The sequence below is a fragment of the Oncorhynchus nerka genome, linkage group LG9b (genome assembly GCF_034236695.1).
Source record: "Oncorhynchus nerka isolate Pitt River linkage group LG9b, Oner_Uvic_2.0, whole genome shotgun sequence".
NCBI classification, from domain to species: domain Eukaryota; kingdom Metazoa; phylum Chordata; class Actinopteri; order Salmoniformes; family Salmonidae; genus Oncorhynchus; species Oncorhynchus nerka.
In genome coordinates this window covers 39,435,850-39,507,620 of record NC_088424.1, presented here as the reverse complement: position 1 = coordinate 39,507,620, position 71,771 = coordinate 39,435,850, and the positions used below count along the sequence as shown (strand labels likewise).

Genomic DNA, 71,771 nt, shown 5'->3' with positions numbered 1-71,771 from the left:
CCACCCAGACTGAACCACCAGTATCCACCACGCCTCCCAAACCCACCCAGACTGAACCACCAGTATCTACCACGCCTCCCAAACCCACCCAGACTGAACCACCAGTATCCACCACGCCTCCCAAACCCACCCAGACTGAACCACCAGTATCCACCACGCCTCCCAAACCCACCCAGACTGAACCACCAGTATCCACCACGCCTCCCAAACCCACCCAGACTGAACCACCAGTATCCACCACGCCTCCCAAACCCACCCAGACTGAATCACCAGTATCCACCACGCCTCCCAAACCCACCCAGACTGAACCACCAGTATCCACCACGCCTCCCAAACCCACCCAGACTGAACCACCAGTATCCACCACGCCTACCAAACCCACCCAGACTGAACCACCAGTATCCACCACGCCTCCCAAACCCACCCAGACTGAACCACCAGTATCCACCACGCCTCCCAAACCCACCCAGACTGAACCACCAGTATCTACCACGCCTCCCAAACCCACCCAGACTGAACCACCAGTATCCACCACGCCTCCCAAACCCACCCAGACTGAACCACCAGTATCCACCACGCCTCCCAAACCCACCCAGACTGAACCACCAGTATCCACCACGCCTCCCAAACCCACCCAGACTGAACCACCAGTATCTACCACGCCTACCAAACCCACCCAGACTGAACCACCAGTATCTACCACGCCTCCCAAACCCACCCAGACTGAACCACCAGTATCCACCACGCCTACCAAACCCACCCAGACTGAACCACCAGTATCCACCACGCCTACCAAACCCACCCAGACTGAACCACCAGTATCCACCACGCCTCCCAAACCCACCCAGACTGAACCACCAGTATCCACCACGCCTCCCAAACCCACCCAGACTGAACCACCAGTATCCACCACGCCTACCAAACCCACCCAGACTGAACCACCAGTATCCACCACGCCTCCCAAACCCACCCAGACTGAACCACCAGTATCCACCACGCCTCCCAAACCCACCCAGACTGAACCACCAGTATCCACCACGCCTCCCAAACCCACCCAGACTGAACCACCAGTATCTACCACGCCTACCAAACCCACCCAGACTGAACCACCAGTATCTACCACGCCTCCCAAACCCACCCAGACTGAACCACCAGTATCCACCACGCCTACCAAACCCACCCAGACTGAACCACCAGTATCCACCACGCCTACCAAACCCACCCAGACTGAACCACCAGTATCTACCACGCCTCCCAAACCCACCCAGACTGAACCACCAGTATCCACCACTCCTCCCAAACCCACCCAGACTGAACCACCAGTATCCACCACGCCTACCAAACTGGTTAATTCTCAAATATCAAAACGGCATACAAAGAACAGCATACAAACAACAAATGGATAGCATACGATCATAGATTCCTTTTAGACTGCACAAGCTTACAGACTGAACCACCACCATGGGAGTCTCCATGCCAAGTGTAGAGCCATGAAGCTACATGAATGCCCCGAGTATTGGCCAAAAATGTGTGGAAGTGCATAATTGAGACAAAACGTTTGTTTTACGGGACAGTATCTTTAGAAAACATTCGACGGGACAGTATCTTTAGAAAAGGTTTTACGGGACAGTATCTTTAGAAAAGGTTTTACGGGACAGTATCTTTAGAAAAGGTTTTACGGGACGGATGATAAAAAATGGCAGCGCTCTTTATTTTCTGCCTCTTGTTGATGAAACAAGTTGATTGCATAATGAGTCATTTTGAGGTGCCAGTTAACATGTATTGTAATGCTAATGACCTGTTTAGAGCTGTGACAAAGTCATTAAAATATAAAGGGGGAACATGACATCAGTATAATTCCTGAGTTGAATAAAAACCTATGTTTAAACCCTTTCTCTTGCTTAGAGTTTTCACAAATTTGCCGAAATCGTGTGACATAAAACACTACCTTTCCCTTTACCTCTTTAATTAAGTGTATGTTATTTGCTGTTAAATATCGTATTTTAGCCTAATCATTTTACAATTGAATTAGACGTTGAACTTTTCACCCTGTAGCCTATGAATCCTATCATCCTCATCACTCATTGACCTAGCTCACACTAAGCTTACATGTGTTTTTTGTCAGTGAGTCACAAAATGTGTGTGTGTGTGTGTGTGCTGGGGGACTCCGACTGCTAGAGGAGTAAGGGTGACATCAACAAGCGAGATATATAGCAATGTGCAGTGAAGGGAGCAGAAAGTCATGTTCACAGAGACACAGCTTGTAATGCGTCTGTGTAGCTGGTGAGATGACTCAGGCGCAGGACAGCAGATATGAGTAATGATAGCAATTTTACTCAATAATATAACAATACACGTCGTATAAATACAAGGCCACAAATACGGACCGCAATACAATTAACAGTTACTCACAAACAAACATGGGGGAACAGAGGGTTAAATAATGAACAAGTAATTGGGGAATTGAAACCAGGTGTGTATGACTTGAAAATAAAGGAGAGCTGCACCCTCAACTAGCTCAGATGCAAAAATGTAATATCCAACGTTCGACAGACAAGCTGTCTTCATCAGGGTATAATCACAAACACTGCAGGATGACTCTTTATATAGTGTTAAAAGACACACAGGTGTCTGTAATCATGGCCAAGAGTGGCCTGATATCATTGGTTAATTCTCAAATATCAAAACGGCATACAAAGACAGCATACAAACAACAAATGGATAGCATACGATCATAGATTCCTTTTAGACTGCACAAGCTTACAAACAATTACAAAGTCACAATAATCACAAGAATGGCTTCACATCAAAGTCTACGTTGAGACCGAAGGGAACAAGGGTCTTTAAGTTAAAGATCCAGGCAGCCTCTCGTTTTAACAATAAAGGATCAAGGTCACCCCCTCTCCTAGGGAGGGTGACGTGTTCGATGCCAATATAACACAGAGACTAAATCGAGTGGCCTGCCTCCAAAAAGTGGGCCTCAACTGGGTAAGTCAAGTTTTTACACCTAATGGTGCTACGATGCTCTGAGATACGTAGAGTGGGGCAAAAAAAGTATTTAGTCAGCCACCAATTGTGCAAGTTCTCCCACTTAAAAAGAAGAGAGAGGCCTGTAATTTTCATCATAGGTACACTTCAACTATGACAGACAAAATGAGAAAAAAAATCCAGAAAATCACATTGTAGGATTTTTAATGAATTTATTTGCAAATTATGGTGGAAAATAAGTATTTGGTCACCTACAAACAAGCAAGATTTCTGGCTCTCACAGACCTGTAACTTCTTTAAGAGGCTCCTCTGTCCTCCACTCGTTACCTGTATTAATGGCACCTGTTTGAACTTGTTATCAGTATAAAAGACACCTGTACACAACCTCAAACAGTCACACTCCAAACTCCACTATGGCCAAGACCAAAGAGCTGTCAAAGGACACCAGAAACAAAATTGTAGACCTGCACCAGGCTGGGAAGACTGATTCTGCAAAAGGTAAGCAGCTTGGTTTGAAGAAATCAACTGTGGGAGCAATTATTAGGAAATGGAAGACATACAAGACCACTGATAATCTCCCTCGATCTGGGGCTCCACGCAAGATCTCACCCTGTGGGGTCAAAATTATCACAAGAACGGTGAGCAAAAATCCCAGAACCACATGGGGGGACCTAGTGAATGACGTGCAGAAAGCTGGGACCAAAGTAACAAAGCCTACCATCAGCAAGGGCATTGAAGATGAAACGTGGCTGGGTCTTTCAGCATGACAATGATCCCAAACACACCGCCCGGGAAAAGGAAGGAGTGGCTTCGTAAGAAGCATTTCAAGGTCCTGGAGTGGCCTAGCCAGTCTCCAGGTCTCAACCACATAGAAAAAATGTTATAATTTGATTTGTATTTTAATGAGGGAAATAAGTATTTGACCCCTCTGCAAAACATGACTTAGTACTTGGTGGCAAAACCCTTGTTGGCATTCACAGAGGTCAGACGTTTCTTGCGGTTGGCCACCAGGTTTGCACACATCTCAGGAGGGATTTTGTCCCACTCCTCTTTGCAGATCTTCTCCAAGTCATTCAGGTTTCGAGGCTGACGTTTGGAAAGTCAAACCTTCAGCTCCCTCCACAGATTTTCTATGGGATTAAGGTCTGGAGACTTGCTAGGCCACTCCAGGACCTTAATGTGCTTCTTCTTGAGCCACTCCTTTGTTGCCTTGGCCGTGTGTTTTTGGGTCATTTTCATGCTGGAATACGCATCCACGACCCACTTTCAATTTCCTGGCTGAGGGAAGGAGGTTCTCACCCAAGATTTGACGGTACATGGCCCCGTCCATCGTCCCTTTGATGTGGTGAAGTTATCCTGTCACCTTAGCAGAAAAACACCCCCAAAGCATAATGTTTCCACCTCCGTGTTTGTGGGGGGAATGATGTTCTTGGGGTCATAGGCAGCATTCCTCCTCCTCCTCCTAACACAGCGAGTTGAGTTGATGCCAAAGAGCTCCATTTTGGTCTCATCTGACCACAACACTTCCACCCAGTTGTCCTCTGAATCATTCAGATGTCCATTGACAAACTTCAGACGGACATGTATATGTGCTTTCTTGAGCAGGGGGACCTTGCGGGCGCTGCAGGATTTCAGTCCTTCACGGCGTAGTGTGTTACCAATTGTATTCTTGGTGACTGTGGTCCCAGCTGCCTTGAGATTATTGACAAAATCCTCCCGTGTAGTTCTGGGCTGATTCTTCACCGTTCTCATGATCATTGCAACTCCACGAGGTGAGATCTTGCATGGAGCCCCAGGCCGAGTTTGGAATCTGATTGATTGATTGCTTCTGTGGACAGGTGTCTTTTATACAGGTAACAAGCTGAGATTAGGAGCAGTACCTTTAAGAGTGTGCCCCTAATCTCAGCTCGTTACCTGTATAAAAGACACCTGGGAGCCAGAAATCTTTCTGATTGAGAGGGGGTCAAATACTTATTTCCCTCATTAAAATGCAAATCAATTTATAACATTTTTGACATACGTTTTTCTGGATTGTTTTGTTATTCTGTCTCTCACTGTTCAAATAAACCTTCCATTAAAATTATAGACTGATCATTTCTTTGTCAGTGGGCAAACGTACAAAATCAGCAGGGGATCAAATACTTTTTTCCCCTCACTGTAGGGATGTCTGGTGATGGAAAGACAACATCCTGAAACAGAAAGAATATATGACCCTATCATCTTCTTACAGATGAATCTTGGCTGGTTTCATCCCATTTCGCAGGTCATTGATAATAATAGAGAACAGAACAGGAGCTAAAATGGAACCCTGGGTTACAGGGTAGTAATCTCAAGGAAGCTAGACTTGTGATTCTCAGCATAGACACATTGTGTTATGCCTACAAGATGGTTCCTGAACCAATTGACTAACCAGTCAGACTGGCTAGCCACAGCTCATGGTCAACTGAATCAAAGACAGACAGCTCCGTCACTGAGACCAATGTCACCGAGTTCGTAAACAACTGAATCAAAAACCTTTTTTAAATCAACAAACAATGCAGCACAATGTTGTTTTTTTCCAGTGCATTTATGATGTATTCTGCCACTGCCATAGCTACAGTTATGGTACTATGCCTTCAGGTTTGGGGTTAACTCCACTCATTCAATTCCCTCTTTCCCACTAATGTCATTTCCATTTCATTCAATTCAAGTTCCAGGTCAGAATTTGAATTCCGAGATAATTCAATTCCTCTCAGTTCCAATGTTAGAATTCTTGGAATTGACCTTTTCCCAGTTTTAAAATGATCCCAAACACTTCCACAAATGACGATTAACATTTTAATTCCCCTCAGGCTTTTAGGCTGATACTGCCACTGTTCAGACAGCCTAGCTATCTGAGTGAATTCAATCATTTCATTGGAATTTCAAATTAAATTGGAATTGACCATGCTCAGGATGTTCTTTTCAAGTAGGAATTTCTTTAGCTGTGAGTTCACTAGGGACTCAGACTTTTAGTTATTCTCATCTTAAGGCCTCTACCCTTTAGAAGCCAGAGGACATAAGCTGATAGCCACATTTTTGGTATAGAATTGGTCAAGGGACCTAAGTTGAAAATGTGAGGCCCAGCAATAATACCAGCTGCTGTCTTTAAGAGGTCTCTGCATAAGAAACAGGCTCAGAGTTCACACCAGGGCCTATATTAGAGTGCACTGTAACAGCTTACACCAGAGGAATGTGCTCCACCATCATAAGACTGAACCAGCAGATATGAAGTGTTTGTTAAAGACCCCCACAATATCAGCTTTATCCTTCACTTCATTCCAATCCACCACTATAGGGACAGTGTGGCCAGAGAACCTGACACTCATTTGATTTGTTTCCAGAACTTGGTAGGGTTGTTAGGGTGACTGCTTTCAGATAGAACTCTGACTTAGACTTCCTGATCAACCCTGTACACCAGTCAGCAGGTGCATTTGTACCTCTAGCATTAGCCCAAGAAACATTTCTCTGTCCAATTCATTCTACCCAGCAGGATTAAGGTAAGACCCAGATGCAGACCGTGTCGAAGTAACAATGTTTATTACAGCAGAGGCAAAGGTACAGGACAGTAGACAGGCTCAGGGCCAGGCAGAGTAGTCAGGCGGGCTGGTTCAGGGTCAGAGGCAGAGTAGTCAGGAGGGCTGGTTCAGGGCCAGGCAGAGTAGTCAGGCGGGCTGGCTCAGGGTCAGACAGAGTAGTCAGGCGGGCTGGTTCAGGGTCAGGCGGGCTGGCTCAGGGTCAGGCAGAGTAGTCAGGCGGGCTGGTTCAGAGGCAGAGTAGTCAGGCGGGCTGGTGCAGAGGCAGAGTAGTCAGGTGGGCTGGTTCAGGGTCAGAGTTGTCAGGCGGGCTGGTTCAGAGGCAGAGTAGTCAGGCGGGCTGGTTCAGAGGCAGAGTAGTCAGGCGGGCTGGTTCAGGGTCCGGACTGGCAAGGGTCAAAAACCAGGAGGGTGAAAAAAAAGAGAGGCTGGGAAAAGCCAGGAACTGATAGGACAAATGTTGGTAAGCTTGACAAACAAGAGGAACTGGTAACAGACAGACAGAAAACACAGGTATAAGTACACAGAGGATAAGTGGGGAAGATGGGCGACACCTGGAGGGGGTGGAACAGATCAGGGCGGGACACTGCCAAGTTACCTGAAAACCAGGGATTGTCCGTTCCACTGAATCAGCATTTATTCACATGCTTGGGCTATCACAAATATACACAAATGTCACGTAAAGATAGTCCCAGGCAGAGTCAACATTGGGAATATTATGGAACAGATCAAGAACGCTGTGTGACTCTGAACAAGACCAAATATCCCAGAGCACCTAACAAGTCAACGCTATTGGACATAATTCTGACGAATGCAATAATCTGTAAGGATGTCAGAGGTCATTGTTTTCTTTTTTTTTTACCTTTATTTAACCAGGCAAGTCCGTTAAGAACAAATTCTTATTTTCAATGACGGCCTAGGAACAGTGGGTTAACTGCCTGTTCAGGGGCAGAACAACAGATTTGTACCTTGTCAGCTCGGGGGTTTGAACTCGCAACCTTCCGGTTACTAGTCACACGCCCTAACCACTAGGCTACCCTGCCGCCTCAATCGCTTGTGTAAGAAGTACAAAACTGTCCAAAGCTTAACCCAGTTACATTTTTTAAAGACATTTTAGGCACTTTGGTGCCTAAAATCATCTCCGGGTTGGAGCGAGCCGGTCGCATCCGCGCTTCGGTCTGCAGGTTGTATAACTTTTTCATTACATTTCATTACATTTCATTATAGTACAACGGTCTGATTTGTCTAATCTTAGCAATTTCTTCTTAGCTAGCTACATAGTCGTCGTTGTATCAAAGATAATTGCGTAATTATCGTATTTCGTCGTCTCCTATCTGCCCAACACGTTCACCGTCTACCGTAGCACTGTAGTAACTATCACACTCAACTGAACGACTTGATTAGTGTAGTATTAGCTAGCTACATAGTTGTCTTTGCTGTCTTCGTATCCAAGATAATTGTGTAGTTAGAGTGTGTAGTCTTAGAGTGATTATCTTAATTTACCGAGGTTAGCTAGCCAGCTATTTTGTCGTCCTTAACGTAGGAGACACTCCTAGCTAGCCAATAGCCAGCCAACGTCTACTGAATAGAACTTTCGCATTCGGTCGCATTCCGCTTCGCTCCACAGGTAGTATCATATTTTCATTTCATTTCATTACAGTCCCAACGGTGTGATTTGTTTGATCGTAGCTAGCTACATAGCTAGCTACATAGCCGTCTTTGTTTCAAAGATAATTGTGTAGTCTAGAGCGATTTTCTAGGTTAGCTAGCCAGCTATTGTCGTTCTCCTAACGCAACGTAACGTAACCAACACTGCTAGCTAGCCAGCTAGCCCCGAAAAGCAGCATTGTAGAAACTTCACACTCAACGGAACGACTTGATTAGGGTAGTGTCAACAACGCAGCTAGCCTACCTCAGCAGTACTGTATCATTTTAATCATTTTAGTCAATTAGATTCTTGCTACGTAAGCTTAACTTTCTGAACATTCGAGACGTGTAGTCCACATGTCATTCCAATCTCCTCTGCATTAGCGTAGCCTCTTCTCTAGCCTGTCAACTATGTGTCTGTCTATCCCTGTTCTCTCCTCTCTGCACAGACCATACAAACGCTCCACACCGCATGGCCGCGGCCACCTAATCTGGTGGTCCCAGCGCGCACGACCCACGTGGAGTTCCAGGTCTCCGGTAGCCTCTGGAACTGCCGATCTGCGGCCAACAAGGCAGAGTTCATCTCAGCCTATGCCTCCCTCCAGTCCCTCGACTTCTTGGCACTGACGGAAACATGGATCACCACAGACAACACCGCTACTCCTACTGCTCTCTCTTCGTCCGCCCACGTGCTCTCGCACACCCGAGAGCTTCTGGTCAGCGGGGTGGTGGCACCGGGATCCTCATCTCTCCCAAGTGGTCATTCTCTCTTTCTCCCCTTACCCATCTGTCTATCGCCTCCTTTGAATTCCATGCTGTCACAGTTACCAGCCCTTTCAAGCTTAACATCCTTATCATTTATCGCCCTCCAGGTTCCCTCTGAGAGTTCATCAATGAGCTTGATGCCTTGATAAGCTCCTTTCCTGAGGACGGCTCACCTCTCACAGTTCTGGGCGACTTTAACCTCCCCACGTCTACCTTTGACTCATTCCTCTCTGCCTCCTTCTTTCCACTCCTCTCCTCTTTTGACCTCACCCTCTCACCTTCCCCCCTACTCACAAGGCAGGCAATACGCTCGACCTCATCTTTACTAGATGCTGTTCCTCCACTAACCTCATTGCAACTCCCCTCCAAGTCTCCGACCACTACCTTGTATCCTTTTCCCTCTCGCTCTCATCCAACACTTCCCACACTGCCCCTACTCGGATGGTATCGCGCCGTCCCAACCTTCGCTCTCTCTCCCCCGCTACTCTCTCCTCTTCCATCCTATCATCTCTTCCCTCTGCTCAAACCTTCTACAACCTATCTCCTGATTCTGCCTCCTCAACCCTCCTCTCCTCCCTTTCTGCATCCTTTGACTCTCTATGTCCCCTATCCTCCAGGCCGGCTCGGTCCTCCCCTCCCGCTCCGTGGCTCGACGACTCATTGCGAGCTCACAGAACAGGGCTCCGGGCAGCCGAGCGGAAATGGAGGAAAACTCGCCTCCCTGCGGACCTGGCATCCTTTCACTCCCTCCTCTCTACATTTTACTCCTCTGTCTCTGCTGCTAAAGCCACTTTCTACCACTCTAAATTCAAGCATCTGCCTCTAACCCTAGGAAGCTCTTTGCCACCTTCTCCTCCCTCTTGAATCCTCCTCCCCCTCCCCCTCCTCCTCTCTGCAGATGACTTCGTCAACCATTTTGAAAAGAAGGTCGTCGACATCCGATCCTCGTTTGCTAAGTCAAACGACACCGCTGGTTCTGCTCACACTGCCCTACCCTGTGCTCTGACCTCTTTCTCCCCTCTCTCTCCAGATGCCATCTCGCGTCTTGTGACGGCCGGCCGCCCAACAACCTGCCCGCTTGACCCTATCCCCTCCTCTCTTCTCCAGACCATCTCCGGTGACCTTCTCCCTTACCTCACCTCGCTCATCAACTCATCCCTGACCGCTGGCTACGTCCCTCCCGTCTTCAAGAGAGCGAGAGTTGCACCGCTTCTGAAAAAACCTACACTCGATCCCTCCGATGTCAACAACTACAGACCAGTATCCCTTCTTTCTTTTCTCTCCAAAACTCTTGAACGTGCCGTCCTTGGCCAGCTCTCCCGCTATCTCTCTCAGAATGACCTTCTTGATCCAAATCAGTCAGGTTTCAAGACTAGTCATTCAACTGAGACTGCTCTTCTCTGTATCACGGAGGCGCTCCGCACTGCTAAAGCTAACTCTCTCTCCTCTGCTCTCATCCTTCTAGACCTATCGGCTGCCTTCGATACTGTGAACCATCAGATCCTCCTCTCCACCCTCTCCGAGTTGGGCATCTCCGGCGCGGCCCACGCTTGGATTGCGTCCTACCTGACAGGTCGCTCCTACCAGGTGGCGTGGCGAGAATCCGTCTCCTCACCACGTGCTCTCACCACTGGTGTCCCCCAGGGCTCTGTTCTAGGCCCTCTCCTATTCTCGCTATACACCAAGTCACTTGGCTCTGTCATAACCTCACATGGTCTCTCCTATCATTGCTATGCAGACGACACACAATTAATCTTCTCCTTTCCCCTTCTGACGACCAGGTGGCGAATCGCATCTCTGCATGTCTGGCAGACATATCAGTGTGGATGACGGATCATCACCTCAAGCTGAACCTCGGCAAGACGGAGCTGCTCTTCCTCCCGGGGAAGGACTGCCCGTTCCATGATCTCGCCATCACGGTTGACAACTCCACTGTGTCCTCGTCCCAGAGCGCTAAGAACCTTGGCGTGATCCTGGACAACACCCTGTCGTTCTCAAATAACATCAAGGCGGTGGCCCGTTCCTGTAGGTTCATGCTCTACAACATCCGCAGAGTACGACCCTGCCTCACACAGGAAGCGGCGCAGGTCCTAATCCAGGCACTTGTCATCTCCCGTCTGGATTACTGCAACTCGCTGTTGGCTGGGCTCCCTGCCTGTGCCATTAAACCCCTACAACTCATCCAGAACGCCGCAGCCCGTCTGGTGTTCAACCTTCCCAAGTTCTCTCACGTCACCCCGCTCCTCCGCTCTCTCCACTGGCTTCCAGTTGAAGCTCGCATCCGCTACAAGACCATGGTGCTTGCCTACGGAGCTGTGAGGGGAACGGCACCTCAGTACCTCCAGGCTCTGATCAGGCCCTACACCCAAACAAGGGCACTGCGTTCATCCACCTCTGGCCTGCTCGCCTCCCTACCACTGAGGAAGTACAGTTCCCGCTCAGCCCAGTCAAAACTGTTCGCTGCTCTGGCCCCCCAATGGTGGAACAAACTCCCTCACGACGCCAGGACAGCGGAGTCAATCACCACCTTCCGGAGACACCTGAAACCCCACCTCTTTAAGGAATACCTAGGATAGGATAAAGTAATCCTTCTCACCCCCCCCTTAAAAGACCTAGATGCACTATTGTAAAGTGCCTGTTCCACTGGATGTCATAAGGTGAAAGCACCAATTTGTAAGTCGCTCTGGATAAGAGCGTCTGCTAAATGACTTAAATGTAAATGGTGAGCAAGTGCATGATCTGTTAAGTACAAATGAATAATTTATATGTTGAATTCACATCTCCATCTCATCCAAAAATCTAAAAGATAAAGAATATGACTCAGTCAAATCAAATCTTAAATGCACTGTTAAATAAAGTTTGATGTGATTTAGTCCTATTCTTAACTTAGATTTTTCCGTTGAGATGGAGACATGAATCCAACATATAAATGATTCATTTGTAGACAAACTGGAATTAAAGCCAGACTAAGTCAGTGCCACAGATGGAGCTATCCAAGCATAAGATACATATCCTTCAAATGTTGATATGTTGTTGCTTTGACAACCCAAACACAATTTAAAATCACTAAATATCATTACATTTTAAATCAACCAAAGATTGGAAACCTAGGCCTATTATATTGTCTATTGGTAGTTGAATTCTGGATTGAATTGAAGTAATACACTATATATATAAAAAGTATGTGGACACCCCTTCAAATGAGTGGATTCGGCTAAATGAAATGTTTTTCCATGTCGGAGCAGCAGCACACAAGCCTAAGATCACCCTGCAGAATGCCAGGCGTCAGCTGGTGTGATGCTCACCGCCATTGTACTCTAGATCAGTGGAAACGCGTTCTCTGGAGTGATGAATCACGCTTCACCATCTGACAGTCTGATAGACGAATCTGGGTTTGGAGGATGCCCGGAGAACACTACCTGCCCAAATGCATAGTGATGCATTGGTCATGTAGTCTACCTCTTGATAATTCAAATGCTATATAGTCTGAAATAGCATCATTGATGAGTGATACAGTGACATTTCATTTGCTCTGTTAAACCCTTTGGAATAACTTCCATAGCAACAGTGAATATATTTAGTTCTTAAGTGGAGTTCTCTGAACGATCATTATAATGGTCGCACATTGATAGTAGTCAGTGACAAATATCAAAGCTAAGCAGGGCTGGTTAAAACTCCGGGTGGTAGACCAAAGAGTAGATGTACATAGATCAATTCTCCTGTAGGAGGTGCTGCCCAGCCTATAGTTTGTTGTCTTCTGATGGTGGATATAACGTTGAAGATCTGACATTGTTTTAAAGGTCCACATTCTACATATTTCATACAAACTTCATCTATGTTGAACTGTGGTTACAATGATGACAATCCTGTGGTTGAAATTTCACCCTCAAAACACTTTATGTTGATCACTTTTTTCAAATCCAATGTATTTTCCACATAGATTCCACATCACCATACGTTTAGAAATGACGTTGAAACAACGTTGATTCAACCAGTTTGTGCCCAGTGGGATAGGGTTAGGGTAGTGTGAAGGTTAGTATACACCATACAAATGACATTATTAGAAAGCAACGAAGTGACAACCCAGACGCTATTTCAGAGGTAATGTTTAGACAGACTTGTCTGTTAGTAATATCACTGGGATGATTGACAGGCTGCTCTCCAGTAGACTATGGTCTCTGCCTGACAACAAGATGCGGAGAGAGATTTATGTTTTCAGTGGAGTTCAGACAGGGCCCAGGGGGTTTTCACATGATGTCTGCGACAGAGGTTCCATTTGAGACCATGCTGCCTTGGTGACAAGTCTGTCACTGTCCAGGAACAGAACGGTTACATTACTACAACGTTACGTATACCCTACAGAAATATATACATGAGTAAGAGGCAGGGATATGTGGCACCCTGCCACTCTCCTTCACCATCCCACTTCCTCCTCTCTTTTTTAACCTCACTTCCCCCTCTCTACGCTCTCCCTCTCTGCCCTCTCCCTCTCTGCCCTCTCTACGCTCTCCCTCTCTACGCTCTCCCTCTCTGCCCTCTCCCTCTCTGCCCTCTACATTTCTTTCTCCCTATCTCCCTTTTTACCTCTCTTCCTTTTTAGCCTCTAGCATGCAGCTGTTGTTCAGACCGTTTCTTAATAACCAATAACCTCACTCAATTAGCCCCTTCCTTCCTGACGAGGACGCTCGTCCTCTGGCCTGGCTCTCTCTCTCTCTCTCTGTGTGTGTGTGTGTGTGTGTCCGCATGCTGCCAGTAGCGATTCTTCAACTACATCACAGTGCTGAGTCACATGTCTCTCTACCCCCCTACCCTGTCCCTCCTCCCCAGCCTCCCTGCCCGCCCGCAGTGGGTTTAGCCACTTTAGCTAACTCTCTCTCTCATAGACACAAACACACTCGATTTTGGCTCTGGGCCACGCGACTTGTTCTTAGTAGTGATTTTCCTGCTCCAGCGGCGGTGATAGAACAAGCACCATTACCCAGAGCTGTGTGTGTGTGTGTGTGTGTGTGTGAGAGAGACCCAGGTGCTTTATAATAATCTGACTCTAGTCAAAGGAGAGAAACACACCGTCTGTAACGTAGTCTAGTCAGTCTGTAGTCTCTGTAACGTAGTCTAGTCAGTCTGTAGTCTCTGTAACGTAGTCTAGTCAGTCTGTAGTCTCTGTAACGTAGTCTAGTCAGTCTGTAGTCTCTGTAACGTAGTCTAGCCAGCCTGTAGTCTCTGTAACGTAGTCTAGTCAGAGGAGAGAAACACACTGTTGGTAGTCTCTGTAAGGTATTGTGTGAGTATGTGTGTTTGTCTGCCTTCCATCCTCATGAAGATAAATACTGTTTGTTTCACTGCATAAACATTGGATCAATTTGGCTGTGGGAACATTGGCAGTGTTCTGCCTTTGGAACACTGATTACCCAGCTTAAACAGAAATGGCCCCAGCTGTAAGCTGCAGTATAGTACAGCTACGCACTCACTTTCTCTCTCTCTGCAGCTCCACGCAAGTTAAGGCAGTCAGCTGGCCGATATCTCTTTATGCCTTACCTGCTGTGTCAACTCCCTGCTCAGTAGGTAGGATGGAGATGCCCCAAAGCAGTGTTTCCCAAACTCGGTCCTGAGGACCTCAAGGGGACCGCACATTTTTTTTTTAATACTAGCACTACACAGCTGATTCAAATAATCAAAGCTTAATGATGAGTTGATTATTTTAGTGCTATGGCAAAAAACAAAATGTGCATCTCTTGAGGTCTCCAGGACCGAGTTTGGGAAACACCACTCCAGGGTATAGACATTGATCTAGTGGAGGCTGCTGAGGGGAGGACAGCTCATAATGATGTCTGGAACAGAGCAAATGGAATGGCATCAGACACCTGGAAACCAGCCATTACCACAAGCCTGTTCTCCCCAATTAAGGTGCCACCAACCTCCTGTGCACTGATCCAATGTCAGGTTTGACTATATCATGGTTAGGTTAGGATTTGCTGGAGACTTACTGTCCTTGCAAACCGTGGTTACTGTCCTTGCAAACCTTACAAACCATGCTTACTGTCCTTACAAATCATGCTTACTGTCCTTGCAAACCATGGTTACTGTCCTTACAAACCATGCCTACTGTCCTTACAAACCATGCTTACTGCCCTTGCAAACCATGGTTACTGTCCTTGCAAACCATGGTTACTGTCCTTGCGAACCATGGTTACTGTCCTTACGAACCATGGTTACTGTCCTTACGAACCATGGTTACTGTCCTTACGAACCATGCTTACTGTCCTTACGAACCATGCTTACTGTCCTTGCGAACCATGCTTACTGTCCTTGCGAACCATGGTTACTGTCCTTGCGAACCATGGTTACTGTCCTTACGAACCATGGTTACTGTCCTTACGAACCATGGTTACTGTCCTTACGAACCATGGTTACTGTCCTTGCGAACCATGGTTACTGTCCTTACAAACCATGGTTACTGTCCTTGCGAACCATGGTTACTGTCCTTACAAACCATGGTTACTGTCCTTACGAACCATGGTTACTGTCCTTGCAAACCATGCTTACTGTCCTTACAAACCATGGTTACTGTCCTTGCAAACCATGGTTACTGTCCTTGCAAACCATGGTTACTGTCCTTACGAACCATGGTTACTGTCCTTGCAAACCATGGTTACTGTCCTTGCAAACCATGGTTACTGTCCTTACGAACCATGGTTACTGTCCTTACGAACCATGGTTACTGTCCTTGCGAACCATGGTTACTGTCCTTGCGAACCATCGTTACTGTCCTTGCGAACCATCGTTACTGTCCTTACGAACCATGGTTACTGTCCTTACGAACCATGGGTGCCTCTCAATCTCAGTGGTCTAAAGTCAGTCCCTTCAGGATTTCACAGGATTATTTTGTGATATTTGTAACCCCTAGCTAACTGGAGGGTGCTAGGGGTTACACACTCCCAAGATGCTCCCTCATGCCTGGGTGCATCGCAATAGTCCAAAGTAGATTATTTTCCTTGTCTCCTTTCCTTCATCTGTAGCCTATTGATGTGGGAGAAATTGGGCAAGTGAAGATATAGGCCTTAAGGAAACCACTACATTACCTGTCTGACATGTGTTTTCAGATCAGTGCAGATGAAGGAGTGTAAAACAAGGAAACACCTCAGACTAAAGAGAAGAGCAGTCTGTCCCTCTGCCTGGCTGGTAGCAACCTGTATTTTATACCTGGCAGATATACCCCACAAAGACTCTCCTTCCTCCCTCACCAGAAAATGAGTAGGTTTAAAGGTTGTGTTTGAGGATTTCATTCCCACCGGAGACTGAGGCAGAATATAAATGCACATTTAGCCGTGGGGAGTCTGAGGTACAGGTGACATACACACGCACGCAAGCAAGTACGCAGGCACACATGCACACACACGCACACACACACACACACACATACACGCGCACACGCACACACATACCCAATGGAACAGCTGTCATTTATGCCCTAGCTCTCTCTCCTGTTAACAACCTCCTCCCAGGATTCTAGCGGTAAGCTATGTTAATGCACCTTATTGCTGTAGCGCAGGTGAAACAGTCCCTGCCAGATATATTGAATTAGCTCTGCTCCAGTCATTATCACAACATGTGCCAGGCCTGTGTACCGCAGCCACTGACCAGGAGAGGATAGCTGTCCAATCAGAAACGTGCAGGAGTTATATTTGTGTCACTATAAAATATGAAGTTAAATTATTAAATGTGATGAAGTGTGATTAAAGAACAGGAGTGACCCAAATGTGTCCATGTTAGGAGTGTGTGTTTGGAGGTGATTTTAGGAGTGTGTGCTTGGAGGGTGTGTGTGTGCCTGCACGTGTGGTAATTTAACAGTCATTGATAAACAGGCCTTGTTTACTTTAGCAGTTATCTGTTCCGTACTATGCCCATTCCTTGACCTCACCCTCTCATGTTCACCTGCACTTTAACCTCATCTTCAACCCTAACTGTAGGCCACAAAAACATTATTTGAAGATTTCCTTGGATGATGACCTTTCACCTAACTGTGTCATAGGGCCTCCAAATGAACCCTGTCATTCATACCAGGAGCTCAGACCTCATGTGCCCTCCAAGTTTCAAATGTCACACATGGTCTCTTTTCATAGGTCAATTATTACAGGAGATAGTGGCATTATTCACCTATTTATATGTGGATTATTTTAGTGTAATGCTATAGCCGCAAGCAAATGCGATAAACAAAATATTAACTCACTGCACGTAAATTAGGATTGAGTGCTGTAATGAAACAAATACAAGTAGGCCCCCTGGTGGCCAATTACCAAATAATCAGATTATTACTCAAACAGTATCAGACAGGCCAAGAAACTCACAAATAATGCTACAATGTGCATTGATTTCAAACTGGTTTGATACTATCAGTATCGATCAATATTACATGTTCCTCTCACTCTAAAAAATAAAAAAAAGTATTCAGATCACAACGTGTTGGGGTTTTCCAGCAGGGTCTGTCAGTCTCTCTGTAAATCTCAGAGGATAAATTACAAAATTGCCCCTGAGAGACACAGCTGTGATTCTGCCAGGATTCTCTCAGACAGCCCCCCCCCCCCCCCCCGACTGCCCCAGGAAGATTTACGACACCTTCTAACCCAACCCACACTCCCTCTACCTCACCCCTCAGCTCAATACCTTCCCCTCTACCTCACCCCTCATCTCAACCCTGCCCCCTTTTCCTCACTCCTCATCTCAACCCCTCGCCCCCTCTACCTCACTCATCTCAACCTATCGCACCCTCAACCTAGCCTAGTAAAATAAAGGTCAAATAAAACAATTAAAAAATCCTCACTCCTCATCTCAACCCCTCGCCCCCTCTACCTCACTCCTCATCTCAACCTATTGCACCCTCAACCTCAACCCTCAGCTCAACCCCTCACCCCTCTACCTCACCCCTCATCCTCAACCCCTCCCCCTTTTCCTCACTCCTCAGCTCAATCCCGCCCAGTCACCCAACCCACTCATGCCAGTTAGTCTTTTCTTTTCCAAGCTATTCTGTTTCATCAGTGCCAAACAACACTGTAGGTGGCTTTCTGTCTATTCCACCCCTCCCCTCCCCACTCCTCCACTCTGCTTGTTATAGATAATAGAAATAGCAGGATGGTTGACTCACAACAGCAGACTTTTCTGAGTACAGACGTTGTCAATGCAGATGCTGTCAACACATTTGTGTTCCTGGAAAAAGAGTAGCGCTTCACTTCAACTTGAGGGGAGTCGGGGAAACTTTGTGTAGCTCATCAAGATATTCAAATGTGAAATACTTTCTCCAACTTGACAGCTGCATCACATTCATGTTGTTGTTCAGTGACTGTGTATTGATACCAAACTGTGAATAGCAGACAGACATGACCTCCATTCTACATGAAAAGGTCTGTTTGATGTCAACCTAGAGCCATTTGCATTCCACAGCCTCTAATGATCATATTCCTATTGTATTCGTCAAAGATTCATCAAACAATATGACAGGAGAGCAGAGTGAATTGGAACAGCCAGGAGAGAGAACAATTGAACTCCTACACTCGACTCTTCATTAAAATATGATTTCACCTACATTTCAGCTATAATACCATCATTAAGGTGTGAAGTGATTAACGAACACATCTTCCAACTGTGAGAGAGAGAGAGAGAGAGAGAGAGAGAGAGAGAGAGAGAGAGAGAGAGAGAGAGAGAGAGAGAGAGAGAGAGAGAGAGAGAGAGAGAGAGAGAGAGAGAGAGAGAGAGAGTGTCTATTGGCTGTGTCTTCCCACATTCTGTAACATTTAGGCCAAATACAACAAGTAACAACATAGATGAATGAAAGACATGAACCCCTGTAGCTGGTGAGGGTTTAGGGAGCAACGCTTTAATGATGAAACACTTTCCGAGAGATGTCCTTTCGTTCACATTGACAGGATTCTGTGCACAGTGCAGTCAATAGTATGTATATTCTGGTAACGTTTCATTTCAAGGTATGTGTATAAACTGTTTATATATATACACAGTACACATGTATATACAGGTTAATAAACAATTGACTGAAAACAAAACATTATACAGTACCACACAAAAGTTGACACGCCTACTCATTCAAGGGTTTTTCTTTATTTTTACTAGTTTCTACATTATAAAATAATAGTGAAGACTAAACTATGCAATAACACATACGGAATAATAATAATGTACTAACCAAAAGTGTTAAACAAATCAAAATATATTTTAGATTATTCATAGTAGCGACTCTTTGCCTTGATTGTAAGTCGCTCTGGATAAGAGCGTCTGCTAAATGACTTAAATGTAAATGATGATAGCCTTTGCACACTCTTGGCATTCTCTCAACCAGCTTCACCTGGAATGTTTCCAACAGTCTTGAAAGAGTTCCCACATATGCTGAGCACTTTCTGGCGGCTTTTCATTCACTCCGTGGTCTAACTCATCCCAAACCATCTCAATTGGGTTGAGGTCGGGTGATTGTGGAGGCCAGGTCATCTGATGCAGCACTCCATCACTCTCCTTGGTCAAATAGCCCTTACACAGCCTGAAGGTGTGTCGGGTCATTGTACTGTTGAAAAACAAATGATTGTCCCACTAAGCGCAAATCAGATGGGATGGCGTATCGCTGCAGAATGCTGTTGTAGCCATGCTGGTTGTGTGCCTTGAATTCTAAATAAATCACCGACAGGGTCACCAGCAAAGCACCATCACACCTCCTCCTCCATGCTTCACGGTGGGAACCACACATGCGGAGATCATCTGGTCACCTACTCTGCATCTCACAAAGACACAGCGGTTGGAACCAAAAATCGCAAATTTGGACTCATCAGACCAAAGGACAGATTTCCACAAGTCTAATGTTCATTGCTCATGTTTCTTGGCCCAAGCAATTCTCTTCTTTTTATTGGTGTCCTTTAGTAGTGGTTTCTTTGCAGCAATTCACCATGAAGGCCTGATTCACGCAGTCTCCTCTGAACAGTTGATGTTGAGATGTGTCTGTTACTTGAACTCTGTGAAGCATTTTTTTGGGCTGCAATTTTTGAGGCTGGTAACTTTAATGAACTTATCCTCTTTAGGAGAGGTAACTCTGGGTATTCCTTTCCTGTGGCGGTCCTCATGAGAACAAGTTTCATCATAGCTCTTGATGGTTTTTGCGACTGCACTTGAAGAAACTTTCACAAAGTTCTTGAAATTTTCCACTATTGACTGACCTTCATGTCTTAAAGTAATGATGGACTGTTGTTTATCTTATTTGAGCTGTTCTTGCCATAATATGGACTTGGTATTTTACCAAATAGGGCTATCTTCTGTATACCACCCCTACCTTGTCACAACACAACTGATTGGCTCAAACGCATTAAGAAGGAAAGAAATCCCACAAATTAACTTTTTAAGAAGGCACACCGGTTAATTGAAATGCATTCGAGGTGACTACCTCATGAAGCTGGTTGAGATAATGCCAAGAGTATGCAAAGCTGTCATCAAGGCAAAGGATGGCTACTCTGAAGAATCTCAAATATGAAATCTATTTTGATTTGTTTAACACTTTTTGGGTTACTACATGATTCCATGTGTTTTTTCATAGTTGTGATGTCTTCACTACTTTTATCAAATGTAGAAAAGAAAAACCCTGGAATGAGTACAGTAGGCATCCAAACGTTTGACTGTATATATGTATAAAAAAATAAAAATATATATATATATATTCCAAATTTGGTTATCATCACAAATTCAATGTAATCAGATAACTTATACAGTCACTCCTTACAGAAGCAATGATTCATATTAACCAATGAAGGCACAAAGCAAGCAATATTAGTAAGAAAATAAACATCCATCTCTGTACATATGCACACTGACGAGGGGACTGCATTCCCCAGTATCTATAAACACGCATTTACTATTCCAAACAAAACTCTACAGAACAGCTGTTAGCTTCAGAAATACATACTGTATACATTTGACAAACCTCAGATTCTAATTTTGTACATACCATCAGCTACAGATAGGCTCTGTTTAAAGAATGCCAAGAACCCTTTTAGTCCAGTATAATAAATACAGTTTGTCTAGTAGGTCAAGGGTTGGTCTCCCTCTCTGACAGACTCAATAGAGCTGATTTTGCAGTGTCCTTTGTGAGGGTTTATGGGACTACTGTGTGTTTGTGTGCACAAGTCCTGCTCTGTGTAGCTAGCTGAGGGTGTGTTCGGGTCTAGCTAGCTGAGGGTGTGTTCGGGTCTAGCTAGCTGAGGGTGTGTTAGGGTCTAGCTAGCTGAGGGAGTGTTCGGGTCTAGCTAGCTGAGGGTGTGTTAGGGTCTAGCTAGCTGAGGGTGTGTTCGGGTCTAGCTAGCTGAGGGTGTGTTAGGGTCTACTAGCTGAGGGTGTGTTAGGGTCTAGCTAGCTGAGGGTGTGTTAGGGTCTAGCTAGCTGAGGGTGTGTTCGGGTCTAGCTAGCTGAGGGTGTGTTAGGGTCTACTAGCTGAGGGTGTGTTAGGGTCTAGCTAGCTGAGGGTGTGTTAGGGTCTAGCTAGCTGAGGGTGTGTTCGGGTCTAGCTAGCTGAGGGTGTGTTCGGGTCTAGCTAGCTGAGGGTGTGTTAGGATCTAGCTAGCTGAGGGTGTGTTAGGGTCTAGCTAGCTGAGGGTGTGTTAGGGTCTAGCTAGCTGAGGGTGTGTTAGGGTCTAGCTAGTCGGGGTGTATTCGGGTCTGGATAGTCAGGGTGTGTCAGGGTCTAGCTAGTCAGGGTGTGTTAGCGTCTAACTAGTCAGGGTGTGGTAGGGTCTAACTAGTCATGGTGTGTTAGGGTCTAACTAGTCAGGGTGTGTTAGGGTCTAACTAGTCAGGGTGTGTTAGCGTCTAACTAGTCAGGGTGTGGTAGGGTCTAACTAGTCATGGTGTGTTAGGGTCTAACTAGTCAGGGTGTGTTAGGGTCTAACTAGTCAGGGTGTGTTAGGGTCTAACTAGTCAGGGTGTGGTAGGGTCTAACTAGTCAGGGTGTGTTAGCGTCTAACTAGTCAGGGTGTGGTAGGGTCTAACTAGTCAGGGTGTGTTAGGGTCTAACTAGTCAGGGTGTGTTAGGGTCTAACTAGTCAGGGTGTGGTAGGGTCTAACTAGTCAGGGTGTGTTAGCGTCTAACTAGTCAGGGTGTGGTAGGGTCTAACTAGTCAGGGTGTGGTAGGGTCTAACTAGTCATGGTGTGTTAGGGTCTAACTAGTCAGGGAGTGTTAGGGTCTAACTAGTCAGGGTGTGTTAGGGTCTAACTAGTCAGGGTGTGTTAGGGTCTAACTAGTCAGGGTGTGTTAGGGTCTAACTAGTCAGGGTGTGGTAGGGTCTAACTAGTCAGGGTGTGTTAGCGTCTAACTAGTCAGGGTGTGGTAGGGTCTAACTAGTCAGGGTGTGTTAGGGTCTAACTAGTCAGGGTGTGTTAGCGTCTAACTAGTCAGGGTGTGGTAGGGTCTAACTAGTCAGGGTGTGTTAGCGTCTAACTAGTCAGGGTGTGGTAGGGTCTAACTAGTCAGGGTGTGGTAGGGTCTAACTAGTCAGGGTGTGTTTGCGTTTAACTAGTCGGGTGTGTTAGGCCTCTCAGTTCTCCAGAAGTGTATACTTATGGTGCCCACTGTGTTGACATCACAGCACAGTTATCCTTCCATCTTCTCTTTCCCTCCACCTCTCTGTAGAGACAAATCTTCATTAGGCCTTAGTTACAGCCAATCTCCATTCTATCACCTTGTCTTTCTATAGAACAGGTAACAACACCGCCCCAACTTTTCCATTCATCAGAACACATATATATGTCTGTTCTGATGGACCAACGTTTCAGCATCACTGTGCCGTCTTCCTGAAGAAGAAGTGAGGACGAAACATTGGGGATTTACCCAATAAATGACTGGGAGTTTATACGTGGAGTGTGTGACTCTATTTTTTATTCGCCGTTAGTCAGCACCTCCACAGAAGAAACAAAATTCTGGGTGTGCGCCCATGTTCTGATGGAACAAACAACTTTTACAGGCTGTATCACTGCCTGGTCTGGCAACCGCAGGGCTCGCCAGAGGGCGGTCTGCCCAATGCTTCATCATGGGGAAAACTACCTGCCCTCCATGACACCTACAGCATCCCATGTCACAGGAAGGCCAAAAAGATCATCAAGGACAACAACCACCCGAGCCACTGCCTGTTCACCCCGCTACCATCCAGAAGGCGAGGTCAGTACAGGTGCATTAAAGAGACTGAAAACAGCTTCCATCTCAAGGCCATCAGACTGTTAAATAGCCACCACTAGGCGGCTTCCACCCGGTTACATAACCCTGCACCTTAGAGGCTGCTGCACCATATACATAGACATGAAATCACTGGCCACTTTAATAATGGAACACTAGTCACTTCAATAATGGTTACATATAGCTTTACTCATCTCATATGTACAATTGAAGTCGGAAGTTTAAAGTAATTCAAACTTGTTTTTCAACCACTCCACAAATTTCTTGTTAACAAACTATAGTTTTGACAAGTTGGTTAGGATGACACAAGTAATTTTTCCAACAATTGTTTACAGACAAATTATTTCACTTATAATTCACTGTATCACAATTCCAGTGGGTCAGAAGTTTACATAAGTTGACTGTGCCTTTAAACAGCTTGGAAAATTCCTGAAAATTATGTCATGGCTTTAAAAGCATCTGATTGACTCAAATTATGTCAATTAGCCTATTGGAGGTGTACCTGTGGATGTATTTCAAGGCCTACCTTCAAACTCAGTGCCTCTTTGCTTGACATCATGGGAAAATCTAAAGAAATCAGACAAGACCTCAGAAAATATTTTGTAGACCTCCACAAGTCTGGTTCATCCTTGGGAGCAATTTCCAAACGCCTGAAGGTACCACGTTCATCTGTACAAACAATAGTATGCAAGTATAAACACCATGGGACCACGCAACCGCCATACCGCTCAGGAAGGAGACGCGTTCTGTCTCCTAGAGATGAACGTACTTTGGTACGAAAAGTGAAAATCAATCCCAGAACAACAGCAAAGGCCCTTGTGAAGATGCTGGAGGAAAAAGGTACAAAAGTATCTATATCCACAATAAAACAAGTCCTATATCGACATAACCCGAAAGGCCACTCAGCAAGGAAGAAGCCTCTGCTCCAAAACCGCCATAAAAAAAGCCAGACTACGGTTTGCAACTGCACATGGGGACAAATATCATACTTTTTGGAGAAATGTCCTCTGGTCTGATGAAACAAAAATAGAACTGTTTGGCCATAATGACCATCGTTATGTTTAGAGGAAAAAGGGGGAGGCGTGCAAGCCGAAGAACACCATCCCAACCGTGAAGCACGGGGGTGGCAGCATCATGTTATGGGGGTGCTTTGCTGCAGGAGGGACTGGTGCACTTCACAAAATAGATGGCATCATGAGTAGGGAAAATGATGTGGATATATTGAAGCAACATCTCAAGACATCAGTCAGGAAGGTAAAGCTTGGTCGCAAATGGGTCTTCCAAATGGACAATTACGCCAAGCATTCTTCCAAAGTTGTGGCAAAATGGATAAGGACAACAAAGTCAAGGTATTGGAGTAGCCATCACAAAGCCCTCAATCCCTTAGAAAATTTGTGGGCAGAACTGAAAAAGCATGTGCAAGCAAGGAGGCCTCCAAACCTGACTCAGTTACACCAGCTCTGTCAGGAGGAATGGGCCACAATTCACCCAACTTATTGTGGGAAGCTTGTAAAAGTCTACCCGAAACATTTGACCCAAGTTAAACAATTTAAAGGCAATGGTAACAAATACTAATTGAGTGTATGTAAACTTCTGACCCACTGGGAATGTGATGAAAGAAATAAAGGCTGAAATAAATAATTCTTCACATTCTTAAAATAAAGTGGTGAGCCTAACAGCCCTAAAACAGAGAATTTCTACTAGGATTAAATGTCATGAATTGTGAAAAACCGAGCTTAAATGTATTTGGCTAAGGTGTATGTAAACTTCCGACTTCAACTGTATTCTATTCTACTGTATTTTAGTCAATGCAACTCCGACGTTGCTCATCCAAATATTTATATATTCCTTAATTCCATTCTTTACTTTTAGATTTGTGTGTATTGTTGTGAATTGTTAGATATTGCTGCACTGTTGGAGCTACGAACACAAGCATTTCGCTATATCCGCAATAACATCTGCTAAACATGTGTATGAGACAAATAACATTTGATTTTGATTTGTTCTCCCTGGCTGGGCTTCATGCCTGGTAGAGGGGCACCACTCTGTTGATGGCCTGCCGGCATATGGGGCAGATGGGCTGAGGCAGGGCCTGGTAGCAGCTGTAGCAGCAGCACACGTGCCCACAGTCCAGTAGCACACAGCTACGGAGCTGGGTCAGGCAGATCACACAGTCATTCTCCAGGGGCGTCTCCTCCTCCCTAGACCCCTGTTGTGGAGCCCCAGACCCCCCGGCGCCCAGTGTCTCAAACTCCCTCTTCAGACGTTCCTGTTCCCAGCAGACCCTCAGGCTGCGGTAGTAGCGGCAGCCCACCCAGAGGAGGACGGCGGCCCCGGCCAGGGCGAACACAGAGGCCAGGACCCGCCAGACCACCGCCTGGTCTTCCTGCTCCAGCCGCAGGGTCTCAAAGTCTGCTGTGCTTAGGAAGTACTCTGAGCCGTCGGTGGGCGGGCGGAGCTTCAGCACCCGGTCCGTGTCCAGGATGAGCTCGCCTACACCTGTAAGAGTAGCGCCAACCTGGAAATACAGACCGACACAAATTAGTCAGGATTATTCATGCTCTTTGGAGCACTATTCAGGGGCAATAGTGGTGACCTCATCCTAAACACAATGGAACGTTTTGGGATGTTATTGTGGAATTTTAGAATTGAAGATGTAACAGGTAATTTATCGGTGGTAACATGATCAAACCAAACTAAATCTCACCTTGAGCATTTCCTCAGTCTCCAGCTGGCCTTTGGGCTTCTCTCCACTGAGGTACTGTCCGACGATGTCGGTGAAACCGTAGGTGGCCTGGTGGAACTTCTCATGGAGGATCTCCATCTTCAGCTCTGAGGCCTCCAGGGGACACAGCACCCTCACATTGGCCTGGTCCGACCCCAGCAGGCTGAAGGGCACAGTATTCACCCTCTGGTGCAGCACGCACTCACTGTCCATCCTACACAGGAAAGGGGGGGGGGGCACAGTGAGTAAGGTGTTTTGTGTGGTGATATGATATGACAGGTTATAATTAGTGATGTATATCTGCTGAGACTAAATGTCAGATGCTCCTAGTCATATTACAGTTGATAACAAAATGAGGATACAGATTAAACTAGTCTTTCACATGATATTTGGAGTGTCAGTCAAGAATGTTTCTACCAGGTGTGGGCCAGGCTGTTCCACACCAGCTTGTGTTCCCTCAGCATGAGTTTCTGCACTACCCCTACGCTGCCTTCCTGGTACTGACTCCTTAGAGGCTCCCCCACAGGCTGCACTGCTCCTATACACACACACACACACACACACACACACACACACACACACACAATGGATAGAGCCATTAATTACACTAACTACGTAGGTGAGAGAGAATAGGTTTCACTCAATATCATAATAATATGATCATAGTGATACATTCAGAAATGTTACCCATTCACACAAATAACTTTACCTTCGATGACAACATACTGCAGACACTTTCCCGGTGTCACATTCAAAAGGTCTGCCAGTTTCCCATCCAAATGAATGTGGGGTGCCTCCTGAAACAACAAGCAAAAAGAAAAGCCTGTCATTCCTATGAAAATTCTCATGTCTCCTAAAAAAATAATGGTTTTGCACTCTGTTTACAATGTTATTCAATCCGGATTGCGGAAGATTCTTGTTATAGCGCAATTGAAATTTAAAGGTAATTTCCTTTTGAGCCGACATATGCAGCGTGTAGCCTACCGTGAATGCAGTCTCTGCGAACGCTGAAACATTGCCTTTAAAATTTTGATTGTGCTTTAGCGTGGATCTTCAGCGATACGGATTGAATCTAGGCCGTAGTCTGAAGGAATAGAAACAGGGCAGGCTACTAACATTGAGCTTGTCCACCGATTTCCTCTTTTTCCTGTAGATGTAGAAGAAGAGGCCTGATATGGCCAAGCTGGTGCCTAGACACAGCCCCTCCACCGTCCTCACTGGAAACTCCTCCATCCCCCCAACACACTCTCCACACGATCTCTTCTCACCTCCCTTGTAATAGGGCTACAGTACAGAAACAGACTGCCAAACATGTGATGTAATATGAAGGAGGTTCTTTAGCATGAATGCAAGATGCCCACGCATCACTCTGACAAGCTGCAATTAAATCTGCAGCTGCCGGATTCTCTTTGAGATTTTCAGTGAAATGCTTGAAAATGTCTATAATTTTCTGTATGACATCAAAGTGGCACAAGGCTGGTTGCTATTTCTGTTCAGCACTTTGACAGTAAACTGAATTAGGCTACTCAGAATACAAAGAGTCACAAAATGTTGGGTTATTCACATGTGATTGGGTTATATAACCCAAACTTTACAGTCTAAGAAACTTGATCTCAAACAATTCTAGTATTACACTGATTCAGTCAGATAAATTATGACTATTTACTTATTCACTGCCTTCACCCACAAGCACAACAAAGTTGAAATAGTTTTATTTCATTGATGATTTACAAAATCGGTAGGTGGCATTTTTTAGCTGTTTTTTTTAATACAAAAGGGGTAACGTTACCTATCTCTCTTTCTAGATGTTTTATGTAATATGATGACAGTGTTTGAATTCAAATACCAATTACTGTCTTAGGTGATTAGCTAATACAATTATAGGGTTGACCATGTTATTTTGGGCCAAGCTAACTAATTAGAACAACCGGTAGTTTAAATACATATGAACCAGTAAAGCCATTTCTCTGATGTAACGTTAGCCGACACAGATCTACATGTAACGAAATATCTCGTTGAACATTGACATTATGCTATCTAATATAGCTAGCTACTTATAAATAATAAAAGTACAAATTAAAGTTGATGGCTGGCTCACTGAGAGGCTAGAAATGAACATTACACAGTTGGTTAGCAAATGTTTAGTTAGCTGGAAAACCTGCCATTGACCTTTAAAACATCTTATTTGATTAGTCATAAATGTGGTCTATGTCCGCAAAAGTCAGACCATAACATGACAATAGTATTTGTGCACTCTTCTGCAACGGTCAATATGTCAAATTGAACTTAATCAATCATTATTGTCATTTTTTACCTTTGAAACCGCTCAAGTTATCATCCCCAGAAGAATGGCTATTTTTGTTTTGGTCATATGACATGTACCACTTCCTTGAAGCCACCATGCATCTTCGGGTGAAGCTTTCCTGAATCATGTGACGGGGTACTTTTAAGTCCCGTCACATATTGTCAGTTATTTTATTTTTTTTAACATAAAAAAAGCATATTTGGTACTGTCTTTGGTCGAGTTGTGGTGACACGTAGCTAGCTGCGTCGAAATGGCAGGAGGTGTGAGGAAAAAGTCGTCCCCTGGTCCACGGTCTAGAGTGTGGGCGCCACTTCGTACACTATGGCAGGAGAAACATTTGATCGTATTCAAGGCAGAGTACACAATACTGGTCGCCTCTGTTCTGTGGTTCCTGGAGATCGGAATAAACATATGGGTCATCCAAAAAGTAGCATGTAAGTACTAGTAGCACGCTATCAGTTTAGCTTGCCCCTGCATGTAAGTACTAGTAGCATGCTAGCAGTTTAGCCAGTTAGCTTGCCCCTGCATTGCAATGAACGTAGCTCGCTAGCTAACAGCTAGTGTTTGCCAGCTAGCCTCTGTAGTGCAACTTGTTAAAGTGAATTTACAGCCACAGCGTGATTACGTTCCCTTCCTAGTGATGATGTTGCCTAGTATGAATGAAATATGTTTTCAAACGTTGTGCCAATTTCTGTTGCCAGCACAAGAATGTGTAAGATAGACAACCAGGAATTTGAAAGCAACAATGGTAGTTTGTTAATCTAGTCTACTGAACTTTTGACACAGTTCCTGCAATTTCCCTCTTGTTTATTATTTTTTTCTTAGCAGTAACGTCAGTTGCTGCTGATTGTTCTGTCACCTAATTCTTTAGGTACCTTCCACAACCCAGTTTGTTGAATGCATATTTTCAAGTTATTGCAAATGCCACCTGTCACTCATTGGTGGATGTCTTCTCATGCAGACACAGAGATCGACTGGCAGGCGTATATGGATGAGGTAGAGGGAGTCATCAACGGCACCTACGACTACACCCAGCTCAAAGGAGGCACAGGCCCGCTGGTGTAAGTTCCACTAACCTATTTGTGCTGGCACTTTATAAGTTAAGGATCCAGGACCAGGATTGGCCTTCATCACTGAACCCAATGACAAATTATTACATCTGAGTGTGTGTTTGTGTACCTGCAGTGTGACATTTCTTAACGTGAACTAAATCAGTCTTGAAACTCACTCCCGGAAACTTCCAGATACCCAGCAGGATTTGTGTACACCTTCACAGTGCTGTATTACATCACCAACCACGGGGTGAATATTCGCCTGGCCCAGTACCTGTTTGCTGTTTTCTACCTGCTCACCCTGCTGCTCGTCTTCAGGATCTACCACCGCACCCAGAAGGTCAGCTAGGTCTAAATAGTTACCCAGAGAAGAGTCTTTATCTACAATTTGCTCTCTCAATATTAGAGTATCAAGTCCCAACTTAATTATGTTACTTAAATCAGTTTGAACTGGAATATTCAGTTTCCTATGACAATCTCTGCATGAGAAATCCTGCACTGTAAAAGGCTATTCCCTTTTCTTAAGATGCCTGCCTGTCTGTTTGTCTGCCCTCTCCAGAATCCTCATTCACGAAACATTCTGAAGTTATTTTCTTGGAAAATCATTAAATCTTAAGATATTGTTGAAAAATTGCACTTACAAACTATCTTATGAACTTATTTTTATTTTCTTAAGAAGCTTAAGTTTTTGCGTAAGAAGTGTTTTGTGAATCTGGGCCCAGGTTCCTCCCTACGTATTCTTCTTTGTGTGCTGTGCCTCCTACCGGATCCACTCCATCTTCGTCCTGCGTCTTTTCAACGACCCTGTAGCCATGATGATGTTGTTTGGGGCTGTCAATCTGTTCCTGGATGGCCGCTGGGCTCTGGGCTGTGGCCTCTACAGGCAAGTATGAACCCTGGTCCTGGACAACTAGGTGGAACTAAGCGGAGATGGGCTCCAGATCAGATCAGTTCAAGTTTAGCTTGGTTCAGTTCAGTGTGGGCAAATATGGCTGCGTTTTATAGAGGCAACCCAATTCTGATCTTTCTTTCACTAATTGGTCTTTTGCCCAGTCAGATCAGCTCTTTTGCCAACAATACTCTTAATTTAGATTGGCAGAACTGAGTTGCCCAACTCAACATCTATGGCTACGTTGTCCCGTCACATGGTGAATGACAACTTCCTCTCCCTTTGTTGTGGACAGTTTAGCAGTGTCTGTGAAGATGAACGTGCTCCTGTTTGCCCCGGGCCTCCTCTTCCTCCTGCTGTCTGAGTTTGGCCTGATGAGGGCCATACCCAAGCTCTCTCTCTGTGCTGCCATCCAGGTTAGGATCTCCTTCATCTGATTTAACTGTTACATTTCGATTTTAGACACAAATGCATGTCGTAGCATTGACTATCTTTAAATGACTATATATTATCAAATCAATTCTTTGTGTAATTATTCCGTAATTCAACAAATCACGGAATAGGAATTAACTAGGAAGTTGGGGCACCATGGTAAAAGGTTGTTTATAGAGTGTCAATTTCCCAAATATATAACTCTTCAGATATTTTCATCCCTTATTGATTAGTCACTTATTAATGTATTATTACCTCATCAGTCTCATTCCTGAATGTCGCAAACCCTTGGATATCTGCACGAACCCTAACACAGATCATGAATAAGCGATATAGAAATTGGCTTAATTATTTATTTACTAAGTAACTTACTCACAGAATTACATAAACACACACACACACACATAGGTCATACATTGGTTACTGACATGATAGAAAAGTCCCTAGTGGGCTGATATAATGGCTTGGTAGACAAAGGAAAGAGGTGGGGACAATTCGAGAGTGGGAAACTCAGAGGATTCACTGTAATACAGTGGATAACTACGCTCATGAAATGCCAATACTTCTAACATGAACAGCCGCTTATTTGAAAATAAATTGACATATTTACGAGTGTATGCCTTTGCTGTCCCTCTCTGCGATCGCCGGTCCGTCTGATGGATAGTCGACAGGAAGCCTCTGGTTTGTCCACCAGAGATCAAAGTCTGTCGGAGTTGTAGGTTGTTATAATGGGTACTTCAGAGTACCATTTGGAAATGTTTGTAGATCGGATGTGTTTACCAGACTAAAGTATTTAAACAGCTGCAGCCTGAATAATTGGTCTTTTATTTTGTAGATTTCTTCACCATTTCAACATGTAACGACAGCTCCTTGTTTTCTGATCTTGTCCTCTGGTAGAGTTGTGGTTTAAATCACTTCACACACCAGCGTCACCTAGCATGTTTTGGTCTCTAGAGTGATAGCCATTCCAACGTGGGGACCTTGTCCCTGTGTTCTCTTGACTATAGTTTGTAGATTTCTTAACCATTCGAGGCGGTTGGCTTACCGTAGATCTCTTTGGCAGAGTTGCCAACCATTTCAACATGTAGCTACCGCTTCATTTTTTCTGATCTAATGTACATTTTGTTGGCAGTGGCTTTTATACTAGAGTAGAAAAGGGGGCGTTCCATGATGTAATGTCTGGGCTCACGGTATACACCCAAAAGGGCCACGTCGTGACATGTTTCTTGTCTCCAGAGTTCCATCCCATCTCCACATTGTGAGGACAATCATGTTTTTCCTAATCTATTTCCATTCTGTTCATCTTTACTCCACCTCCCCTCACTTCTCTCCCTATCACAGATATTGTTGGGCCTACCCTTCCTGATGGAGAATCCCATTGGCTATATGACCCGGGCCTTTGACTTGGGTCGTCAGTTTATGTTCAAGTGGACAGTGAACTGGCGCTTCCTGCCTGAGTGGCTTTTCCTAAGTCGCTACTTCCATCTGGTGCTCCTGGCTGCCCACCTGCTAGCCCTGCTACTGTTTACCCTGCGCCACTGGAAGAGGTGAGAGATGTGGCTACTGAGGGATTATATATTTTCATGGTCAGGATGAAATTATTGGCCACTAGTGTAGCTAAAATGAACCACACAGCCTAACTGACAAGCACACCAATGCTTGAGTCTGGCTATCTCTGCTTTTTGTTGTTACTGGACATGCTTTCTGATTTTATTAAACCAACTTCTTTTCCCCTTAGGCCTGGAGAGAGCATCATGGAACTGCTGAAGGAGCCAGGCAAGCGAGTCATCCCTGCCCAGAAACTCACCTCGGATCATATCCTTTCCTCAGTCTGTGTCTCTGGAGCCATGAGTAGAAACACTGTACCATTGTGGTGTTTTCTATATCTCTAACTCTTATCTTATTAGGTCTGTCTCTATGGCCATAAAGTGCCAGGGTCTAGTATATCACTAAAGAGGGCTATTGGTGGGTTAAAGTGTTCCAAAAGCCAATTATATTAGACCTTAACAGCCGATCACAGATGGTGCTGATCCTCTTCACGTCTAACTTCATCGGCATGTGCTTCAGCCGCTCGCTGCACTACCAGTTCTACGTCTGGTACTTCCACACCCTACCTTTCCTTCTCTGGAGCGGAGGAGTCAAGAAGCTGGCTCACCTACTCAGGTAAGAGTGGACGGGACATACCTTTGGCTACAATGTTGGGAGCAGAATTAGGAACCATAAAATATGAGCCTAGATGGGTCAAAATACCTGTTATTGTCACTGTGTGTTCTTCTGTTATGTCTAACGTGGTGTTTCTGTGGACAGGGTTTTGATCCTCGGCCTGGTGGAGCTGTCGTGGAACACCTACCCTTCTACTACACACAGTTCAGCAGCCCTCCATGTCTGCCATCTCATCATGCTGCTCACCCTGTGGTTCGCCCCCCGGGTAGAGGAGAAGTCCAAGAGCAAGTGAGCTTTTCCCCTAGGAGACCCTCCTGTCGTAGGGGTCTGGTCGACCATCTCCACCCTGCTCTCACCCCAGGCTGGTTCTCACCCTTCACCACGTCTTGCCCATCTCGCTGTAGCTCTGTGCTAATGTAAAGCATAACGTACAGGTAGGAGAAGGTACAGTGTGAGACTGCACGTGGAAGGTTCGTGGGGTGGGAGGAGGCCCGAAAACAATTAGGATTCTCAGGTTAAAGAATTAAATCTAATTTAGGTTGGGGTCTCGTTGTGAGGAGAAATGCTGAATGCTTTGCTGTATTGTCGATAAGACATCTTAAGTAAGGGTCTCTTACTTCCAGTATGTATTTTTTATGGAGAAACTGCCTTTAGCCCATGATTTGTCCTGTTAAGTATTATCACTGGTCTTGGTGATAGTAGAGAACAGTCAAACTGTTAGTACAGTAGTTACTTATCCTGGCAATCAGCTGGTCTGAACTTCTGTTACTGGACTATTTGTTGATGTAAACATCCTGGTTTGCTGTAGCTCAGTTGGTAGAGCATAGCGCTTGCAATGCCAATATAGTGGGTTCGATTCCAGGGACCACCCATGTGTAAAACATTTTTTTGTTTTTTATGTATGCACGACTCAGATCTTTTGGATGAAAGCGTCTGCTAAATGGCATATTATATTGAAGATGGTTTCTATGTTTTTTTAAATTAAGCTTTAAATTGAACTGCAATAAGCATTTGGTACCACCCATTGGGCACAATAGGAATGATGTAGCCTAGCTACCACAAGGCTTACTATAGGCTAATACATAATAAATGGCATTTCATATAACAATATGACCATGCAAAACTAAGCTGTTGACAATCTAGGTTCTGTCGATTTGTTAAAACAAAATTCTAATAGTTTGGTTTTCAGTGTGGTGTGCAGTAGACTAAATAGAAGGCCAGTTTCCTGCACCTAGATTACGCCTACCCCTTGTCAACACGCACTGGAGTTATTTTAGTCTAAGAATAGAGGTAGTTCAGCGAGCTAATGTTGATATTTTGGTGAACTGTGCCTTTTAATATGAATACCGAACTGTACCTTTTTTAAGTATGAACTCTTTTATTGTGCTGCCATAGATTATGTGTAGCGAAGTTTAATGTTCATATTTGTTTGCTAATATACAGTTGGAGTCAGTTTACATACACTTAGGTTGGAGTCATTAACTCGTTTTTCAACCACTCCACAAATTTCTTGTTAACAAACTCAAGACATCTACTTTGTGCATGATACAAATAATTTTTCCAACAATTGTTTACAGACAGATCTGTACAAACAATAGTACGCAAGTATAAACACCATGGGACCACGCAGCCGTCATACCGCTCAGGAAGGAGACGAATTCTATCTCCTAGAGATTAACATACTTTGGTGCGAAAAGTGCAAATCAATCCCAGAACAACAGCAAAGGCCCCTGTGAAGTTGCTGGAGGAAACAGGTACAAAATTATCTATATCCAGTAAAACTAGTCCTATATCGACATAACCTGAAAGGCCGCTCAGCAAGGAAGAAGCCACTGCTCCAAAACCGCCATTAAAAAAGCCAGACTACGGTTTGCAACTGCACATGGGGACAAAGATTGTACTTTTTTGAGAAATGTCCTCTGGTCTGATGAAACAAAATAGAACTGTATGGCCATAATGACCGTCGTTATGTTTGGAGGAAAAGGGGAAGGATTGCAACCTGAAGAACACCATCCCAACCTTGAAGCACGGTGGTGGCAGCATCATGTTGTGGGGGTGCTTTTCTGCAGGAGGGACTGGTGCACTTCACAAAATAGATGGCATCATGAGGTGGGAAATTTTGTAGATATTGAAGCAACATCTCAAGACATCAGCCAGGAAGTTAACGCTTGGTTGAAAATGGGTCTTCCAAATGGCAAATCTTCCGAAGTTGTGGCAAAATAGCTTAAGGTCAACAAAGTGAAAATATCGGAGTGGCCATCACAAAGCTGTGTCAGGAGGAATGGGCCAAAATTCACCCAATTTATTGTGGGAAGCTTGTGGAAGGCTACCCAAAACGTTTGACCCAAGTTAAATATTTTAAAGGCAATGCTACCAAATACTAATTGTGTGTATGTAAACATCTGACCCACTGGGAATGTGATGAAAGAAATAAAAGCTGAAATAAATCATTCTCTCTACTATTATTCTGACATTTCACATTCTTAAAATAAAGTGGTGATCCTAACTGACCTAAGACAGGGCATTTTTACTAGGATTAAATGTCAGGAATTGGTAAAAACTGAGTTGAAATGTATTTGGCTAAGGTGTATGTAAACTTCCGACTTCAACTGTATGTTTTGATTTGCATGAGTGTTTGTGTTACAGAGATTGGAGATTTATTCTGTTGATAAAGAGAAAATAAAATGTGTAAAGAAATGAGAATTGAATATATTTCAGTCAGTCATTTGATTCTACACTTTAATGCAAGTTAGACATACTGCCTAGTTAATAGGTAATTCAGCTCAGATTTATTTGAGCAGTAACTCAAATAAACTCAAATAAAAGTAAAACTTCAGAGATGATTTATCTAATTCAATGGCTTTAAAATGATCTTTTAACTGGTAAATATGGCATTAGATTCGTAGACAGGGCACAAAGGCATTAGTAACCGACACCAGAGGCTGTGAATATCATTTTTCAACCGAACCTAACTAAAATGTAAGGTGGGAATCCCACCAAAGTTATGGTAGGAGAAACACTGGTGACATGTTTCTATGGATTAATCGTCACTACCATCACTTCACATGTGGTGAAAGTAGTTCCACAGATTGTGGAGGTTTTAACATGGTGACTGTATGTGGTGACATGTGGGGATTGTAGCAGAGCATGTTGAGCTGGCTGTTCTCATCCCAGTAGCAGAGCAGCAGGAACAGCTGCCTGGCATGTCCAACCCCGCACCTGAGAGGGAGGCAGATACTCTAAGAGAATACGGTGCTATCTAGGACCTAAAAAGTGATTTGGCTGTACCTGTAGGTGAACCCTTTGAAGGACCCTTTTTGGTTCCATGTAGATCCCTCTCCACAACAGGTGCTACAAAAGGGGTCTACCTGGAACCAAAAAGGGTTGTCCTATAGGGACAGCCAAAGAACCCTTAGAACCCAGCCAAAGGGTATAGATGAACAACAACATTATGAATGTGCATATGGAGTGATGGAGTGGTCCAAGTGGTTGAAGGGTTCGATTGAACATTTAGCCAATGTAATGGCACATACTGCTTTCACAAGAATTCCGGCTGCAGGGGGAGGCAGGAGTTTCCCAGACAGGGACGATACAACAAAACAAAATGGCTATTACAAGAACTGGAGTTAATTATTGTAAGTAAATGTGTTCCCTGTCAGGTATTCTAAATGTCTGTAATGTCTACTTGTTAAAAGTCTTCTTGATAAATGTTTGTATTGTAGGTTTATGACAGACTGTAGTTCTACTGTGTTGTAGGTTTATGACAGACTGTAATTCTACTGTGTTGTAGGTTTATGACAGACTGTAATTCTACTGTGTTGTAGGTTTATGACAGACTGTTTATGACAGAGTAGGTTTCTGACTGTTTATGACAGTTGTTCTACTGTGTTGTAGGTTTATGACAGACTGTAATTCTACTGTGTTGTAGGTTTATGACAGACTGTAGTTCTACTGTGTTGTAGGTTTATGACAGACTGTAGTTCTACTGTGTTGTAGGTTTATGACAGACTGTAATTCTACTGTGTTGTAGGTTTATGACAGACTGTAGTTCTACTGTGTTGTAGGTTTATGACAGACTGTAATTCTACTGTGTTGTAGGTTTATGACAGACTGTTGTAGGTTTATGACAGACTGTAGTTCTACTGTGTTTAGGTTTATGACAGACTGGTTTACTGTGTTGTAGGTTTATGACAGACTGTAATTCTACTGTGTTTAGGTTTATGACTGACTGTTGTTTTAGGTTTATGACAGACTGTAGTTCTACTGTGTTTTTGTTTATGACAGACTGTAGTTTTCTGTGTTTAGGTTTATGACAGACTGTAGTTCTACTGTGTTGTAGGTTTATGACAGACTGTAGTTCTACTGTGTTGTAGGTTTATGACAGACTGTAGTTCTACTGTGTTGTAGGTTTATGACAGACTGTAGTTCTACTGTGTTGTAGGTTTATACTGTAATTGACAGACTGTTGTTTTAGGTTTATCTACTGTGACAGACTGTAGTTCTACTGTGTTGTAGGTTTATGACAGACTGTAGTTCTACTGTGTTGTAGGTTTATGACAGACTGTAGTTCTACTGTGTTGTAGGTTTACCTGTGGAGTTGAAGGTGTCCTCACTGTCTGCTGGAGGGGCGTCGGCCCAGTCCCACAGAGTGGGCTCTCTGTCTAAGACTGCCTTACTGGGAGCTCCGCCGGTTCCCCAAACGCACCACTACACCTGGCTGCTATCCAAAACCATACCCCTCTGAGCCTTGTTCCTCACTAAGGGCTCCATTTAATCCATATCGTGTATGTATGTACAGTCATTACAGTAGATCCAGCCTTTGCCTGACAGGTCTTAGGGGTCTGTTCAACCCACATCGCGGAAGTTCATTGTTACAGAGTGACTGAAAGTTAAAGGCAATGTTCCCACGTTAGCGGAGTCTGTCTTCATGGTAAACGCTACATATGTCCTTTCAATCGGAAACTACAACCCAATATTTAACTCTTCAGCGGTACAGATTGAGTAGAGCCCCATGTTTCTTCCTAGGTTCCTCCTGCCTTCAAGGGACCCTTTTCTAGCCTCTGCGTCAGCATTGCTGTGATCCTCACGCATACTACTGTGTATTTCCCCATTTGTTCACCCAAGTTAATGATTTACATTCCCCACTAGGGGGCAGTGATGCCACTTCTCTCACCTTGGGCTACAGTCTCTCCTCCTCACCCAAGAACTCTGGTTCCACCTGTCACCTTGGCAACGCCCTGTAGGAGCCTCCTGCATGTTTGGGGGCCAAGACCAAAGCACCTGGTATGATAACAAAACAACCTCTTATTCAGTTAATACAGAGACAGAGGCAGTCTTTAAAGGAAAGAGAGGATACCTAGTCAGTTCTACAACTGTATGCATTCATTCTGAAATGTGTCTTCCGCATTTCACCCAACTGTGTCCTTCCGTATCTAAGCTGGAGTTAACCTGAGTTAGTAACTACACACCGCAATAAAAAGCTATTTAACTCATTGAATTGTTGCCAGGGCCACAGGCAAGACTAATTGAAAAATCCAATTGACAGACAGTGCGTTGTCTTCTCAGAATGCAGCTACCTCTGTCTGGCAGGGACAGACAGACTTTGTCCCCGGTTCACCCACCCACACACGTTATTACCACAATAATGATGGTTGAATCTACAGTATCAGTTTTCATCAATAGTAGGTTGTAAATGTTAAATGTTCACAATTCTACTCATGTCATTCTACCAGCTGCCATCAGACAGTACCCTACCTGGCAGCACAGGTGTTCCTGCAGACCAGCTTCAGCACCCTGAAAGTATTCACTGGCCTGGGTCAGGGTCACATGGAGAGAGGGGAGGGACAGAAGAGTTACTGCCTATTGGTTAATATTGAAGGACACATTATATATATTCCCCCGTAGAATAAATTAAACAGACATAATCCTATATTAATGACGTTAGAATGTAATCCAGCCCTGTCCAACCAGGAATACAAACCTAAAGCCCATAGCACCTGCACCTGCCCAAAACCAAATCACAAAGTGGACACATCAATTTTAACATGTGAAGGCACAGCATTGAAAAAGTTAATCTTGTCTTTCGTGTCATAAATCATCCTTGGTTCCTGCCTGTGCTTGGTAAAGATATGAGGGGAGGCAACATGACCCCTTCCTCAGGACCATCTGTCAGAACGGCCAGAATATGTTCTATAAGTTGTTAAGACAGGAGCGTGTGCCAGAGACATGCAGGAACAAACCCTATGACCTATGCATATGTAACGTGTTTAACGTGTCTGCATCTCAATAGTCTAAAGGGGCGTTATCACCTTGTCTTCTTTCTCAGTCTACACTGCCTTTTAACCACTGAAGGAGAGGAGACAAGGAGAGGAAGAACCGTTTAAGATGCATCCCATCGGTTTTTGGCCTGTACTTATTTTGTTATTGCACTATCCTTCCCCCAGTTTATAAAAAGGATCCATTAAGTAAAATATTAGATGTTTCTAATTCGTCTTAAAGATAGTTTTGGATAAAGAGAAGATACATTATTTCATGTTAAATGTGGTGATTTTGTAATTGTATGTTGATATAATTAATGAGATGTTTAACAATGACCCGCTCCAGTCCTGCATAGACAAGATGTTTAACAATGACCGGCTCCAGTCCTTCACAGACAAGATGTTTTACAATGACCCGCTCCAGTCCTGCACAGACAAGATGTTTAACAATGACCGGCTCCAGTCCTTCACAGACAAGATGTTTAACAATGACCGGCTCCAGTCCTGCACAGACATGATGTTTAACAATGACCGGCTCCAGTCCTGCACAGACAAGATGTTTAACAATGACCGCCTCCAGTCCTGCACAGACACGATGTTTAACAATGACCGGCTCCAGTCCTGCACAGACAAGATGTTTAACAATGACTGGCTCCAGTCCTGCACAGACACGATGTTTAACAATGACCGGCTCCAGTCCTTCACAGACAAGATGTTTAACAATGACCCGCTCCAGTCCTGCACAGACAAGATGTTTAACAATGACCGGCTCCAGTCCTGCACAGACAAGATGTTTAACAATGACCGGCTCCAGTCCTGCACAGACAAGATATTTAACAATGACCGGCTCCAGTCCTTCACAGACAAGATGTTTAACAATGACCGGCTCCAGTCCTGCACAGACAAGATGTTTTACAATGACCGGCTCCAGTCCTGCACAGACAAGATGTTTAACAATGACCCGCTCCAGTCCTGCACAGACAAGATATTTAACAATGACCGGCTCCAGTCCTGCACAGACAAGATGTTTAACAATGACCGGCTCCAGTCCTTCACAGACAAGATGTTTAACAATGACCGGCTCCAGTCCTGCACAGACAAGATGTTTTACAATGACCGGCTCCAGTCCTGCACAGACACGATGTTTAACAATGACCGGCTCCAGTCCTGCACAGACAAGATATTTAACAATGACCGGCTCCAGTCCTTCACAGACAAGATGTTTAACAATGACCGGCTCCAGTCCTGCACAGACAAGATGTTTAACAATGACCGGCTCCAGTCCTTCACAGACAAGATGTTTAACAATGACCCGCTCCAGTCCTGCACAGACAAGATGTTTAACAATGACCCGCTCCAGTCCTGCACAGACAAGATGTTTAACAATGACCGGCTCCAGTCCTGCACAGACAAGATGTTTAACAATGACCGGCTCCAGTCCTTCACAGACAAGATGTTTAACAATGACCCGCTCCAGTCCTGCACAGACAAGATGTTTAATAATGACCGGCTCCAGTCCTGCACAGACAAGATGTTTAACAATGACCGGCTCCAGTCCTGCACAGACAAGATATTTAACAATGACCGGCTCCAGTCCTTCACAGACAAGATGTTTAACAATGACCCGCTCCAGTCCTGCACAGACAAGATGTTTAACAATGACCCGCTCCAGTCCTGCACAGACAAGATGTTTTACAATGACCGGCTCCAGTCCTGCACAGACAAGATGTTTTACAATGACCTGCTCCAGTCCTTCACAGACAAGATGTTTAACAATGACCGGCTCCAGTCCTGCACAATGGGAGACAATGGTTTCATAACCACACACAATACCTGGGTGTTATTCAACAGGATTGTTGTGAAGGTTCTCATTGTGACGTGATTGTGTATGGAGTGTTGTGTTTATGGAGTGTTGTGTTTATGGAGTATTGTGTTTATGGAGTATTGTCTACTTTGTTTATGTCACCAACTCACGCAGCCCCCAGTCCAGGAGTTACACTACCCAACGTCCCTGCCTTCCACACACACACAAACACGGACTCCAAACACAATTCTCAAAATCTTGGGGTCCTTGTCTCATTGGAGATATGGACTGGCTAAAGCAAATCCTGTTGATGTTTTCTACAATGTATTTCCTGTGGCAGTGAGATGTACGTACTGCTGGACTGGCCAAGTAGAGGGGATGGCCCTTGTTGCATGGCTGTGGCTTTCCTCCAAAACCTCTCCATACCATGCTTTAACAGTACAGTAATGCACTTTCAGGGTTCCTAGAGATTTGCGGTTTGAATTTTAAGCGTGTGACTATGTGGGTGGCTAGACTTAGGCTTGATGAAATATTCTCATATCTTTCAGGTCTACAGCAGCAGATTGTTGTCACAGCAACAAGGGGAGAGCCAGGGGTGAGATGCCTGAAAACCACCTGTTGTTTGTTTGTCTGTCCTCTCCCAGTATTTCTCACTCTTCATCCTCTGACTGCATTCCTCTCCCTTGTTTGTTGGTCCAGCACTGTAGTCAACACCACTGGCACTGGCAAAGAGGAGCAGTACTGAGTGATAGACTGGCAAAGAGGAGCGATACTGAGTGATAGACTGGCAAAGAGGAGCGATACTGAGTGATAGACTGGCAAAGAGGAGCGATACTGAGTGATAGACTGGCAAAGAGGAGCAGTACTGAGCGATAGACTGGCAAAGAGGAGCGATACTGAGTGATAGACTGGCAAAAGAGGAGCAGTACTGAGTGATAGACTGGCAAAGAGGAGCAATACTGAGTGATAGACTGGCAAAAGAGGAGCAATACTGAGTGATAGACTGGCAAAAGAGGAGAAATACTGAGTGATAGACTGGCAAAGAGGAGCGATACTGAGTGATAGACTGGCAAAGAGGAGTGATAGACTGGCAAAGAGGAGCGATACTGAGTGATAGACTGGCAAAAGAGGAGCGATACTGAGTGATAGACCTGCAAAGAGGAGCAATACTGAGTGATAGACTGGCAAAGAGGAGCGATACTGAGTGATAGACTGGCAAAAGAGGAGCGATAGACTGGCAAAGAGGAGAGGGAGGAGAGGGAGAAGAGAAAAAGAGGGGGGAGGGATGGAAGGGGATGATGGGGGGGATGGGAGGAGCGAGTGAGCGGAGGCCAGATTAATAAAAGGACATCAAAGGCAGATGGAGGGATGGGATGAAAGAGCGCCGCCCATTTGTCCCATGGCATCCCCTCTACTCCGCTCTGCCTCAGCTGGCTTACGGATCTCAGGACCATTGTGCTGTACGGGTCTATGGAGGGGGCTGGGCCACGACACACACACAACAGTACAAGCACACAGCACTGCAAACTTATGAACAACAAAGAGACAAGCATACGCAAACACACATTCACACACACACACATGGTCACACATACTCTCACACGTATGTTGTTGGCAGTGTGAACCCTGCTGTTAGCGTTGGCCTGTGGTGAGGGTCGGGGCGGGCACCTTTGATGCTGTCCCGTTACGAGCCATGCCGCGTTTCATTGTTCAGCCGCTCACTTGGCTTGAAGATTACTAATTTGCCTCCTTTGGGTTGTCAGATGTTTGCTTAGCATGGACCTCTAGCTAGACTGTGACCATAGACCACGTCCGCTCCACTAACAGTCTGTGTGTGGGTGTACGGAACATTGTGTCTGTGTCGGTGGTATACTCATCTGAGGTTGGCGTTAGTGTCACCTTTGATGTACAGTACCAGTAAAACATTTGGACACACCTACTCATTCAAGGGTTTTTCTTTAAATGTACTATTTTCCACATTGTATAATATTAGTGAAGTCCTCAAAACTACGAAATAACACATGGAATTATGCAGTAACCAAAAAGGTGTTAAACAAATCAAAATATATTTTATATTTTAGTTTCTTCAAAGTAACCACCCTTTGCCTTGATGGCAGCTTTGCTGCATTCTTTCATGATTCCATATGTGTTATTTCATAGTTTCGATGTCTCACTATTATTCTACAATGTAGGAAATAGTCCAAATGAAGAAAAAACCTGGAATGACTAAAAAATCTTGGTCGATCAACAGCCTATCAACCAAACAATCGACCAGTCGACTAATTGGGATCAGCCCTACAGTAAACATAGGCAAAAAAAATCATAGTTAGTCAAGAACGTCCTAGAGAACATGTAAACTGCCTAACCAGCTCTGCTACGGCGAGTAAAATGATCAGAGTGAGGCTCTCATTTGTGTCTGGAAGTAGCTAGCAAACTAGCTAACTTTGGCCTGTTAGCTTGGGTGCTTGGTTGGGACAAGCATGCAGTGGCAGACAAGCAGCAGAAGGAAGAGCAGCCTACAATTCCCCATAATTTATCAGTGCAATTTTAAGGGCCAACTAGCTAAAAAGTTTGAGAGGGTTTATCTAATGTTCCCTCGTTAGATTTTAGCTCATCTTGCTCTGGCTAGCATTAGTTGTTGACCCTACCTTTTCATGGTTATTTGATAAATAATACTGTAAAGTTCCTGAAGTTAAGAGGACTCCCGTGGTATCCCAGAAATCCATTCAGGTTTATTTTGTGGCTTTTGGCGAATGTGCTCTAATGATCTAAAGTCTCGCTGTTGCAACTGCCTGTAAACACACAGTCCAGTTCAAAGTGAATGATGGCAGGCCCATGTGGGAAGTGGCTTGTTTGTAAACTCAGCAAAAAATAAACGTCCCTTTTTCAGGACCCTGTCTTTCAAAGAAAATTCTTAAAAATCCAAATAACTTCACAGATCTTCATTGTAAAGGGTTTAAACACTGTTTCCCGTGCTTGTTCAGTGAACCAGAAACAATTAATGAACATGCACCTGTGGAACGGTCATTAAGACATTAACAGCTTACAGACGGTAGGCAATTAAGGTCACAGTTATGAAAACTTAGGACACTAAAGAGGCCTTTCTACTGACTCTGAAAAATACCAAAAGAAAAATGCCCAAGGTCCCTGCTCATCTGCGTGCACATGCATTAGTTATGCTACAAGGAGGCATGAGGACTGCAGATGTTGCCAGAACAATAAATTGCAATGTCTGTACTGTGAGACGCCTAAGACAGCGCTACAGGGAGACAGGACGTACAACTGATCGTCCTCGGAGTGGCAGACCACGTGTAACATCACCTGCACAGGATCGGTACATCTGAACATCACACCTGTGGGACAGGTACAGGATGGCAACAACAACTGCCCGAGTTACACCAGGAACGCACAATCCCTCCATCAGTGTTCAGACTGTCCACAATAGGCTGAGAGAGGCTGGCTTGTAGTTCTCTGGGAACTTGCAGGTGATTTAGTGGAAGAGTGGGGTAACATCTCACAGCAAGAACTGGCAAATCTGGTGCTCGCTTGTCAGAATTGTTTTTTTTAAAGTGTAATATTCTTCCTCGGGTGTATATGTTCATATTTTAATTCGATTTTGTGTTGCTAAATGCTGTCAGTTCCACTTTAAATGACACCACTTCAAATGAGTAGATTCTGCTATTTAAGCCACACCGTTGTTGACAGGTGTATAAAATCGAGCACAAGCCAGACAAACATTGACATTAGGATGGCCTTACTGAAGAGCTCAGTGACTTTCAATGTGGCACCATCATAGGATGCCATGTTTCCAAAAAGTCAGTTCCTCAAATTGTTGCCCTGGTAGAGCTGCCCCGGTCAACTGTAAATGCTGTTATTGTGAAGCGGAAATATCTAGGAGCAACAACGGCTCAGCCGCAAAGTGGTAGGCCACACAAGCTCTCAGAACGGGACCGCAGAGTGCTGAAGCGCATACCACGTAAGAATTGTCTGTCCTCGGTTGCAACACTCGCTACTGAGTTCCAAACTGCCTCTGGAAGCAATGTCAGCACAAGAACTGTTCGCCAAAAAACAGACAACTTTTGACTGGTACTGTAGGTTCTGGTACAGCCGTCTCAAGAACCTGTGTGATGGGTGTCTGAACATTCAGCGCGAAGTTTAACTTGTGATTTTCAAAGGAAAAATACAACTAAACACGACGTTTCAATTTAGAAGTGACTTTAATTACAATGAAAATCTGTGTCCAACCCTTCATTTGACATATTTGTAATACCTCAAAGATTGGATGGGCTAGGAGTTATAATAGATTATAGATAGGACCAGGAGTTATTATAGATGGGGCCAGGAGTTATAATACCTTATGGACAGGGCTTGGAGGTATAATAGATTATAGATAGGACCAGGAGGTATAATACCTTATAGACAGGGCTAGGAGTTATAATAGATTATAGATAGGACCAGGAGGTATAATACCTTATAGACAGGGCTAGGAGTTATAATAGATTATAGATAGGACCAGGAGTTATAATAGATTATAGATAGGACCAGGAGTTATAATACCTTATAGATAGGGCTTGGAGTTATAATAGATTATAGATAGGACCAGGAGTTATAATACCTTATAGACAGGGCCAGGAGTTATAATACCTTATAGATAGGGCTAGGAGTTATAATAGATTATAGATAGGACCAGGAGTTATAATACCTTATAGACAGGGCCAGGAGTTATAATACCTTATATATAGGGCCTGGATGTATAATACCTTATAGACAGGGCTAGGAGTTATAATACCTTATAGACAGGGCCAGGAGTTATAATACCTTATAGACAGGGCTAGGAGTTATAATACCTTATAGACAGGGCTAGGAGTTATAATACCTTATAGACAGGGCTAGGAGTTATAATACCTTATAGACAGGGCTAGGAGTTATAATACCTTATAGACAGGGCCAGGAGTTATAATACCTTATAGATAGGGCCAGGAGTTATAATACCTTATATATAGGGCTAGGAGTTATAATACCTTATAGACAGGGCCAGGAGTTATAATACCTTATAGACAGGGCTATGAGTTATAATAGATTATAGATAGGACCAGGAGGTATAATACCTTATAGACAGGGCTAGGAGTTATAATACCTTATAGATAGGGCTAGGAGTTATAATAGATTATAGACAGGGCCAGGAGTTATAATACCTTATAGACAGGGCTAGGAGTTATAATAGATTATAGATAGGACCAGGAGTTATAATACCTTATAGATAGGGCTAGGAGTTATAATACCTTATAGACAGGGCCAGGAGTTATAATACCTTATAGACAGGGCTAGGAGTTATAATAGATTATAGATAGGACCAGGAGGTATACTACCTTATAGATAGGGCTAGGAGTTATAATACCTTATAGACAGGGCCAGGAGTTATAATACCTTATAGACAGGGCTAGGAGTTATAATAGATTATAGATAGGACCAGGAGGTATACTACCTTATAGATAGGGCTAGGAGGTATAATACCTTATATACAGGGCTAGGAGTTATAATACCTTTATATTTAGAAAGTATTCAGACCCATTCCCCTTTTCCACATTTTGTTACCTTACAGCCTTATTCTAAAATTAATTAAATAATGTTCCCCCCTCATCAATCTACACACAATACCCCATAATGACAAAGCGAAAACTGGTTTTTAGAAATGTTAGCAAATTTGTTAAAAGTAAAAAATCGAAATACCTTATTTACACAAGTATTCAGACTCTTTGCTGTGCGACTTGAAATTGAGCTCAGGTGCATCCTGTTTCCATTGATCATCCTTGAGATGTTTCTACAAGTTGATTGGAGTCCACCTGTGGTAAATTCAATTGGTTAGACATGATTTGGTAAGGCATACACCTGTCTATATAAGGTCCCACAGTTGACAGTGCACGTCAGAGCAAAAACCAAGCCATGAGGTCGAAGGAATTGTCCGTAGAGCTCCAAGACAGGATTGTGTCGAGGCACAGATCTGGGGAATTGTACCAAGATATTTCTGAAGCATTGAAGGTCCCCAAGAACACAGTGGCCTCCATCATTCTGAAATGGAAGAAGTTTGGACCCACCGAGACTCTTCATAGAGCTGGTCGCCCGGCCAAGCGGAGCAATCAGGAGAGAAAGGCCTTGGTCAGGGAGGTGACAAAGAACCCGATGGTAACTCTGACCACCCCAAAAAAAGCAGTTTTTTTTATTTGTCACTATGGGGTATTGTGTGTAGATTGATGAAGTGGGAAAAAAACGATTTAATCCATTTTAGAATAAGGCTGTAAGGTAACAAAGTAAAAAGGTGTAAATACTTTATGAATGCAGTGTATAGGTCAGAAGTTCTAATACCTTATAGATTGGGCTTTTTCCTGACCGTATGACCTGAGTAACCAACTTATGATGACCGCCACTCTTAAAATGTATCTGTATGTAATGATTGGGGAGTTCATCTGAGAAAGACAAGGTGATGTGAACGGACAATATTTTAATGGGGTAATAAAGGGCTGTATGTGACCAATGTGGGGTGTTGTCTGAGTGATGCCGGGGACATAGTGACCAATGTGGGGTGTTGTCTGAGTGATGCCGGGGACATAGTGACCAATGTGGGGTGTTGTCTGAGTGATGCCGGGGACATAGTGACCAATGTGGGGTGTTGTCTGAGTGATGCCTGGGGACATAGTGACCAATAGAGGCGCTGTCTGAGTGATGCCGGGGACATAGTGACCAATGTGGGGTGTTGTCTGAGTGATGCCTGGGGACATGGTGACCAATAGAGGTGCTGTCTGAGTGATGCCTGGAGACATGGTGACCAATGTGGGGAGTTGTCTGAGTGATGCCTGGGGACATAGTGACCAATGTGGGGTGTTGTCTGAGTGATGCCTGGGGACATAGTGACCAATAGAGGCGCTGTCTGAGTGATGCCGGGACATAGTGACCAATAGAGGCGCTGTCTGAGTGATGCCGGGGACATAGTGACCAATAGAGGTGTTGTCTGAGTGATGCCTGGGGACATAGTGACCAATAGAGGTGTTGTCTGAGTGATGCCTGGGGACATAGTGACCAATAGAGGTGTTGTCTGAGTGATGCCTGGGGACATGGTGACCAATAGAGGTGTTTTCTGAGTGATGCCTGGGGACATAGTGACCAATAGAGGTGTTGTCTGAGTGATGCCTGGGGACATGGTGACCAATAGAGGTGTTGTCTGATTGATGCCTGGGGACATAGTGACCAATGTGGGGTGTTGTCTGAGTGATGCCTGGGGACATAGTGACCAATGTGGGGTGTTGTCTGAGTGATGCCTGGGGACATAGTGACCAATGTGGGGTGTTGTCTGAGTGATGCCTGGGGACATAGTGACCAATAGAGGTGTTGTCTGAGTGATGCCTGGGGACATAGTGACCAATAGAGGTGTTGTCTGAGTGATGCCTGGGGACATAGTGACCAATAGAGGTGTTGTCTGAGTGATGCCTGTGGACATAGTGACCAATGTGGGGTGTTGTCTGAGTGATGCCTGGGGACATAGTGACCAATAGAGGTGCTGTCTGAGTGATGCCTGGGGACATAGTGACCAATGTGGGGTGTTGTCTGAGTGATACCGGGGACATAGTGACCAATAGAGGCGCTGTCTGAGTGATGGCTGGGGACATAGTGACCAATGTGGGGTGTTGTCTGAGTGATGCCTGGGGACATAGTGACCAATAGAGGCGCTGTCTGAGTGATGCCTGGAGACATGGTGACCAATGTGGGGAGTTGTCTGAGTGATGCCTGGGGACATAGTGACCAATGTGGGGTGTTGTCTGAGTGATGCCTGGAGACATAGTGACCAATAGAGGTGTTGTCTGAGTGATGCCGGGGACATGGTGACCAATAGAGGTGCTGTCTGAGTGATGCCGGGGACATAGTGACCAATAGAGGTGCTGTCTGAGTGATGCCGGGGACATAGTGACCAATAGAGGTGCTGTCTGAGTGATGCCGGGGACAAAGTGACCAATAGAGGTGCTGTCTGAGTGATGCCGGGGACATAGTGACCAATAGAGGCGCTGTCTGAGTGATGCTGGGGACATAGTGACCAACAGAGGCGCTGTCTGAGTGATGCTGGGGACATAGTGACCAATGTGGGGTGTTGTCTGAGTGATGCCGGGGACATAGTGACCAATAGAGGCGCTGTCTGAGTGATGCTGGGGACATAGTGACCAATAGAGTTGCTGTCTGAGTGATGCCGGGGACATAGTGACCAATAGAGGTGCTGTCTGAGTGATGCCTGGGACATAGTGACCAATTTGGGGTGTTGTCTGAGTGATGCCTGGGGACATAGTGACCAATAGAGGCGCTGTCTGAGTGATACCTGGGGACATAGTGACCAATGTGGGGTGTTGTCTGAGTGATGCCGGGGACATAGTGACCAATAGAGGTGTTGTCTGAGTGATGCCTGGGGACATAGTGACCAATAGAGGCGCTGTCTGAGTGATACCTGGGGACATAGTGACCAATGTGGGGTGTTGTCTGAGTGATGCCGGGGACATAGTGACCAATAGAGGTGTTGTCTGAGTGATGCCTGGGGACATAGTGACCAATAGAGGCGCTGTCTGAGTGATTCCTGGGGACATAGTGACCAATAGAGGCGCTGTCTGAGTGATACCTGGGGACATAGTGACCAATGTGGGGTGTTGTCTGAGTGATGCCGGGGGACATAGTGACCAATGGAGGCGCTGTCTGAGTGATGCCTGGGGACATAGTGACCAATAGAGGCGCTGTCTGAGTGATGCCTGGGGACATAGTGACCAATAGAGGCGCTGTCTGAGTGATGCCTGGGGACATAGTGACCAATAGAGGTGCTGTCTGGTGATGCCGGGGACATAGTGACCAATGTGGGGTGTTGTCTGAGTGATGTCGGGGACATAGTGACCAATGTGGGGTGTTGTCTGAATGATGCCTGGGGACATAGTGACCAATGTGGGGTGATGCCTGGGGACATAGTGACCAATAGAGGCGCTGTCTGAGTGATGCCTGGGGACATAGTGACCAATATGGGGTGTTGTCTGAGTGATGCCTGGAGACATAATGACCAATGTGGGGTGTTGTCTAAGTGATGCCGGGACATAGTGACCAATAGAGGCGCTGTCTGAGTGATGCCTGGGGACATAGTGACCAATAGAGGCGCTGTCTGAGTGATGCCTGGGGACATAGTGACCAATAGAGGCGCTGTCTGAGTGATGCCTGGGACATAGTGACCAATAGAGGCGCTGTCTGAGTGATGCCTGGGGACATAGTGACCAATAGAGGCGCTGTCTGAGTGATGCCTGGGACATAGTGACCAATAGAGGCGCTGTCTGAGTGATGCCGGGGACATAGTGACCAATGTGGGGTGATGTCTGAGTGATGCCTGGGGACATAGTGACCAATAGAGGCGCTGTCTGAGTGATGCCAGGGACATAGTGACCAACAGAGGCGCTGTCTGAGTGATGCCTGGGGACATAGTGACCAATGTGGGGTGTTGTCTGAGTGATGCCTGGGGACATAGTGACCAATGTGGGGTGTTGTCTGAGTGATGCCGGGGACATAGTGACCAATGTGGGGTGTTGTCTGAGTGATGCCTGGGGACATAGTGACCAATGTGGGGTGTTGTCTGAGTGATGCCGGGGACATAGTGACCAATGTGGGGTGTTGTCTGAGTGATGCCTGGGGACATAGTGACCAATGTGGGGTGTTGTCTGAGTGATGCCTGGGGACATAGTGACCAATGTGGGGTGTTGTCTGAGTGATGCCTGGGGACATAGTTACCAATGTGGGGTGTTGTCTGAGTGATGCCGGGGACATAGTGACCAATGGAGGCGCTGTCTGAGTGATGCCTGGGGACATAGTGACCAATAGAGGCGCTGTCTGAGTGATGCCTGGGGACATAGTGACCAATAGAGGCGCTGTCTGAGTGATACCTGGGGACATAGTGACCAATGTGGGGTGTTGTCTGAGTGATGCCGGGGACATAGTGACCAATGGAGGCGCTGTCTGAGTGATGCCTGGGGACATAGTGACCAATAGAGGCGCTGTCTGAGTGATGCCTGGGGACATAGTGACCAATAGAGGCGCTGTCTGAGTGATGCCTGGGGACATAGTGACCAATAGAGGTGCTGTCTGGTGATGCCGGGGACATAGTGACCAATGTGGGGTGTTGTCTGAGTGATGTCGGGGACATAGTGACCAATGTGGGGTGTTGTCTGAATGATGCCTGGGGACATAGTGACCAATGTGGGGTGATGCCTGGGGACATAGTGACCAATAGAGGCGCTGTCTGAGTGATGCCTGGGGACATAGTGACCAATGTGGGGTGTTGTCTAAGTGATGCCGGGGACATAGTGACCAATAGAGGCGCTGTCTGAGTGATGCCTGGGGACATAGTGACCAATAGAGGCGCTGTCTGAGTGATGCCTGGGGACATAGTGACCAATAGAGGCGCTGTCTGAGTGATGCCTGGGACATAGTGACCAATAGAGGCGCTGTCTGAGTGATGCCTGGGGATATAGTGACCAATAGAGGCGCTGTCTGAGTGATGCCTGGGACATAGTGACCAATAGAGGCGCTGTCTGAGTGATGCCGGGACATAGTGACCAATGTGGGGTGATGTCTGAGTGATGCCTGGGGACATAGTGACCAATAGAGGCGCTGTCTGAGTGATGCCAGGGACATAGTGACCAACAGAGGCGCTGTCTGAGTGATGCCTGGGGACATAGTGACCAATGTGGGGTGTTGTCTGAGTGATGCCTGGGGACATAGTGACCAATGTGGGGTGTTGTCTGAGTGATGCCGGGACATAGTGACCAATGTGGGGTGTTGTCTGAGTGATGCCTGGGGACATAGTGACCAATGTGGGGTGTTGTCTGAGTGATGCCGGGGACATAGTGACCAATGTGGGGTGTTGTCTGAGTGATGCCTGGGGACATAGTGACCAATGTGGGGTGTTGTCTGAGTGATGCCTGGGGACATAGTGACCAATGTGGGGTGTTGTCTGAGTGATGCCTGGGGACATAGTTACCAATGTGGGGTGTTGTCTGAGTGATGCCGGGGACATAGTGACCAATAGAGGCGCTGTCTGAGTGATGCCGGGGACATAGTGACCAATGTGGGGTGTTGTCTGAGTGATGCCTGGAGACATAATGACCAATGTGGGGTGTTGTCTGAGTGATGCCGGGGACATAGTGACCAATGGAGGCGCTGTCTGAGTGATGCCTGGGGACATAGTGACCAATAGAGGCGCTGTCTGAGTGATGCCTGGGGACATAGTGACCAATAGAGGCGCTGTCTGAGTGATGCCTGGGGACATAGTGACCAATAGAGGTGCTGTCTGGTGATGCCGGGGACATAGTGACCAATGTGGGGTGTTGTCTGAGTGATGTCGGGGACATAGTGACCAATGTGGGGTGTTGTCTGAATGATGCCTGGGGACATAGTGACCAATGTGGGGTGATGCCTGGGGACATAGTGACCAATAGAGGCGCTGTCTGAGTGATGCCTGGGGACATAGTGACCAATGTGGGGTGTTGTCTAAGTGATGCCGGGGACATAGTGACCAATAGAGGCGCTGTCTGAGTGATGCCTGGGGACATAGTGACCAATAGAGGCGCTGTCTGAGTGATGCCTGGGGACATAGTGACCAATAGAGGCGCTGTCTGAGTGATGCCTGGGACATAGTGACCAATAGAGGCGCTGTCTGAGTGATGCCTGGGGATATAGTGACCAATAGAGGCGCTGTCTGAGTGATGCCTGGGACATAGTGACCAATAGAGGCGCTGTCTGGTGATGCCGGGGACATAGTGACCAATGTGGGGTGATGTCTGAGTGATGCCTGGGGACATAGTGACCAATAGAGGCGCTGTCTGAGTGATGCCAGGGACATAGTGACCAACAGAGGCGCTGTCTGAGTGATGCCTGGGGACATAGTGACCAATGTGGGGTGTTGTCTGAGTGATGCCTGGGGACATAGTGACCAATGTGGGGGTGTTGTCTGAGTGATGCCGGGGGACATAGTGACCAATGTGGGGTGTTGTCTGAGTGATGCCTGGGGACATAGTGACCAATGTGGGGTGTTGTCTGAGTGATGCCGGGGACATAGTGACCAATGTGGGGTGTTGTCTGAGTGATGCCTGGGGACATAGTGACCAATGTGGGGTGTTGTCTGAGTGATGCCTGGGGACATAGTGACCAATGTGGGGTGTTGTCTGAGTGATGCCTGGGGACATAGTTACCAATGTGGGGTGTTGTCTGAGTGATGCCGGGGACATAGTGACCAATAGAGGCGCTGTCTGAGTGATGCCGGGGACATAGTGACCAATGTGGGGTGTTGTCTGAGTGATGCCTGGAGACATAATGACCAATGTGGGGTGTTGTCTAAGTGATGCCGGGGACATAGTGACCAATAGAGGTGCTGTCTGAGTGATGCCGGGGACAAAGTGACCAATAGAGGTGCTGTCTGAGTGATGCCGGGGACATAGTGACCAATAGAGGCGCTGTCTGAGTGATGCTGGGGACATAGTGACCAACAGAGGCGCTGTCTGAGTGATGCTGGGGACATAGTGACCAATGTGGGGTGTTGTCTGAGTGATGCCGGGGACATAGTGACCAATAGAGGCGCTGTCTGAGTGATGCTGGGGACATAGTGACCAATAGAGTTGCTGTCTGAGTGATGCCGGGAACATAGTGACCAATAGAGGTGCTGTCTGAGTGATGCCTGGGACATATTGACCAATTTGGGGTGTTGTCTGAGTGATGCCTGGGGACATAGTGACCAATAGAGGCGCTGTCTGAGTGATACCTGGGGACATAGTGACCAATGGGGTGTTGTCTGAGTGATGCCGGGGACATAGTGACCAATAGAGGTGTTGTCTGAGTGATGCCTGGGGACATAGTGACCAATAGAGGCGCTGTCTGAGTGATACCTGGGGACATAGTGACCAATGTGGGGTGTTGTCTGAGTGATGCCGGGGACATAGTGACCAATAGAGGTGTTGTCTGAGTGATGCCTGGGGACATAGTGACCAATAGAGGCGCTGTCTGAGTGATTCCTGGGGACATAGTGACCAATAGAGGCGCTGTCTGAGTGATACCTGGGGACATAGTGACCAATGTGGGGTGTTGTCTGAGTGATGCCGGGGACATAGTGACCAATGGAGGCGCTGTCTGAGTGATGCCTGGGGACATAGTGACCAATAGGCGCTGTCTGAGTGATGCCTGGGGACATAGTGACCAATAGAGGCGCTGTCTGAGTGATACCTGGGGACATAGTGACCAATAGAGGCGCTGTCTGGTGATGCCGGGGACATAGTGACCAATGTGGGGTGTTGTCTGAGTGATGTCGGGGACATAGTGACCAATGTGGGGTGTTGTCTGAATGATGCCTGGAGACATAGTGACCAATGTGGGGTGATGCCTGGGGACATAGTGACCAATAGAGGCGCTGTCTGAGTGATGCCTGGGGACATAGTGACCAATATGGGGTGTTGTCTGAGTGATGCCTGGAGACATAATGACCAATGTGGGGTGTTGTCTAAGTGATGCCGGGGACATAGTGACCAATAGAGGCGCTGTCTGAGTGATGCCTGGGGACATAGTGACCAATAGAGGCGCTGTCTGAGTGATGCCTGGGGACATAGTGACCAATAGAGGCGCTGTCTGAGTGATGCCGGGACATAGTGACCAATAGAGGCGCTGTCTGAGTGATGCCGGGGACATAGTGACCAATAGAGGTGTTGTCTGAGTGATGCCTGGGGACATAGTGACCAATAGAGGTGTTGTCTGAGTGATGCCTGGGGACATAGTGACCAATAGAGGTGTTGTCTGAGTGATGCCTGGGGACATGGTGACCAATAGAGGTGTTTTCTGAGTGATGCCTGGGGACATAGTGACCAATAGAGGTGTTGTCTGAGTGATGCCTGGGGACATGGTGACCAATAGAGGTGTTGTCTGATTGATGCCTGGGGACATAGTGACCAATGTGGGGTGTTGTCTGAGTGATGCCTGGGGACATAGTGACCAATGTGGGGTGTTGTCTGAGTGATGCCTGGGGACATAGTGACCAATGTGGGGTGTTGTCTGAGTGATGCCTGGGGACATAGTGACCAATAGAGGTGTTGTCTGAGTGATGCCTGGGGACATAGTGACCAATAGAGGTGTTGTCTGAGTGATGCCTGGGGACATAGTGACCAATAGAGGTGTTGTCTGAGTGATGCCTGTGGACATAGTGACCAATGTGGGGTGTTGTCTGAGTGATGCCTGGGGACATAGTGACCAATAGAGGTGCTGTCTGAGTGATGCCTGGGGACATAGTGACCAATGTGGGGTGTTGTCTGAGTGATACCGGGGACATAGTGACCAATAGAGGCGCTGTCTGAGTGATGGCTGGGGACATAGTGACCAATGTGGGGTGTTGTCTGAGTGATGCCTGGGGACATAGTGACCAATAGAGGCGCTGTCTGAGTGATGCCTGGAGACATGGTGACCAATGTGGGGAGTTGTCTGAGTGATGCCTGGGGACATAGTGACCAATGTGGGGTGTTGTCTGAGTGATGCCTGGAGACATAGTGACCAATAGAGGTGTTGTCTGAGTGATGCCGGGGACATGGTGACCAATAGAGGTGCTGTCTGAGTGATGCCGGGGACATAGTGACCAATAGAGGTGCTGTCTGAGTGATGCCGGGGACATAGTGACCAATAGAGGTGCTGTCTGAGTGATGCCGGGGACAAAGTGACCAATAGAGGTGCTGTCTGAGTGATGCCGGGGACATAGTGACCAATAGAGGCGCTGTCTGAGTGATGCTGGGGACATAGTGACCAACAGAGGCGCTGTCTGAGTGATGCTGGGGACATAGTGACCAATGTGGGGTGTTGTCTGAGTGATGCCGGGGACATAGTGACCAATAGAGGCGCTGTCTGAGTGATGCTGGGGACATAGTGACCAATAGAGTTGCTGTCTGAGTGATGCCGGGGACATAGTGACCAATAGAGGTGCTGTCTGAGTGATGCCTGGGACATAGTGACCAATTTGGGGTGTTGTCTGAGTGATGCCTGGGGACATAGTGACCAATAGAGGCGCTGTCTGAGTGATACCTGGGGACATAGTGACCAATGTGGGGTGTTGTCTGAGTGATGCCGGGGGACATAGTGACCAATAGAGGTGTTGTCTGAGTGATGCCTGGGGACATAGTGACCAATAGAGGCGCTGTCTGAGTGATACCTGGGGACATAGTGACCAATGTGGGGTGTTGTCTGAGTGATGCCGGGGACATAGTGACCAATAGAGGTGTTGTCTGAGTGATGCCTGGGGACATAGTGACCAATAGAGGCGCTGTCTGAGTGATTCCTGGGGACATAGTGACCAATAGAGGCGCTGTCTGAGTGATACCTGGGGACATAGTGACCAATGTGGGGTGTTGTCTGAGTGATGCCGGGGACATAGTGACCAATGGAGGCGCTGTCTGAGTGATGCCTGGGGACATAGTGACCAATAGAGGCGCTGTCTGAGTGATGCCTGGGGACATAGTGACCAATAGAGGCGCTGTCTGAGTGATGCCTGGGGACATAGTGACCAATAGAGGTGCTGTCTGGTGATGCCGGGGACATAGTGACCAATGTGGGGTGTTGTCTGAGTGATGTCGGGGACATAGTGACCAATGTGGGGTGTTGTCTGAATGATGCCTGGGGACATAGTGACCAATGTGGGGTGATGCCTGGGGACATAGTGACCAATAGAGGCGCTGTCTGAGTGATGCCTGGGGACATAGTGACCAATATGGGGTGTTGTCTGAGTGATGCCTGGAGACATAATGACCAATGTGGGGTGTTGTCTAAGTGATGCCGGGGACATAGTGACCAATAGAGGCGCTGTCTGAGTGATGCCTGGGGACATAGTGACCAATAGAGGCGCTGTCTGAGTGATGCCTGGGGACATAGTGACCAATAGAGGCGCTGTCTGAGTGATGCCTGGGACATAGTGACCAATAGAGGCGCTGTCTGAGTGATGCCTGGGGACATAGTGACCAATAGAGGCGCTGTCTGAGTGATGCCTGGGACATAGTGACCAATAGAGGCGCTGTCTGAGTGATGCCGGGGACATAGTGACCAATGTGGGGTGATGTCTGAGTGATGCCTGGGGACATAGTGACCAATAGAGGCGCTGTCTGAGTGATGCCAGGGACATAGTGACCAACAGAGGCGCTGTCTGAGTGATGCCTGGGGACATAGTGACCAATGTGGGGTGTTGTCTGAGTGATGCCTGGGGACATAGTGACCAATGTGGGGTGTTGTCTGAGTGATGCCGGGGACATAGTGACCAATGTGGGGTGTTGTCTGAGTGATGCCTGGGGACATAGTGACCAATGTGGGGTGTTGTCTGAGTGATGCCGGGGACATAGTGACCAATGTGGGGTGTTGTCTGAGTGATGCCTGGGGACATAGTGACCAATGTGGGGTGTTGTCTGAGTGATGCCTGGGGACATAGTGACCAATGTGGGGTGTTGTCTGAGTGATGCCTGGGGACATAGTTACCAATGTGGGGTGTTGTCTGAGTGATGCCGGGGACATAGTGACCAATGGAGGCGCTGTCTGAGTGATGCCTGGGGACATAGTGACCAATAGAGGCGCTGTCTGAGTGATGCCTGGGGACATAGTGACCAATAGAGGCGCTGTCTGAGTGATACCTGGGGACATAGTGACCAATGTGGGGTGTTGTCTGAGTGATGCCGGGGACATAGTGACCAATGGAGGCGCTGTCTGAGTGATGCCTGGGGACATAGTGACCAATAGAGGCGCTGTCTGAGTGATGCCTGGGGACATAGTGACCAATAGAGGCGCTGTCTGAGTGATGCCTGGGGACATAGTGACCAATAGAGGTGCTGTCTGGTGATGCCGGGGACATAGTGACCAATGTGGGGTGTTGTCTGAGTGATGTCGGGGACATAGTGACCAATGTGGGGTGTTGTCTGAATGATGCCTGGGGACATAGTGACCAATGTGGGGTGATGCCTGGGGACATAGTGACCAATAGAGGCGCTGTCTGAGTGATGCCTGGGGACATAGTGACCAATGTGGGGTGTTGTCTAAGTGATGCCGGGGACATAGTGACCAATAGAGGCGCTGTCTGAGTGATGCCTGGGGACATAGTGACCAATAGAGGCGCTGTCTGAGTGATGCCTGGGGACATAGTGACCAATAGAGGCGCTGTCTGAGTGATGCCTGGGACATAGTGACCAATAGAGGCGCTGTCTGAGTGATGCCTGGGGATATAGTGACCAATAGAGGCGCTGTCTGAGTGATGCCTGGGACATAGTGACCAATAGAGGCGCTGTCTGAGTGATGCCGGGGACATAGTGACCAATGTGGGGTGATGTCTGAGTGATGCCTGGGGACATAGTGACCAATAGAGGCGCTGTCTGAGTGATGCCAGGGACATAGTGACCAACAGAGGCGCTGTCTGAGTGATGCCTGGGGACATAGTGACCAATGTGGGGTGTTGTCTGAGTGATGCCTGGGGACATAGTGACCAATGTGGGGTGTTGTCTGAGTGATGCCGGGGACATAGTGACCAATGTGGGGTGTTGTCTGAGTGATGCCTGGGGACATAGTGACCAATGTGGGGTGTTGTCTGAGTGATGCCGGGGACATAGTGACCAATGTGGGGTGTTGTCTGAGTGATGCCTGGGGACATAGTGACCAATGTGGGGTGTTGTCTGAGTGATGCCTGGGGACATAGTGACCAATGTGGGGTGTTGTCTGAGTGATGCCTGGGGACATAGTTACCAATGTGGGGTGTTGTCTGAGTGATGCCGGGGACATAGTGACCAATAGAGGCGCTGTCTGAGTGATGCCGGGGACATAGTGACCAATGTGGGGTGTTGTCTGAGTGATGCCTGGAGACATAATGACCAATGTGGGGTGTTGTCTAAGTGATGCCGGGGACATAGTGACCAATAGAGGTGCTGTCTGAGTGATGCCGGGGACAAAGTGACCAATAGAGGTGCTGTCTGAGTGATGCCGGGGACATAGTGACCAATAGAGGCGCTGTCTGAGTGATGCTGGGGACATAGTGACCAACAGAGGCGCTGTCTGAGTGATGCTGGGGACATAGTGACCAATGTGGGGTGTTGTCTGAGTGATGCCGGGGACATAGTGACCAATAGAGGCGCTGTCTGAGTGATGCTGGGGACATAGTGACCAATAGAGTTGCTGTCTGAGTGATGCCGGGAACATAGTGACCAATAGAGGTGCTGTCTGAGTGATGCCTGGGACATATTGACCAATTTGGGGTGTTGTCTGAGTGATGCCTGGGGACATAGTGACCAATAGAGGCGCTGTCTGAGTGATACCTGGGGACATAGTGACCAATGTGGGGTGTTGTCTGAGTGATGCCGGGGACATAGTGACCAATAGAGGTGTTGTCTGAGTGATGCCTGGGGACATAGTGACCAATAGAGGCGCTGTCTGAGTGATACCTGGGGACATAGTGACCAATGTGGGGTGTTGTCTGAGTGATGCCGGGGACATAGTGACCAATAGAGGTGTTGTCTGAGTGATGCCTGGGGACATAGTGACCAATAGAGGCGCTGTCTGAGTGATTCCTGGGGACATAGTGACCAATAGAGGCGCTGTCTGAGTGATACCTGGGGACATAGTGACCAATGTGGGGTGTTGTCTGAGTGATGCCGGGGACATAGTGACCAATGGAGGCGCTGTCTGAGTGATGCCTGGGGACATAGTGACCAATAGAGGCGCTGTCTGAGTGATGCCTGGGGACATAGTGACCAATAGAGGCGCTGTCTGAGTGATACCTGGGGACATAGTGACCAATAGAGGCGCTGTCTGGTGATGCCGGGGACATAGTGACCAATGTGGGGTGTTGTCTGAGTGATGTCGGGGACATAGTGACCAATGTGGGGTGTTGTCTGAATGATGCCTGGAGACATAGTGACCAATGTGGGGTGATGCCTGGGGACATAGTGACCAATAGAGGCGCTGTCTGAGTGATGCCTGGGGACATAGTGACCAATATGGGGTGTTGTCTGAGTGATGCCTGGAGACATAATGACCAATGTGGGGTGTTGTCTAAGTGATGCCGGGGACATAGTGACCAATAGAGGCGCTGTCTGAGTGATGCCTGGGGACATAGTGACCAATAGAGGCGCTGTCTGAGTGATGCCTGGGGACATAGTGACCAATAGAGGCGCTGTCTGAGTGATGCCTGGGACATAGTGACCAATAGAGGCGCTGTCTGAGTGATGCCTGGGGACATAGTGACCAATAGAGGCGCTGTCTGAGTGATGCCTGGGACATAGTGACCAATAGAGGCGCTGTCTGAGTGATGCCGGGGACATAGTGACCAATGTGGGGTGATGTCTGAGTGATGCCTGGGGACATAGTGACCAATAGAGGCACTGTCTGAGTGATGCCAGGGACATAGTGACCAACAGAGGCGCTGTCTGAGTGATGCCTGGGGACATAGTGACCAATGTGGGGTGTTGTCTGAGTGATGCCTGGGGACATAGTGACCAATGTGGGGTGTTGTCTGAGTGATGCCGGGGACATAGTGACCAATGTGGGGTGTTGTCTGAGTGATGCCGGGGACATAGTGACCAATGTGGGGTGTTGTCTGAGTGATGCCTGGGGACATAGTGACCAATGTGGGGTGTTGTCTGAGTGATGCCTGGGGACATAGTGACCAATGTGGGGTGTTGTCTGAGTGATGCCTGGGGACATAGTTACCAATGTGGGGTGTTGTCTGAGTGATGCCGGGGACATAGTGACCAATAGAGGCGCTGTCTGAGTGATGCCGGGGACATAGTGACCAATGTGGGGTGTTGTCTGAGTGATGCCGGGGGACATAGTGACCAATGTGGGGTGTTGTCTGAGTGATGCCGGGGACATAGTGACCAATAGAGGCGCTGTCTGAGTGATGCCTGGGGACATAGTGACCAATAGAGGCGCTGTCTGAGTGATGCCGGGGACATAGTGACCAATAGAGGCATTAGGAGTAGTGCTGTGGCCTGGCATTAGGAGTAGAGCTGTGGCATTAGGAGTAGTGCTGTGGCAATAGGAGTAGTGCTGTGGCAATAGGAGTAGTGTTGTGGCATTAGGAGTAGTGCGGTGGCCTGGCATTAGGAGAAGTGCTGTGGCATTAGGAGTAGTGCTGTGGCATTAGGAGTAGTGCTGTGGCATTAGGAGTAGTGCTGTGGCCTGGCATTAGGAGAAGTGCTGTGGCCTGGCATTAGGAGTAGTGCTGTGGCATTAGGAGTAGTGCTGTGGCATTAGGAGTAGTGCTGTGGCATTAGGAGTAGTGCTGTGGCATTAGGAGTAGTGCTGTGGCATTAGGAGTAGTGCTGTGGCATTAGGAGTAGTGCTGTGGCCTGGCATTAGGAGTAGTGCTGTGGCATTAGGAGTAGAGCTGTGGCATTAGGAGTAGTGCTGTGGCCTGGCATTAGGAGTAGTGCTGTGGCATTAGGAGTAGTGCTATGGCATTAGGAGCAGTATTGTGGCCTGGCATTAGGAGTAGTCCTGTAGCATTAGGAGTAGTACTGTGGCCTGGCATTAGTAGTAGTGCTGTGGCATTAGGAGTAGTGCTTTGGCATTAGGAGTAGTGCTGTGGAATTAGGAGTCGTGTTGTGGCCTGGCATTAGGAGTAGTGCTGTGGCATTTGTAGTGCTGTGGCCTGGCATTAGGAGTAGTGTTGTGGCCTGGCATTAGGAGTATTGTTGTGGCCTGGGATTAGGAGTAGTGTTGTGGCCTGGCATTAGGAGTAGTGCTGTGGCATTAGGAGTAGTGCTGTGGCATTAGGAGTAGTGCTGTGGCATTAGGAGTAGTGCTGTGGCATTAGGAGTAGTGCTGTGGCCTGGCATTAGGAGTAGTGCTGTGGCATTAGGAGTAGAGCTGTGGCATTAGGAGTAGTGCTGTGGCCTGGCATTAGGAGTAGTGCTGTGGCATTAGGAGTAGTGCTATGGCATTAGGAGCAGTATTGTGGCCTGGCATTAGGAGTAGTCCTGTAGCATTAGGAGTAGTACTGTGGCCTGGCATTAGTAGTAGTGCTGTGGCATTAGGAGTAGTGCTTTGGCATTAGGAGTAGTGCTGTGGAATTAGGAGTCGTGTTGTGGCCTGGCATTAGGAGTAGTGCTGTGGCATTTGTAGTGCTGTGGCCTGGCATTAGGAGTAGTGTTGTGGCCTGGCATTAGGAGTATTGTTGTGGCCTGGGATTAGGAGTAGTGTTGTGGCCTGGCATTAGGAGTAGTGCTGTGGCATTAGGAGTAGTGCTGTGGCATTAGGAGTAGTGCTGTGGCATTAGGAGTAGTGCTGTGGCATTAGGAGTAGTGCTGTGGCATTAGGAGTAGTGCTGCCGGTCGCATCCGCGCTTCGGTCTGCAGGTTGTATAACTCTTTCATTACATTTCATTATAGTACAACGGTCTGATTTGTCTAATCTTAGCAATTTCTTCTTAGCTAGCTACATAGTCGTCGTTGTATCAAAGATAATTGCGTAATTATCGTATTTCGTCATCTCCTATCTGCCCAACACGTTCACCGTCTACCGTAGCACTGTAGTAACTATCACACTCAACTGAACGACTTGCTTAGTGTAGTGTTAGCTAGCTACATAGTTGTCTTTGCTGTTTTCGTATCCAAGATAATTGTGTAGTTTAGAGTGTGGAGTCTTAGAGTGATAATTGCGTTATTATCGTATTTCGTCGTCCTCCTATCTGCCTAGCAGCTAGCCAGCTAGCATACGTTCACCGGCTACCGTAGCACTGTAGTAACTATCACACTCAACTGAACGACTTGATTAGTGTAGTATTAGCTAGCTACATAGTTGTCTTTGCTGTCTTCGTATCCAAGATAATTGTGTAGTTTAGAGTGTGTAGTCTTAGAGTGATTATCTTAATTCACCGAGGTTAGCTAGCCAGCTATTTTGTCGTCCTTAACGTAGGAGACACTCCTAGCTAGCCAATAGCCAGCCAACGTCTACTGAATAGAACTTTCGCATTCCGGTCGCATTCCGCTTCGCTCTACAGGTAGTATCACATTTTCATTTAATTTCATTACAGTCCCAACGGTGTGATTTGTTTGATCGTAGCTAGCTACATAGCTAGCTACATAGCCGTCTTTGTTTCAAAGATAATTGTGTAGTCTAGAGCGATTTTCTAGGTTAGCTAGCCAGCTATTGTCGTTCTCCTAACGCAACGTAACGTAACCAACACTGCTAGCTAGCCAGCTAGCTCCCGAAAAGCAGCATTGTAGAAACTTCACACTCAACGGTACGACTTGATTAGGGTAGTGTCAACAACGCAGCTAGCCTACCTCAGCAGTACTGTATCATTTTAATCATTTTAGTCAATTAGATTCTTGCTACGTAAGCTTAACTTTCTGAACATTCGAGACGTGTAGTCCACTTGTCATTCCAATCTCCTCTGCATTAGCGTAGCCTCTTCTCTAGCCTGTCAACTATGTGTCTGTCTATCCCTGTTCTCTCCTCTCTGCACAGACCATACAAACGCTCCACACCGCATGGCCGCGGCCACCTAATCTGGTGGTCCCAGCGCGCACGACCCACGTGGAGTTCCAGGTCTCCGGTAGCCTCTGGAACTGCCGATCTGCGGCCAACAAGGCAGAGTTCATCTCAGCCTATGCCTCCCTCCAGTCCCTCGACTTCTTGGCTCTGACGGAAACATGGATCACCACAGACAACACCGCTACTCCTACTGCTCTCTCTTCGTCCGCCCACGTGCTCTCGCACACCCCGAGAGCTTCTGGTCAGCGGGGTGGTGGCACCGGGATCCTCATCTCTCCCAAGTGGTCATTCTCTCTTTCTCCCCTTACCCATCTGTCTATCGCCTCCTTTGAATTCCATGCTGTCACAGTTACCAGCCCTTTCAAGCTTAACATCCTTATCATTTATCGCCCTCCAGGTTCCCTCGGAGAGTTCATCAATGAGCTTGATGCCTTGATAAGCTCCTTTCCTGAGGACGGCTCACCTCTCACAGTTCTGGGCGACTTTAACCTCCCCACGTCTACCTTTGACTCATTCCTCTCTGCCTCCTTCTTTCCTCCTCTCCTCTTTTGACCTCACCCTCTCACCTTCCCCCCTACTCACAAGGCAGGCAATACGCTCGACCTCATCTTTACTAGATGCTGTTCCTCCACTAACCTCATTGCAACTCCCCTCCAAGTCTCCGACCACTACCTTGTATCCTTTTCCCTCTCGCTCTCATCCAACACTTCCCACACTGCCCCTACTCGGATGGTATCGCGCCGTCCCAACCTTCGCTCTCTCTCCCCCGCTACTCTCTCCTCTTCCATCCTATCATCTCTTCCCTCTGCTCAAACCTTCTCCAACCTATCTCCTGATTCTGCCTCCTCAACCCTCCTCTCCTCCCTTTCTGCATCCTTTGACTCTCTATGTCCCCTATCCTCCAGGCCGGCTCGGTCCTCCCCTCCCGCTCCGTGGCTCGACGACTCATTGCGAGCTCACAGAACAGGGCTCCGGGCAGCCGAGCGGAAATGGAGGAAAACTCGCCTCCCTGCGGACCTGGCATCCTTTCACTCCCTCCTCTCTACATTTTCCTCCTCTGTCTCTGCTGCTAAAGCCACTTTCTACCACTCTAAATTCCAAGCATCTGCCTCTAACCCTAGGAAGCTCTTTGCCACCTTCTCCTCCCTCTTGAATCCTCCTCCCCCTCCCCCTCCTCCCTCTCTGCAGATGACTTCGTCAACCATTTTGAAAAGAAGGTCGACGACATCCGATCCTCGTTTGCTAAGTCAAACGACACCGCTGGTTCTGCTCACACTGCCCTACCCTGTGCTCTGACCTCTTTCTCCCCTCTCTCTCCAGATGACATCTCGCGTCTTGACGGCCGGCCGCCCAACAACCTGCCCGCTTGACCCTATCCCCTCCTCTCTTCTCCAGACCATCTCCGGTGACCTTCTCCCTTACCTCACCTCGCTCATCAACTCATCCCTGACCGCTGGCTACGTCCCTCCCGTCTTCAAGAGAGCGAGAGTTGCACCCCTTCTGAAAAACCTACACTCGATCCCTCCGATGTCAACAACTACAGACCAGTATCCCTTCTTTCTTTTCTCTCCAAAACTCTTGAACGTGCCGTCCTTGGCCAGCTCTCCCGCTATCTCTCTCAGAATGACCTTCTTGATCCAAATCAGTCAGGTTTCAAGACTAGTCATTCAACTGAGACTGCTCTTCTCTGTATCACGGAGGCGCTCCGCACTGCTAAAGCTAACTCTCTCTCCTCTGCTCTCATCCTTCTAGACCTATCGGCTGCCTTCGATACTGTGAACCATCAGATCCTCCTCTCCACCCTCTCCGAGTTGGGCATCTCCGGCGCGGCCCACGCTTGGATTGCGTCCTACCTGACAGGTCGCTCCTACCAGGTGGCGTGGCGAGAATCCGTCTCCTCACCACGTGCTCTCACCACTGGTGTCCCCAGGGCTCTGTTCTAGGCCCTCTCCTATTCTCGCTATACACCAAGTCACTTGGCTCTGTCATAACCTCACATGGTCTCTCCTATCATTGCTATGCAGACGACACACAATTAATCTTCTCCTTTCCCCCTTCTGACGACCAGGTGGCGAATCGCATCTCTGCATGTCTGGCAGACATATCAGTGTGGATGACGGATCATCACCTCAAGCTGAACCTCGGCAAGACGGAGCTGCTCTTCCTCCCGGGAAGGACTGCCCGTTCCATGATCTCGCCATCACGGTTGACAACTCCATTGTGTCCTCCTCCCAGAGCGCTAAGAACCTTGGCGTGATCCTGGACAACACCCTGTCGTTCTCAAATAACATCAAGGCGGTGGCCCGTTCCTGTAGGTTCATGCTCTACAACATCCGCAGAATACGACCCTGCCTCACACAGGAAGCGGCGCAGGTCCTAATCCAGGCACTTGTCATCTCCCGTCTGGATTACTGCAACTCGCTGTTGGCTGGGCTCCCTGCCTGTGCCATTAAACCCCTACAACTCATCCAGAACGCCGCAGCCCGTCTGGTGTTCAACCTTCCCAAGTTCTCTCACGTCACCCCGCTCCTCCGCTCTCTCCACTGGCTTCCAGTTGAAGCTCGCATCCCCTACAAGACCATGGTGCTTGCCTACGGAGCTGTGAGGGGAACGGCACCTCAGTACCTCCAGGCTCTGATCAGGCCCTACACCCAAACAAGGGCACTGCGTTCATCCACCTCTGGCCTGCTCGCCTCCCTACCACTGAGGAAGTACAGTTCCCGCTCAGCCCAGTCAAAACTGTTCGCTGCTCTGGCCCCCCAATGGTGGAACAAACTCCCTCACGACGCCAGGACAGCGGAGTCAATCACCACCTTCCGGAGACACCTGAAACCCCACCTCTTTAAGGAATACCTAGGATAGGATAAAGTAATCCTTCTCACCCCCTCCCCCCCCTTAAAAGACCTAGATGCACTATTGTAAAGTGGCTGTTCCACTGGATGTCATAAGGTGAAAGCACCAATTTGTAAGTCGCTCTGGATAAGAGCGTCTGCTAAATGACTTAAATGTTAAATGTAAATGTAAAGGAGTAGTGCTGTGGCCTGGCATTAGGAGTAGAGCTGTGGCATTAGGAGTAGTGCTGTGGCATTAGGAGTAGTGCTGTGGCATTAGGAGTAGTGCTGTGGCATTAGGAGTAGTGCTGTGGCAATAGGAGTAGTGTTGTGGCAATAGGAGTAGTGTTGTGGCAATAGGAGTAGTGTTGTGTTATTAGGAGTAGTGCTGTGGCCTGGCATTAGGAGTAGTGCTGTGGCATTAGGAGCAGTGCTGTGGCATTAGGAGTAGTGCTTTGGCCTGGCATTAGGAGTAGTGCTTTGCCCTGGCATTAGGAGTAGAGCTGTGGCATTAGGAGTAGTGCTGTGGCCTGCATTAGGAGTAGTGCTGTGGCCTGGCATTAGGAGTAGTGCTGTGGCCTGCATTAGGAGTAGTGCTGCGGCCTGGCATTAGGAGTAGTGCTGCGGCCTGCATTAGGAGTAGTGCTGTGGCCTGGCATTAGGAGTCGTGCTGTGGCATTAGGAGTCGTGCTGTGGCATTAGGAGTAGAGCTGTGGCATTAGGAGTAGTGCTGTGGCATTAGGAGTAGAGCTGTGGCATTAGGAGTAGAGCTGTGGCATTAGGAGTAGTGCTGTGGCCTGCCATTATGAGTAGTGCTGTGGCAATAGGAGTAGTGCTGTGGCATTAGGAGCAGTGCTGTGGAATTAGGAGTAGTGCTGTGGCATTAGGAGTAGTGTTGTGTCATTAGGAGTAGTGTTGTGTCATTAGGAGCAGTGCTGTGGCCTGGCATTAGGAGCAGTGCTGTGGCATTAGGAGCAGTGCTGTGGCATTAGGAGCAGTGCTGTGGCATTAGGAGCAGTGCTGTGGCATTAGGAGTAGTGCTGTGGCATTAGGAGTAGTGCTGTGGCATTAGGAGTAGTGCTGTGGCATTAGGAGTAGTGCTTTGGCCTGGCATTAGGAGTAGTGCTGTGGCCTGCATTAGGAGTAGTGCTGTGGCCTGCATTAGGAGTAGTGCTGTGGCCTGCATTAGGAGTAGTGCTGTGGCCTGACATTAGGAGTAGTGCTCTGGCCTGCATTAGGAGTAGTGCTCTGGCCTGCATTAGGAGTAGTGCTGTGGCCTGCATTATGAGTAGTGCTGTGGCCTGCATTAGGAGTAGTGCTGTGGCCTGGCATTAGGAGTCGTGCTGTGGCATTAGGAGTAGTGCTGTGGCCTGGCATTAGGAGTCGTGCTGTGGCATTAGGAGTCGTGCTGTGGCATTAGGAGTAGTGCTGTGGCCTGGCATTAGGAGTAGTGCTGTGGCCTGGCATTAGGAGTAGAGCTGTGGCATTAGGAGTAGTGCTGTGGCAGTAGGAGTAGTGCTGTGGCCTGGCATTAGGAGTAGAGCTGTGGCATTAGGAGTAGTGCTGTGGCATTAGGAGTAGAGCTGTGGCATTAGGAGTAGTGCTGTGGCATTAGGAGTAGTGCTGTGGCATTAGGAGTAGTGCCGTGGCATTAGGTGTAGTGCTGTGGCATTAGGAGTAGTGCTGTGGCCTGGCATTAGGATTAGTGCTGTGGCCTGGCATTAGGAGTAGTGCTGTGGCATTAGGAGTAGTGCTGTGGCATTAGGAGTAGTGTTATGGCATTAGGAGTAGTGCTGTGGCCTGGCATTAGGAGTAGTGTTGTGGCATTAGGAGCAGTGCTGTGGCATTAGGAGTAGTGCTGTGGCCTGGCATTAGGAGTAGTGCTTTGGCCTGGCATTAGGAGTAGAGCTGTGGCATTAGGAGTAGTGCTGTGGCATTAGGAGTAGTGTTGTGGCATTAGGAGTAGTGCTGTGGCAATAGGAGTAGTGTTGTGGCAATAGGAGTAGTGTTGTGTTATTAGGAGTAGTGCTGTGGCCTGGCATTAGGAGTAGTGCTGTGGCATTAGGAGTAGTGCTGTGGCATTAGGAGTAGTGTTGTGGCATTAGGAGTAGTGCTGTGGCAATAGGAGTAGTGTTGTGTTATTAGGAGTAGTGCTGTGGCCTGGCTTTAGGAGTAGTGCTGTGGCATTAGGAGCAGTGCTGTGGCATTAGGAGTAGTGCTGTGGCCTGGCATTAGGAGTAGTGCTTTGGCCTGGCATTAGGAGTAGAGCTGTGACATTAGGAGTAGTGCTGTGGCCTGGCATTAGGAGTAGTGCTGTGGCCTGCATTAGGAGTAGTGCTGTGGCCTGGCATTAGGAGTAGTGCTGTGGCCTGCATTAGGAGTAGTGCTGTGGCCTGGCATTAGGAGTCGTCCTGTGGCATTAGAAGTAGAGCTGTGGCATTAGGAGTAGTGCTGTGGCCTGCATTAGGAGTAGTGCTGTGGCAATAGGTGTGGCATTAGGAGCAGTGTTGTGGCATTAGGAGTAGTGCTGTGGCATTAGGAGTAGTGTTGTGGCAATAGGAGTAGTGTTGTGGCAATAGGAGTAGTGTTGTGTTATTAGGAGTAGTGCTGTGGCCTGGCATTAGGAGTAGAGCTGTGGCATTAGGAGCAGTGCTGTGGCATTAGGAGTAGTGCTTTGGCCTGGCATTAGGAGTAGTGCTTTGCCCTGGCATTAGGAGTAGAGCTGTGGCATTAGGAGTAGTGCTGTGGCCTGCATTAGGAGTAGTGCTGTGGCCTGGCATTAGGAGTAGTGCTGTGGCCTGCATTAGGAGTAGTGCTGCGGCCTGGCATTAGGAGTAGTGCTGCGGCCTGCATTAGGAGTAGTGCTGTGGCCTGGCATTAGGAGTCGTGCTGTGGCATTAGGAGTCGTGCTGTGGCATTAGGAGTAGAGCTGTGGCATTAGGAGTAGTGCTGTGGCATTAGGAGTAGAGCTGTGGCATTAGGAGTAGAGCTGTGGCATTAGGAGTAGTGCTGTGGCCTGCCATTATGAGTAGTGCTGTGGCAATAGGAGTAGTGCTGTGGCATTAGGAGCAGTGCTGTGGAATTAGGAGTAGTGCTGTGGCATTAGGAGTAGTGTTGTGTCATTAGGAGTAGTGTTGTGTCATTAGGAGCAGTGCTGTGGCCTGGCATTAGGAGCAGTGCTGTGGCATTAGGAGCAGTGCTGTGGCATTAGGAGCAGTGCTGTGGCATTAGGAGCAGTGCTGTGGCATTAGGAGTAGTGCTGTGGCATTAGGAGTAGTGCTGTGGCATTAGGAGTAGTGCTGTGGCATTAGGAGTAGTGCTTTGGCCTGGCATTAGGAGTAGTGCTGTGGCCTGCATTAGGAGTAGTGCTGTGGCCTGCATTAGGAGTAGTGCTGTGGCCTGCATTAGGAGTAGTGCTGTGGCCTGACATTAGGAGTAGTGCTCTGGCCTGCATTAGGAGTAGTGCTCTGGCCTGCATTAGGAGTAGTGCTGTGGCCTGCATTATGAGTAGTGCTGTGGCCTGCATTAGGAGTAGTGCTGTGGCCTGGCATTAGGAGTCGTGCTGTGGCATTAGGAGTAGTGCTGTGGCCTGGCATTAGGAGTCGTGCTGTGGCATTAGGAGTCGTGCTGTGGCATTAGGAGTAGTGCTGTGGCCTGGCATTAGGAGTAGTGCTGTGGCCTGGCATTAGGAGTAGAGCTGTGGCATTAGGAGTAGTGCTGTGGCAGTAGGAGTAGTGCTGTGGCCTGGCATTAGGAGTAGAGCTGTGGCATTAGGAGCAGTGCTGTGGCCTGGCATTAGGAGTAGTGCTGTGGCATTAGGAGTAGAGCTGTGGCATTAGGAGTAGTGCTGTGGCATTAGGAGTAGTGCTGTGGCATTAGGAGTAGTGCTGTGGCATTAGGAGTAGTGCCGTGGCATTAGGTGTAGTGCTGTGGCATTAGGAGTAGTGCTGTGGCCTGGCATTAGGATTAGTGCTGTGGCCTGGCATTAGGAGTAGTGCTGTGGCATTAGGAGTAGTGCTGTGGCATTAGGAGTAGTGTTATGGCATTAGGAGTAGTGCTGTGGCCTGGCATTAGGAGTAGTGTTGTGGCATTAGGAGCAGTGCTGTGGCATTAGGAGTAGTGCTGTGGCCTGGCATTAGGAGTAGTGCTTTGGCCTGGCATTAGGAGTAGAGCTGTGGCATTAGGAGTAGTGCTGTGGCATTAGGAGTAGTGTTGTGGCATTAGGAGTAGTGCTGTGGCAATAGGAGTAGTGTTGTGGCAATAGGAGTAGTGTTGTGTTATTAGGAGTAGTGCTGTGGCCTGGCATTAGGAGTAGTGCTGTGGCATTAGGAGTAGTGCTGTGGCATTAGGAGTAGTGTTGTGGCATTAGGAGTAGTGCTGTGGCAATAGGAGTAGTGTTGTGTTATTAGGAGTAGTGCTGTGGCCTGGCATTAGGAGTAGTGCTGTGGCATTAGGAGCAGTGCTGTGGCATTAGGAGTAGTGCTGTGGCCTGGCATTAGGAGTAGTGCTTTGGCCTGGCATTAGGAGTAGAGCTGTGACATTAGGAGTAGTGCTGTGGCCTGGCATTAGGAGTAGTGCTGTGGCCTGCATTAGGAGTAGTGCTGTGGCCTGGCATTAGGAGTAGTGCTGTGGCCTGCATTAGGAGTAGTGCTGTGGCCTGGCATTAGGAGTCGTCCTGTGGCATTAGAAGTAGAGCTGTGGCATTAGGAGTAGAGCCGTGGCATTAGGAGTAGTGCTGTGGCATTAGGAGTAGTGCTGTGGCATTAGGAGTAGTGCTGTGGCATTAGGAGTAGTGCTGTGGCCTGGCATTAGGAGTAGTGCTGTGGCATTAGGAGTAGTGCTGTGGCATTAGGAGTAGTGCTGTGGCATTAGGAGTAGTGCTGTGGCATTAGGAGTAGTGCTGTGGCATTATGAGTAGTGCTGTGGCATTAGGAGTAGTGCTGTGGCCTGGCATTAGGAGTAGTGCTGTGGCATTAGGAGTAGTGCTTTGGCATTAGGAGTAGTGCTGTGGCATTAGGAGTAGTGTTATGGCATTAGGAGTAGTGCTGTGGCCTGGCATTAGGAGTAGTGTTGTGGCATTAGGAGTAGTGCTGTGGCATTAGGAGTAGTGTTGTGGCATTAGGAGTAGTGCTGTGGCATTAGGAGTAGTGTTGTGTTATTAGGAGTAGTGCTGTGGCCTGGCTTTAGGAGTAGTGCTGTGGCATTAGGAGCAGTGCTGTGGCATTAGGAGTAGTGCTGTGGCCTGGCATTAGGAGTAGTGCTTTGGCCTGGCATTAGGAGTAGAGCTGTGACATTAGGAGTAGTGCTGTGGCCTGGCATTAGGAGTAGTGCTGTGGCCTGCATTAGGAGTAGTGCTGTGGCCTGGCATTAGGAGTAGTGCTGTGGCCTGCATTAGGAGTAGTGCTGTGGCCTGGCATTAGGAGTCGTCCTGTGGCATTAGAAGTAGAGCTGTGGCATTAGGAGTAGTGCTGTGGCCTGCATTAGGAGTAGTGCTGTGGCAATAGGTGTGGCATTAGGAGCAGTGTTGTGGCAATAGGAGTAGTGCTGTGGCATTAGGAGCAGTGCTGTGGAATTAGGAGTAGTGCTGTGGCATTAGGAGTAGTG

General features: G+C 47.2%; 2 protein-coding genes across 3 annotated transcripts; one reads left to right on the top strand and one right to left on the bottom strand.

Moving 5' to 3' along the window:
- Positions 1-23,285: 23,285 nt before the first annotated feature.
- LOC115124627 (mitochondrial ubiquitin ligase activator of nfkb 1-A-like) lies at positions 23,286-28,281 on the bottom strand. 2 transcript variants are annotated; one of them, XM_029654050.2, is made up of 6 exons: positions 28,201-28,281; positions 27,003-27,170; positions 26,596-26,683; positions 26,304-26,424; positions 25,869-26,100; positions 23,286-25,679 (listed from the first exon to the last, which is right to left on the bottom strand). In XM_029654050.2, the coding sequence occupies exons 2-6, from the start codon at positions 27,117-27,119 to the stop codon at positions 25,182-25,184; spliced, it is 1,056 nt and encodes a 351-aa protein (XP_029509910.1). In that variant the 5' UTR covers positions 27,120-27,170; positions 28,201-28,281; the 3' UTR covers positions 23,286-25,181. The 2 variants fall into 2 exon arrangements, with proteins under 2 accessions (XP_029509910.1, XP_029509909.1); XM_029654049.2 differs by having other exon boundaries at positions 27,003-27,188; positions 28,201-28,276.
- A 54-nt stretch (positions 28,282-28,335) lies between these two features.
- Positions 28,336-35,435, top strand: LOC115124626 (dol-P-Man:Man(5)GlcNAc(2)-PP-Dol alpha-1,3-mannosyltransferase-like). The gene is made up of 9 exons (XM_065013678.1): positions 28,336-28,625; positions 29,153-29,252; positions 29,436-29,583; positions 29,966-30,126; positions 30,428-30,548; positions 31,906-32,111; positions 32,303-32,380; positions 32,584-32,727; positions 32,872-35,435. Exons 1-9 carry the CDS (start codon positions 28,442-28,444, stop codon positions 33,017-33,019), a joined length of 1,290 nt encoding a protein of 429 aa, XP_064869750.1. The 5' UTR covers positions 28,336-28,441; the 3' UTR covers positions 33,020-35,435.
- Positions 35,436-71,771: the final 36,336 nt, after the last annotated feature.

Bases quoted from the DNA above. Each gene is read 5' to 3' on its own strand.
- LOC115124627 (XM_029654050.2), bottom strand. From the start codon at position 27,119: ATGGAGGAGTTTCCAGTGAGGACGGTGGAGGGGCTGTGTCTAGGCACC. The intron at 26,101-26,303 runs GTAGAAACATTC...TTTCCTGTGTAG, and splicing joins AACAGCCTGGCCCACACCTG to GATGGACAGTGAGTGCGTGC. The intron at 25,680-25,868 runs GTGAGATTTAGT...CTGTATTTCCAG, and splicing joins AGACTGAGGAAATGCTCAAG to GTTGGCGCTACTCTTACAGG.
- LOC115124626 (XM_065013678.1), top strand. From the start codon at position 28,442: ATGGCAGGAGGTGTGAGGAAAAAGTCGTCCCCTGGTCCACGGTCTAGA. The intron at 29,253-29,435 runs GTAAGTTCCACT...GGAAACTTCCAG, and splicing joins GGAGGCACAGGCCCGCTGGT to ATACCCAGCAGGATTTGTGT. The intron at 32,728-32,871 runs GTAAGAGTGGAC...TTCTGTGGACAG, and splicing joins AAGCTGGCTCACCTACTCAG to GGTTTTGATCCTCGGCCTGG.